A 70,161-nucleotide genomic window follows, 5' to 3' on the forward strand; every position below is an offset into this window, starting at 1 on the left:
CTGGCCCCCGAAGTGAGTGGAGGAGAGAGAGAGAGAGAAAGAGAGAGAGAGAGAGAGAGAGAGAAAGCGAGCGGAAGAGAGAGAGAGAAAGAGAGAGAGAGAGCGGAAGAGTGAGAGAGAGAGAGAGAGAGAGAGAGAGAGAGAGAGAGCGAGAGAAAAAGCGAGCGGAAGAGAGAGAGAGAAAGAGAGAGAGAGCGGAAGAGTGAGAGAAAGAGAGAGAGAGAGAGAGAGAGAGAGAAAGCGAGCGGAAGAGAGAGAGAGAAAGAGAGAGAGAGCGGAAGAGTGAGAGAAAGAGAGAGAGAGAGAGAGAGATAGAGAGGGGGAGAGGAAGGGGGAGGGGGGCAGCTGCACGCGCAGACCCGCCCATTCATCGAAAGCGCCCAGGGGGTCGCGCAGCCTTTCGTTTGGAGTGACCAGCCCCTCGTCCAATCAGCGCGCGCCGTAGCCTGACTCACCCTTTCCCTTTTTCCAATGGAGGCGCGGCAGAAAGGCGGCCTGCAGGAAGCACACTTGGTTGAATGGCCATTAGAGCAGCAGTCAGCGGTAACATGCTATGATGCCACGCTCCTAACAGACGCCGCGTTCGGACCGAGCCAGGCCGCCGGAGCACACGTTGGCACCGGGCGCGGACTCCGCGAGCGGCTGCGGTCGTAGGCGACGTGCCGCGCGTCCGCCTCGCGCGGACTCGCGCGGACTCGTGCGGCTTCGAACGAACCCCGGGAGTCGCTCCGTGGGCTTCACGGGACCGATGCTCGCGGGTCGGACGTGGATTCGGCGCAGAGGCTGGTGACGGAACCGAGCGAGCGGCATCGCGGGCGACACCATGGACGAGGGAGCGGCGTTGTGCGGCTGCGAGCGGAGGCTGAGGAGACGGAGCGGCTGAGGCGCCTCCGCTCCCGGCATCGTGATGATGCTTTTTAGCCAAACGCGACGCTCCCGCCTGCGTCCAGGATGCAGCGCCCGGTGAACACAGGTGCACCCAGGCTTGACAGCACCGAATAAGCGGCGTCAACATGGGATTCCCGCTTTCATCTCCTCCCACGTTTCTCTTTCGTGCGCGCAAGCCGCTCGGACGAGCGTCGGCGGCGCGTCTCTGATCCACAGCCTGATCGATGGTGTCGCTGTGACCGCTGGCGACGAGCTCGTCTGAGTTGTGTAATGGTTTATCATCCACGGCGCACTGCCGTGAAACACGTCCACGGGTGGCGCTTAATTGCTTCCAATGATGTAGAGGCAAATCCACCTGGGTCTGACGTCCCCCCTCTCCCGGAGAAACGGCCTCCCCTGTGACTTTGGCGCACGTTTAATTGTTTTTATTCCCGGAGCCCGTCGTCACCTCTGCTTATTAATTTGCACAGCCTCTTGAGGGTTTTTTAACTATTCTGAATTGATGTTCGCCACGCGCTGGGACAGTCGAGTGACGTCCGTAGGTTTTAAAGCAGTAATTATCAGCTATGGAGGAAGACATGTGCTGCGGCTCGTTTTTGGGGACTAAATAGTTCCAGGATCTAGTTTTTCAGCGGACCACAACTTTTCCGGCAGTGTTTATTTGTTCGGCCGCAGTTGTCGCCTCCCGCTCTGCACTATGTCCAGATCCAACAGCGTCAGCCCGCCCGGAGTCGGGGCGCCGGGGCCGAGGGGAGGGACCGAGCACAGATCAGCGTGGGGGGAGTCTGAGTCCGTGGCCAACGGGTGCCCATACTCGGCCAGAGCCGCGCGGAAGAAGCTGAGCAGGACCAGCAGCCGGTGGAGGGAGGAGGACGAGCCGGACGGCCGGCAGCCCGCACGAGCCCCCGCCACGGTGAGCAGGGTCAGCTTCAGGTCCAGGTCCGCCTGGCAGGACCATGGCGAGGAGAACCGGGAGCGGCCGCGCGGCGAGCTGAGGCCCAAGTCCGTGGAGCTGGGTCTGGAGGAGCGGCGCGCCAGGACGCGGGCCGACGACGAGGAGGTCATGGCCGAAGCGGACCTGTCCCTGGGGGCGTGCTGCTCCGGCGTCAGGCGCGTCTTCACGTCCAAGAAGTTCCAGTCGGAGAAGCTGGAGCGGCTCTACCAGCGCTACTTCTTCCGCCTCAACCAGAGCAGCCTGACGATGCTGATGGCGGTGCTGGTGCTGGTCTTCTCCGTCATGCTGGCCTTCCACTGCTCCGGCGGCGCGGCGCGGCCGAGCCCGACCTTCGTGGCCGCGTTCTCGCTGGCCATCGTGCTCACGCTCGTCCTCATGGTGGTGTGCAACCGGAACGCCTTCCACCAGGACCACATGTGGGTCGTGTGCTACGCCGTCATCCTGATGGTGGTGGTGGTGCAGGTGATCGGGGTGCTGCTCGTGCGGCCCAGGTGCGCCTCGGAGGGCATCTGGTGGACGGTGTTCTTCATCCACGTCGTGTACACGCTGCTGCCGGTGCGGATGCGCGCCGCCGTCATCACCGGCCTCGTCCTCTCCGCGGTGCACGTCGCGGTGTCCTGGACGTTGAACGGCGCGGACAGCTTCGCGTGGAAACAGGTACGTGGACGCGTGTGGCACGTGGCTGTTTTAAAGGTGTTCTCCTTGTGTGTTACCACATCTGGACGTGTAATAAACGTGCGGTTACAGCAGTCGCCGCGGAGCCGACGTGCTCCTCATAAAGTGAACGCCTGGCGGTATTTAACGGCATTAATAGCGTTAGTTTCTCCAGCCGTGGACAGTGTGGATGAAGCCGCTCCCACTAATGGCTTTAATGCTCCACTATTATGTAGAGACGCACCTAAAGCAGCTGCTGAGTCCTAATCATGAGAGCGCAGCTCATGAGCCTTCATAAATAAACCTCCCTAAGAACACATGTTTAACTCAGGCTTCATGGATTTGTCTCTGCAGATATTCGGGCTATACTCTCATTCTCACAAATATTTGAATTTTTGGGCAAATCGTGGATTTCCCCTGAAAGCCACGCTGTCATTTGAGGCGGTGCTGTCAGCGTGTGGGAACGAGCTCCTCTGTTTGTTGCTCTTTCCTCACCATGCTGTTGTTTTTAGCATATCTCTTCGCCCCTGTTTACTCGGGAACCGGCCCATTGCTGAGTTCCACCACTGCTGTTTCGTACGGCGTCTCCTGCTCCCGTCGCCAGGTTCCCAGCATGCACCTGCTCATGCTGCGCTGCGGTTGAGTCTCACCTGTAGAGTGTTCTGCTGATGTGCAGGCCACGGTTGCTGCTCTCGCTGCGGTGGATCCCAGGTGAGGCTGAAATCTGACCCTGGGACAGCTTTGCAGATTAGCTGCTTTTTAATCAGGACGAGGAGGCGGCCGACGCGACGCGGCGCGGGATAAAAGTTTGTTGCCCCGTGACTGTGCGTGACCTTTCCCAGGAACCCGGGATGCTTTTTCTAAAGGGATTTGTTGATTGAAAGATTAAAGGGCTTAAAGATGGGCAGGTTAACGCTGCACGGCTGTAGGTGTGCGGTCCATGCGAAGCTGGTGAGTAACTAAAGGGACTTAGCAACAAGAAGGTTTAATCGTTTCATGGTTTTCATGGTTTGAGTTCATGGTCACAGGTTCATAGTAGGCCTCCTGTCGCTTTACTGATGCCCCACATCCTCTCCCTCCGCTCTGACTTGTTGCTCGTTGAATCTGGCCTCTCTCATCCGTGCGCTGAAGGCGCGTTAAGCTCCAGTCAGCGCAGTTTCAGGCCGTTTAACGTGTGCCCCGATGCAGCAGGTCCTGGATGCAGGGGAAGCTGTCCTCGACCCTCCGCTCACGGCCGCTGACGCATTTTCTGCAGCCAGTGCAGAAAAGTGCGCTCCGCTGCTGTAGCTTAGCAACAGAACCCATTTCACCAGCACCGTCCAGCGCCGCTCCCCGGCAGCACCTCCATGGAAGGGCCCGATTGAAGCGCAGATAAACACGAGGGAAGGATCTCACGCGCGAGCGTTTGCTGTGTGAAAGCGGTGTTGGAGACGGCACCGCTCTCGGTGACAGTCGTATTCAGCAAAGGCACCGAAACCCAAAAAACCTGTGAAGCCAAAGCTTCGTGGATCACAGGTGTTTTGGGTTTCGGTGCCTTTGCTGAATATGATTTTTCGTCCTGGCTTTTGCTGCGCGTGGGAATGTTGATTGTCACATCCGTGGCAACGTTGAAGTCATGATGCAGAGGAGCATCTGATCCGTTCGTCCTCCGGGTTCGGGAAACCTCCTTTCTGGACACGGTTTTCTTGCTCTGTAGTGGCAGAAACAGGACGGAAAAAGCAACCACTTGCTCACATGCGGCAATGGTCTCGAGATTGTTTTGGTTCAAGCTTCTGACATTTATAGAGCCATTAACAAAATACTTAAGGCCCTGAGGGCTTCCTGTCCGACTGGAGCTCGTGTGCTGGGTGCTCAGAACTTGTTTTTGTTCACTGAGTTCAGACCAGAGTAAAGTCTTGACCTGTGACATTTGGCGTTGGCAGCGCTGACGATAACATCTGGGGCAAATAGCAGCTGTAAGAGCTGCTGGACCCGCTGACCCTCCTCATGGTTCTGTCTGTGTGAATGAGCGCGTGGTCGGCTAGCTCCACCCGTTGGACCGACGACCTTTGACCCCACCTGCACAAAGCATCAGCGCACCTGTGGCTCCTCTGGACTCGCTCTCCGTCGTACGAACGCCCCATTCTGGCGCCGGTCCCGTCTCAGCGGCTGTGGCGAGCCGGGTCGGACTGTATGCATGCGTGCGCTGCTCGCATGCGGTTACATACTGTAGCGTAGCTCACAGGCCGCCTTTGTCACAGTGGCACGAAGAGTCCATTCAGGCCGCTCTCTGCGTTACGCTAATTTTGGAAAGTTCTGCCATGGTCTGTATTGAATACAAAGCTTTTGTCCTGTCTTCAGGTTGCTGATGGGCAGAAGGGAACACGGCGATTTGCTGTTTCTCATACAAGAGAGTCACCGATGAAAATATGCTTGCTTTGACAATTACAGAGCTGATCCTAGAGCCTATTTACAGACCAGCGCTCTTGATCTCTGTATTATTATTCTGCAAATCTCAGATTCCATTGGAAAGACAAACATTTTTTACGCGGCATTGTCACACAGGGCAGACGGATTTAGGCTGCCTGGCATCAGACCCCACTCTGGCTCCCACAGACCCCTTCATAGTTCTATAGAGGCACCATTGTGAGAGACACATAAAAGCAGCCTGGTCTGGAGGGAGGGGGCGCGGCAGAGGCGACCACCACAATTACCCTCCTGCACCCGGAGCACCAGCGCCTGTGACATAGGTCCCATATGGATCGCAGGCGTGGAACCGATTAATTATGTGATTTTTGATGTGTTCTACTTGATTCTGTCCACATGTGAAGCCGCTGTGAAACGCTTTTGTCACGGTTCACATCTTCGAACCTGACAGATGGATCAATCATTGCAGGATTCCTGGATTATGCCCCTGCAATAATTCCTTTTCCGCTTTCATTCCCCCTCCAGTGACAGATGTGTGTGCATCTGTTTATTCGTGTTATTTTTAGCAACGACTGGTTTCATTGAGCTAAAACTGGCTCTAAAATTACAGATGGTCCAAATCGGGCAGGAAGAGCCGTCGTTGGGCTCTGAGGTTATCATTATCCTGCGGCCGCCTGCCAGCGAAAAGGCCTCGGCGCTCAGATCCCGCTCCAGCGATGCTTTCCACATGTTGCGAGGGTGATGTGGAGCAGCGAAGTAACCCGGGGCGTGATAAGACTGCGAGTCTCCTCACCTGGCCTTATATGGAGGGAGTCTGACCCTCGGCTGCTTTGGAAGCTGAGCAGGATACGACGGATTAAAGGCGTCCTCTTCACGCAGCGTCTGTGCAGTTAATTAAATCATATCCACTGAGTTTCCAGCAGTAGAACCACGGCTCCACACGGATCTCGGGGGATGATGCCGATTTCTCTTTAAAGTGGAGCGCTGGTATGAACAGCTTATGACATACAAATAATGTGGTTTTGGATTCTTCGCCTCATCGTTCTGTTGGCGCCTCTCAGGGTTTCTGTGCCGTTTCCACCCACTCATATGTTTTATTTTTACATTTAAATTATTACTCGACATAATCCGCATGGAAGGATGATAAGACTGAAGCGTTTATTAACAGAGGCTGGTCCTGGTGAACCCAGCCCTGGTTTGATCAGACATAGGCGTCACACACTTTGCCATATTTACATTGGGCCTGACTTCCTTTGGCCCAGTAAATGTGTGAGAGAAGTGTGAGTCTTGGACTGAACCAGACTTTACGCTGTGGAAACTTTGTTCACAGTAGCACGGCGCAGCTTGTAAAGCACCTCCTGCTGACATGCATCTCTGCTGCAAGGCCCCAGTTTAGTCCTACATGTTCCAGAGAGACGTTTCCTGCATTGCGACTTAGACTTTGCAGAAGGAAAAGCTCGGGTCAAACAAACAGATGTTGGTTAAGTCTCACAGGAGGAAGCGCTGAACAAAGATGCAATGTCCTTGCTCTCATTTACGCTACTGGACTAATCCTCTCCCCATCAAACCAGCGAAAGGTGCGAGGCCTGGATGATGAAAGGAAATGAAGCGGTTGCTTCTATAAATAGCTCCAACCCCTCTCACCCAGGCATTCTCCAGCAGCCATGTCCTCAGAAAGCCTCAAGCTGTTGCTATGAAAACAGAGCGGCGGTCGATGCTTCACTCCTTGTGTGCTTTACTTTGCAAATACTATACACATTATGCTATAAAAGATAAACGACTGATAAAAAAAAATCATCACCTGAACTGTAGGAACAGCAGGAATCTCCATCTAACGACGTACACACGGCGTCTACAGGTGCTGGGTCGGAGCCCCAGAGGGAGAACGCAGAAGCAGAGGTCTAATATGGTGGATTTCACTCTCATTAATCCCGCGTTAACACAAACCATGAGGGACGTATGAGATCAATATCCTCTAAATGAGCGGAGAGCAGAGTTTGTCTCCAGCTGAGGTAAAAGGCTCATCTTTACCAAAGGTCACTAAAAGGAGCTTTTCTGAACCAGGGACTCTGGATGTTCCGGAGACGTGTTGTTGACGCGACTAAACAACGGTCTGAGGCTCCTGGCGGCGTCTGCAGTGCGCTCGGCATATTTCTAAGGGTGTTCTAGTGTAAACTGCTGCACAGGCCGGTTGTAACTGAGACTGGGCCCATCAGCCTCCAAAGGCCCCCAGTCTGTTTTGGCTCGGCGCTGTGGAAATCACAGCGTGGGTGTGTTTGATCGCTCAGACAGAACTGTCATGGCCGCTGGCTGCCGGACGGCTCCCAGACACCCAAACACAACAGACGGGCAGACGCAAAACATCACAAGGGCTGTGTGGGTAGAAGTGTGGGGCAGCGGAGCGGCTGAAGCCCCTGCTGGACGCTGACGTGACCTGGATCCTGAAAACCCCTCGAATCCACAAGTGGAAAAAGAACGTCTTACTATTAGACTTTCATAAAGTAGCCTGACTGAACTTTGATAATCCAAGGAGACACTTTGGTCCGGGAGTTGACCATTTATGGCCAGTGGGGTTGACAACCGCATTCTGAAGGAATCCAGGCGGCAGTGAAGGTTCTGACGGGGGAACGGGTCCGTTGCATTCAGTAGCACATGCATTAGTATTAAGAGTGAGAAGACCCAGCAAACGGGTGAAAGCGCTGAACCCGGCCGCCATGAAGAACCGCTCAGGGGTCCTATTCTGAACGTGTGCTGTGCAGTAAAGCTACAAATCTACGAAGTAGAGCTGCACAAGCCGAGGCTGAGCGTTAATATTTATCCCCCGCTGGGTCTGATGGTATGCCTGGTATGTTGGGGACTAGGTACTTCCTCCCACTAAGCTCTCACACACAGAACCCTGCTCGTTCTCCCCCACACACTTCCACCATTATTTAACTTTGCCTGGTGGAATCGTCGGCTCCTGCAGCTTGTAGACGGCTATTAACCGAGTTTGCATTTAAGCATCACTTGATAGCGTTGGGTTTCTACAAAGCTCGTTTAGTCGACTCACGTTTAGTGAGAGTCGCTCTTCTTCTTGCTCAGATAATTGATTGTCTGGTAGTCGGCGTCTGCTCCTTCTGTGGCGTCTTTGCAGTTGGCTGCTGCCTCGTACTCTAGGACTCGCTGTGCAGCCAACTCTACGACCGTCTCCTGCAACCACTGCGTTTCTGGGATTGCTCTCGCTGGCACACTTGGATGGCGCTGAGGTTGCTCAGCGCTGATTCCATCTCGTCTTATCACGAGTCTCGCTAGGTTGAGTCTCGCGTTATCGCTGTTTTATATGAAGGTGAATGGACCCTAGGGTTTAGAGACACTGACGTACGATCCATCCGCATTCACAGGTCTTCTTGTTTATGCTCAGCATAAACCTATTCCGTCGTAGACTTGGCTTTGTGGACGTGTTGCCACGACAACAAGCTCCACATGACAAACCTGTTAATCCACATATGAAGGTGAACTTCCCAACACTCTCCTCTGCAGAGGTGTGCGTTTGGCAGCGCCAGCCAGGGGAATGCATGAGTTTCATTGCAGGACGAGTGGTCCCAGGAGGCCCATAAGTGGTCCTTATTGTGTTTCAGCTCCGGGGCAGACTAGGGGACGCCTCCTCAGCCCTCGTCTTTCCCCTCCATCAGCTCCTCCGCTCACACACTGAGTGGGTTCCAGGATATTTGTAGCTTTGTTTCAGATCATTTCATAAGGCTCTGATGCGGTCTGAGGCCTTAGAGGTAGGATGGAGGCGGAATCCTTTCACCTCCTGGCTTTGAGTAAATCTGTACAGGCATCTTGTACAAGTTGTCATTTCCTCCGTTTGTCAGGGTGCAGAACAACCTGCCTGCCTGTTAAAAGTGAGTTTCTTTCAGACTTGTCAGAGCGTTGGGGACAAATAGATTTGAGCGCTAGGCGTTCACATCAAAGTCTCCCGCGTGGCCGGGGTCTATATTTGGAAGAATCTCCAGTCAGTCTCTCTGCCTCTTCTCTTTTGAAGCACAAGATGAAAAATTAAACGTGCTTTTTCTTCTGTTGGTCGGTGGCCTTGTCTTTCTTCTTCAAAGGCATGACTCACGCGCTGACCTTTCAGTTCCCAGGCGCTCGGCATCTCCTGTGAGGTGCTTGAAAGCATTCGTGTCCCCGTGTGGAAGCCGGACTCCAGAAGTGTTCCCAGCCAAAGCCCAACTCGCTCCGACAGCGTCTTCCACACAGGGTCACGCGTGTTCTGGGGCTTTTTTTAGTGAGATTCTGAAGTTGGATGTTGGAGGACGTCGGCTCATCACAGTGCAGTGACGCTTTCTAGGAGAGTTCTGATCAATTGTTGCTCTTCTGTGTCTCGGTGTGCCAGAATCCTTGAATCTATCTCATCTAATCTAATAATAACACACTACAAACCTCTTGTCTTGTTTGATCGGCGTGTTGCTTCACCTGCTCACAGAGACATTAGAACAAATGAACAGCTTCTCGTTTCATAACGACTGCAGACGTTTGCCCCTCGTGCTCCGGCCCCCGGGCCGCTCAGCGATCAGCACGCAGCACATGACCTGCATTTACCCATAAAGCACAGCGTGCCCCAGGGTGCTGTCCAGGGGTGTGTACTCGTGTAATCAGGAGAATCTAATCAAAAGTAAGAAGTGAAATTCAAAGGGCCTGCTCACCGAGGGGCTAAACGGAGTTAACACGAGCTCGTTCATCTACTGGCTCCATCAGCTGTTTCCTCCAGGAGTTTACAGTCGCACAAATGGAAGATTTCACCTGGAGATGTGGGACTAGCAGAACACGATGTCGTGGGCTGGAACCTCGGCTGTTGGTTCTCAGAGGGAAGCTCTTGTGTAACACATGCCATACGGATCTTAACATCTGGAAGTTCACAGGAACAAAACTTGTTTAGATTGTTTTAGATGTTTTTTTCAGTTTACATAAAAACAACAAAGAGTCAGTGGCAAACCAAAAATACAGACAGAAAACTCTCAGCTCTTTAAACGTAACGTCAGCAACGTGCCTCAGAATGTTTCCAGGAGACGCTGGTGTTTCCTGTTTCAAGTTCAGCGTGAAGACGCTCCCATTTGTCATCGATGCAGTGACCTGCTGGAGTACGCTGCTCTCCAGCACTGATTAATGATGATCCAGATGTGCAGGCCGCCCATACATGGGCCCAGCTGCACCCCGGTTCCAACAGAGGCGATGGTGCTCTTCACATTGTCTGAAGGGCCTGAAGGGAACCGCCCGTCCACAGGCTTTCGGGTTCTTCTTTGTAGGAGGCCACATGACGCGCCGATGGTGCTGAGCGCTGCCTGTGAGCAGAGGTTTATTTACTGCCGCCGCTCGCTGCAGTGGCCTCCATTAATCAGATGATAGCAGAAACAAGGACGCACACATGAGTAAGGAGCGGATCCCCACGGGAGAGCCATCAGGCGAACGGCTTTTATTAGCCGGAGCGTTGTAGCACGCGCCGCTCCGTGTGCCTGGTACCACAGGTACAGTACGTGGGCGTTTGGGGACGTTTAGGCTGGATTTAGGTCGGCTGAACTTGAAAACTTGAGAAGCTGCATGAAAAGTCACCAGTAGAGAAACGCATGCCTGATTATATACGCTAACTGTACTTACAGGCATGGACGCAGATGATAAGCAGCTCTCTGCAGTGACTCGATGATGGAATTCAGCATTCTCACCCTGGGGCACATCTCTCCAATAAATTTGGGAGCTGTGTTTTTTTTTCTGCTCTCACTTCCCTTCTGTGTTGAGGAAAAGACCATAAGTTTCCAAATAAGGTCTGAGTGAGCGCTGGCAGTATTAATAGAATAAGACTGCTGCTGCTGGGGAATATTTGTATTGACCGCTTATAAAAAAAAAAAAAAAAAAAGAAACAACTTTATCTGATGCGTGCCGTTTCTATGGAAGTGTGTGGGTGGCACGCTAGGCTCAGCGGAACTGCAAGTACATCTGCAGCTGGCTCAAAAACAACAACAGAAAACAGGAAGATGCTGTAAACTCCAGCTGCTGTTAGAGAGCTGGGACCTACGTCAAAATAATAGGCGTTATTCCAGATGCACGTATTTACAGCCTCCTTACATCAGCACAGTTTGTAATTTGAATCTTAACATGGGGAATATTATTGAAGGCCTAAATGCATTACTCTGAGTTATATGTTTTCAGTGGGTCTGGAGCAGCATCACTAAGTATCTCCTTTGTGTCCGTCCTCTTGCTGTTCAGGGCCTCACTTCCTGTCAGTCCTCCTTCCTCTGTGTGGTTTTTGCTCAGACCCTCTGAAGCATTTGGACTTGATGAGGTCGAGCCGTGTTTGTGCTGTTTGTTCTCGGTGTGCATGTGAGTCGGCCCATTAAAGGGCTCTACGTACAGAACGGGCCGGTCCCAGGACCCGCCGTAGGCAGCACTGGCTGCTTTTGGGCATGTGACAACTCACGCTGTTTGGTAAGTGGAAACTTGGACGGACGCTGTGAAACCCGGATTAAAAGAGCTTTCGCTGACTGGTGTTGTGCAGCCAGCTCCTGATGGGGTTGAGGGGTTGATTCCAGCGTTGCCCAGGTGCCTCCGTGTGGAGTTTGCATGTTTCGCACACCTCTAGAGAGAACGGGTGAGGGGATCGGAAGCTGCCCATTGCAGCGTCAACAAAGCACAAACTCTGCTGCCAAGTCTATTCAGCGTGAGCCCGTACTTTCAGTCTCATTGAACAAATATGTCAGAGATCTCCAGAATCCCAGTAAGTGCAAACATTTGGGCTGAGAGCGAGTCGGCGGTCAGTTTGCTCTGCGTCGGGGCGGTTTGGCTGATAAGAACGCACTCGGCCCTTTGGCGGTGCCACATCACCGCCACAGCCGGGCAGCGGAGCCAGGAGCGCGTGAATGGGCCCCGGGGCCGCTGCCTGTCAGGCCTCGCTGGCCTGGAGGCTGGGGCGCCCTGTTCCTGCTGCACACAAAGGGGGAACAGAAGCTGCAGGCCTAGAAAACACGGCTCTTTGTGAAGACTTGGGTTCGTTTTTTTCATCGATTTATAGGAAAAAAACCTGAGGAACTGGTCAGAGCTAAAAATGCAGAAAACAAAAATAATGTTTAAATCTGTTTATGATGTTTGAGGACAACCCCAGAGGAAGTCTGATTGTGTGAAGGTTGGGTGGACGCTGAATGATTCCAAACATGTGGTTCTGAGTGTAGTCCCATAGATACATGCCTTCGAGCACATCTGGCCCCAGATGTTCTGAAACAGGCCAAAGATTTGATATCCCTGGTAGAAGGAAAAGACTCATAGACAAAAGTTGTCTTGATTTACGTCTGAGGAGCATCAGGAGCGTGCGGGTTTGAGACCCTGACCTCTGGCTCACACTCCTCTCCCTCTCCCTCTCTGTTTCCCACAGATAGTGTCCAACGTGCTGATCTTCTCCTGCACCAACATCGTGGGCGTGTGCACCCACTACCCGGCCGAGGGCTCCCAGAGGCAGGCCTTCCAGGAGACCAGGGAGTGCATCCAGGCTCGGCTCCACTCCCAGAGGGAAAACCAGCAGCAGGTGAGAGGGAACGGCTTCACGGCGACAGGAGGAACCCCACGCAGCAGGAAGACAGGCCTAAAATAGGAAAACTGGGAAAAAGGGTGAAGCTTTACATGAGATTAGGTTGTTTCCACTTCCAGGTAGAGGGAGCGAGGGGCTCATAGCTGAGCGGCACTCGTTCCTGCTGCAGAGGCTTGTGTTGTTGTGAACAGGTGTGTTTGTCACTCGGCCGCCCCTCCATTTGCATACTGTGTATGTCTGACCTTGCCCCCCCCCCCTGCAGGAGCGCCTCCTGCTCTCAGTGCTTCCCCGACACGTTGCCTTGGAGATGAAAGCCGACATAAACGCCAAGCAGGAAGACATGATGTTCCACAAGATCTACATCCAAAAGCACGACAACGTCAGGTAACGCCGCAGAAGAGGAAGCTGCTAAAAATAACTCTCCACACGACGAGCACAACCAATCAACACATATTATAGGCTTTACTAGATGCTATTTATACTCTCATAACTTCTCATCTCACTACAACTGTCTTTCACTGTGATTATGTATGAATTTATTAGATGCTACATAAAAATGTACCTTTAATATTAAGGTAATGTTTTTGGCCAACAGAGCTGTGAAATAAATCACGACTCTAATCCAGGTTAATCCTTTAACGGTGCAGCCCACGCACAGGCCGCAGCAGAGGAGAGGAGGAGGCTTAAGTGCAGGCGTTGCCATGACGATAGGCAGCATCATATAGAGTGTCTCGCGTGACAGCGTGTTATTGTTTGTAATGCAATGAAATGCTGTAAAGTAAGTTGAAGTTAGAATTTGAGCAAGTAGCAAAACAAGCCGCCGCAGCAGCTGATCTCAGGGTCAGGTGGGAGTCAGGTGGAAGCGTGAACTTTAACACACAATGGATGCTGTTGATGTGCCCCTTTGCATCCCTGTCGGGTAGTGCTCCATGTCCCGCACACAAAGTTCTTTTCATTCGTGTTCGGGCGATCGCTATCAGCTTCGATCAGCTCTGCTTCTTAAAGTTTAGGAGTGGAGTGAGAACAACAGTTCCTCGTGCTGGAGACGAGCGTCTGCCCCCTCCTCCCGGTTTGAGTCAGCGGCCGCCGCTAGGCTGAGCTAGCTTCTGTCTGCTCGCGAGGCAGTGGGCGCCTCACCAGGTGTGAGCAGGTGATTAGGGCTGTGAGAGGCTGAGTCCCAACAGGAAGAGGAGTGACAGGGTTTCAACCAGGTGACTCTTCTACCTGGTCTGAATCAGGAACAGTCCTGAAAACATCACATTTGTTTGTTTCTGCCCATTGAATCCACGTCTAGAGAGTGCAGCGTCTTGTGTGTGTCCTCTGGAGTAAAATGTGTGTTCTGACTAAGGTGTTACACAACCGAGCTTCGGGCTGGACGCTGTGATGCCGCCGGGTCGCCGGCGCGTTCTGAGACGGAGCCCTGTGGCTGTTATGTGGGCCAGCGGCCCCCTGAGCACCAGGACCACATGTGAAGATCATTGCATAAATTAGACGAACTGACCTCACCTTTGTTCCCTATGTTCTAGTTAGAGCGTGTGCAGCGAACACACGCTTTTACTGCGTGCAGATAATGATGCGTTACATGTGTTGCATAAGAGGAAGGACAGCGTGAATACACAGTGCTTTGCAAATGGGAATTGATCATTTCCCTGATCGGGTGGAGCGAGAAAGCGGCGCCCGGGAGCCATTATACTGTATATGATGAGCATTGAACGGAGTTGGATGAAGCGAAGTGAGGACGCTTCCGGATGGATTTGCAGGGAGCCCCCAGCAGAGCTGCTGCCGGGCCGAGCCGCCGGGGGGCAGATAACAGGCCGCTGGCCGGTGCCAGATGAGAGGGGGATCAGAGGGTCCGGCCCTTCCAGCGCAGCACAGCTTGGGTTCAGCCGAGATCTGACCCACAACTGATGCAGGCAGTCGCATGTGAAGGTCTGCGCGGACCCGTCGCCACGTAACGTTCGTCGTGAATGGGCCCTATTTTAATAAAACGAAATGAGCGTCATGTCCCTGGAGTCAGTGCCGCTAACAGGAAGCATCAGCAGGACTTAATGCTGGACGCTAATGGGTGACTCATCACCGAGGCAACCGTGGAATGGGATTTTCCACTGCGCGTGTGCTGCCTGTGTACCTGTACCCAGTGAGGACGGACCGATGAGCCAACAGGAAGCTCAGCGTCACGTGACGCGGGCGTCGGCTCGTTTTCGCTCCGTCCGGGTTCCTCCCGACACCGGCCGAGCGTCTGCTCTCACCCGGCCTCCCGTGGAACAGCTCACAGAGCTCACGCAGGCAATTATTCTCAGAAATGTTCCCCAGCGCTGGGACTCTTAATCCCTTTCAGTCCAAGAGCCAAATTGAGTGAATGTAGGCGTTTTGAAACGCAAGTCAATTAAAAAGTGAGTGTTCTCGACATGCGGGGACAGAATCCAGACTCCAGGTCACAGACACAGGTTTCTCACATGAGTGGGTGAGTCTTACAGCATGAAATCCACCACCTTTAATCACAGAGTCAGTGCGCAGGTAAGAGGATACGAGGCCTTCAGTGTGACTCAGCCCTGAAGGAGGTCACAGAAAGGCCTCGGCTGCGTGTGTTCACTGATGCTGACTCCGTGCGCCTCTCCCTGTGTTTCTGCAGCATCCTGTTCGCAGACATCGAGGGCTTCACCAGCCTGGCGTCCCAGTGCACGGCGCAGGAGCTGGTCATGACGCTCAACGAGCTGTTCGCCCGCTTCGACAAGCTGGCAGCGGTAAGAAGGCGCCGTTTCCACACAGCTGGACTCCAGCTCCAGAACGCGCTCGCTCCTCAGAACCGATGTTCTGTCCGGCGGCCATGACGCTCGGGCCTCGCGTGCGTTCTCAGCGTGTGCCCCCACACAGTGACTCCCTCTGTGTCCTCTGAGCCATGTGCTGACATTCAGCGACACTCAGCAGGTTATCATGAGACACGGCGTTCTCCGGAGCCCGCGGACCCGAGCACGCGCGCACACACACACACACACACACACACACACACACACACACACACACACACACAAGAAGAGATGTCTGAGTTTGAAACTGAATGTTCTACAGCCGCGTGCGCTCGCTGAAGGCACGCGGTCGCTCACGGGAACCGATCGTGACCCAACACAATAAATTCTGGTTGTTTCCGTGCAGGAGAACCACTGTCTGCGGATCAAGATCCTGGGAGACTGCTACTACTGCGTGTCCGGGCTGCCGGAGGCCCGGGCGGATCACGCCCACTGCTGCGTGGAGATGGGCCTGGACATGATCGAGGCCATCTCGTAGGTTCACCCCCCCCCCCCCCCCCCCCTCGCTAAGGTCTGCTACTTCAGGAGCCGGGTGGATGCTGTGTGTGCTGTCTGCCTACAGGCTGGTCCGGGAGGTGACCGGGGTCAACGTCAACATGCGCGTGGGCATCCACAGCGGCCGGGTGCACTGCGGGGTGCTGGGGCTCAGGAAGTGGCAGTTCGACGTGTGGTCCAACGACGTGACGCTGGCCAATCAGATGGAGGCGGGCGGCAAAGCTGGGTGCGTCTCTCTCTGTGGCGCGCGGGTCAGCGTGCGCGGATGCTGAGGCGTCACTGTCTGTGTGGCCTCTCCGTTGCAGGCGCATCCACATCACGAAGGCCACCCTGAACTACCTGAACGGGGACTACGACGTGGAGGCGGGAGCCGGCGGCGAACGCAACGCATACCTGAAGAAGAACAGCATAGAGACCTTCCTCATCGTGGGCTGCAGCCAGAAAAGGGTACAGAACCAAACACAAGCTCTTATGGAGGGAAGCAGGGACGCCTCTGTTGTTGTATTCGTAGCCTCTGACTCCATTAAGCAGACGCCGGGGCTCAAGTGAAGCCACGTGCACCGACGCTCAGCAGAACACAAAGCAGCTTCTCTGACAGCGTCCTGGCGTGGGCGCCTATTCACTCTGCAGCCGCCGCAGGAACGGGGCGTTTTGATGCGTCCGTTAAAGGCCCGCTTCATTTCGACGTGCGCAGCGGCTCGGCTCGAGGCTCGTCAGCGCTGAGAAGCGCGCTTCCTGCCCATTTGTGGATCGACCGGCGAGGTCATCATCGCCTCGCTGCCAGAGCCGCTGTTTGTTTATGGCTGCAGCGCTTTTATCAGCCGCCTCTGTCCCGCGGCCGTATCACAAGCTGCCGCTATTTACAGCGCGTCATGTGAAGCGATATCTTCCTCTCATTTCACTGCTCAGGCCACTGAAGACAGAAGGACGACTGTGCAGTCAATTGATTTGGTTAGTTTTGAAGTATTTATGTCCGAGCCTCGACCCTAAAGCCAGATCTGTGACGAGGGAGAACGGTGGCAGAGCTCGACTGAGCATTTACATTCACTTCCACCTTATTTCTGGTGCTACACACTAAAAGCAACATGTCTCAGTGATATTAGGGCGAACTGCAACCCCGCGGCCCGGCTCTCATCATCAATACTGGAGCCAGTTCAGCGTTTCAAAGTTGATGCAGCGTCAGATCTTTTTTAGAAAGCTGATCTATTTTGTCGCTCCTCTGTCCCAGAAAGAGGAAAAGGCGATGATCGCCAAAATGAACCGGCAGCGGACCAATTCCATGACCCACAACAGCGGACACTGGAGCGACCGGCCGTTCTACAACCACCTGGGCGGGAACCAGGTGTCCAAGGAGATGAAGCGGATGGTGAGTGGCCGCCGTTACAGGCGACGCTGCACGCCGGTGACTCCTGCACACACACCCACAGTGCACGTGAGTCACGTGACCTCATGGAGGAGACGAAGGGACGCTGAGGTGACCTCTGAGACGGTAAAATGCTGACAGCACCTGCTTTCTGCCCAACAGATGACGTTATTAAGCATCTCTTACAGTTTAAATGGAGAAAGCGTCCGTTGAACCTTTTCACATCTTACTAAAATGACAGAAAAGAGCAATAGCAACATCCAACAGCCTCTAGTCTTATTTTGAAATGGGGCCAGCTGCTGCTGATTCTGTTTCTGCTCTGACATACACGTTTTCATCCACAAGAGGGAGCCAGACACTCACACTTGAGCTCATCCTGCTGCAGCCTTTTACTCTGTGACCACGTGTACGTCTCCTCACTGTACTTCATAAGTCGCCTACATCCACACGTTGCAGTTGCCGTTTAATAGCTTTTACCTCCTCTGTTTTTCAGGGCTTCGAAGACCCCAAGGACAAGTAAGCACCTCAGCGTTTCCTTTTTGTGTCAGAGATGTGGAAAAAATAAATAGAAAGGACTGACTGAGCTGATCAATACTGAGCGAGAAGCCCCAGAGGAACTGAAGACATCACTGTGGAGTTTTAGAGCTGCTACTGAATCAAGTCAAACTTAAACCACATTCTTAATTAGCCTCTTCATTTTCTGCCACATATAACACAGTTTTAGATATTTTCCCTACAAAAATGTTCTTGTTTCTGTTTTAGACTAAGCTTGTTTGATGTACACCTTCATCATCCTGATCTGGTTGCTATAGAAACACAAATGTTGTAGTTGATAAGTGCTAGTAATTTATTAAGATCTAGCTCTTGACAGAACTGGATGATTTCTACATTTCTGCTCCAACCTAAAGATTTTTTTATTGCCCTGAAACGCAAATATCATTTACTCTTGTCTTGTTTTTTTCAGGCATTTCATTTTTAGGAACCCACAGGAAAACCTGAACCCAGAGGATGAGGTGGACGAGTTCCTGGGCCGAGCTATCGACGCGCGCAGCATAGACCGCCTGCGATCCGAACACGTCAAGAAGTTCCTGCTCACTTTCAGAGAGCCCGACCTGGAGAAAAAGGTGACACACACACACACACACACACACACACACACACACACACACACACACACACACACACACACACACACACACACACACACACACACACACACACACACACACGCTGCAAACACTGCAGCAAACAGCGGGGCTGCCAACCAATCTTCCCTGGTAGAAAACATTGTGTCCTCTGCCCTTTTCGCTCCCTTGAGGAAGTCCGTCAAAGCCGAGTATAACAGAGGAAGTGGAGTTTAAACGGGAGCGAGAGGCGACTGAAGCAAAGAGGAGGGAGAGCGCCTCCACGCTGGTCCCACTTTGACTTGTTCTGTTGAGCTCTGAAGCGTCTCTCTCTTTCTGAGCGTGTGTCCTCCTGTCCTCCAGTACTCCAAGCAGGTGGACTCCAGGTTCGGGGCCTACGTGGCCTGTGCGTCCCTCGTCTTTCTCTTCATCTGCTGCATCCAGATCCTCATCGTGCCACCGTGAGTACACGCACAGCTCGCTCCTTCTGCCTTTAACCTTTGCAGCCACATGACTCCAGCACGTCGCTCTGATTCTCATGGCGTCTAATAAGCAGAGAGAAAAAGCAGCGTAATAAGAGAGAATCGCACGAAACCTGCAGAGAGCGAAGAACTCAGGTGGATTCAGCCTTTGTGATTCACCTCCATCCCTCAGTATCGATCTGCTTTAGCTTCTCTCTTTATTAACCTTTCTCCTCGACCCTTTCATCTCTCCAGTCCCGTCTCCGTCCTCTTGTCTCTCCTTTACTATTAAATCTCTCTCTCGTCCTTTCATGTAGTGCAGACGCACTCAGACACGGACTGTAACGATCCTGCGTCTTTGTTGTGTGCAGCTCCAGTCTGATGATCGGCTTCTTCGCCTCCTGCCTCCTCATCCTGACCGCCGTCATGTTCGTCTCAGCCGTCTACTGCTGCTTTGGGGTGAGTGAACGTCAAAGTGGCCGCTTCGCTCTCATCCAAGACGGATGAGCGACAATAAGAGCAACTGTGGTGCCGCAAAAAATCCAGCGAGGACGGGTTTGTGTTTGTTGATTTCTCAGCTAATCATGAGATAAAAAATCATCCGGTTGGACAGTTAACCAGTAAATCAAGTGCCAGTGTGATGTCACACATCTGTGCTCAGTCTAATGTCATCGTTAGCAGCATTAACACTCTTTTTCACAACCTCCTCAAAAGCAGCTTCATCCTTTTTAAAATCTGACCCAGAGTCGTTGCCTTTAATAGAAGCGGCAGGGAAGCGTGGGAGGCTTCAGAGCGTTCTGTTCTGTCAGACACTGGTTCCTAATAGAGAATCAGCTCAGAGACAACAGGAGCGCAGACGACCCCACAGCCTTTCTGTTTATTTCCTCCCCACCTGCTGGTGGTCGATGAGGGATAAGATGAAATCACACGTGGTTTCCCAGAAATGAAACCAGACAGACAGTGTATCAGAGACTTACTGAGACTCAACCAGGACGCGTTCGCTGCCTGACCCCACGTCTCCCTCGCCCTCAGCTCTTCCCAGTGCCTCTACAGACGCTCTCTAAGAGGATCGTCCAGTCCCGGCTCAACAGCACGCTGGTGGGCGTCTTCACCATCATCATCGTTTTTCTCTCCGCTTTCATCAACATTGTGAGTTCTCACGGACACGCGTGTCTTTTTCGACCCGTTTCTGCTCCTTTTGACTCTGACCCCCGATCTCGTTCAGTTCACCTGCCGCAGCCACGACCTGCGGAGCTGCATCAGAGCGGAGCTGAACATCAGCCTGGACAGCGTGAGCGCCTGCCACGCCCGCCTGCTCAACTACAGCCTGGACACGCAGCACAGCCCCTGCGGCGACGCCGGCGGCGGCGGAGCGCTCGTTTGCAGCTTCCCTGAGGTACAGGTGTGCTTTGTTTGAGCGCTGGCGCCACTACATTACCTGCGTTGTGTGGCTCCTCATCATGCGTCTGTAAAAGGCCGAGGACCAGCCATTGTGTAGTTGAATGCGCCGTTTGAGTGAATCTTCCAGGTGCCGTGAACATGTGTGAGCAGCAGCCAGCGAGCTGCAACGGCTGCGGTTTGGGCTTTTTTGCAGTCTGAACACGAGCAAGTCGTCTGAAACATATTTAATCTCAGCGATTTCTGCAGAAACACGCGGCTAATGGGACTAATTCCATTAATTATTCCATTAAGTCAAGTCTGGCACAAACGCACAAAGGGGCAGCAGAGGGAGACGAGTAGTGGAAGCGTGGCCGCGTTCTGCACTGGACCCGGCGGCGTCCGTGTTATTGATGGGTACAACCATGATCCTCTCCCGAACATCTGGCGGCGCCTGGTGGGAGATCTGCCGTAGGAACGGCGAGTTGGTCGCAGGGAGGTGTCGGTGTTTATGATGTGCAGCGGAACAAAGGGACGAGGCAGTAATTAAATTAGTTAAGTGCTAACCACTAGTTCGCACAGTGATGTTTCTATTAGCAGTTAAACGCCGGGTTTATCGGCTGTGTTATAACCCCTCCGCTCTGCTCTGCCTGTTTCCCAGTGTAAACATAAAAACGAATGAGCCCCGTGCTCTTCTCTCTCCCCAGTACTTCTCGTCCTGCGTGCTGCTCAGTCTGCTGGCCTGCTCCGTCTTCCTGCAGGTCAGCAGCATCGGCAAGCTCTTCCTCATGCTCTTCATCGAGGCGGTCTACCTCCTCATCATGGAGGTGCCCAAAGTCAGCCTGTTCGACAACCAGGACCTGCTGGTGATGGCCAACGCGTGAGTCACTGCCTCCCTCTGCACCGCCGCTGTGCCTGTTACTCCTGTAGACGCTCTAACAGCTAACCGGCTCCTCTCTGCTCCTTCCCTCACAGCGGCCACGTGAATGGAACAAGGTGAGGCTGATGGCGGCTCCTCGTAGCACACGGGAACCTGCGCCGCCATCCCTTTAACTTAACAGCATCATTATCACTGTGCTGGCACAAATGTAATTATAATGACCTTCTGGCAGCAGATGCTAACGCTAACAAGCCAAGATTTAGAGGACAGCTTGTTTTATTCAGCCGTATTTCATTAAGCCCATCTTAATACACCGTGGCTAATAACATCAGAGGATGAGGACTGATTGAATTTGCTGCGAGCACGTAGCGTGACGCTGTGTTTGCATGTGCCGGCCTCCAGCTGTGCAGTGGACGCCAAGGTTCCGCTGAAGATCGTGACCCCGGTGGTCATCACCGTCTTCGTCCTGGCCCTCTACCTTCACGCCCAGCAGGTGGAGTCCACCGCCAGGCTCGACTTCCTCTGGAAGCTGCAGGTTAGTGGGTGTGGCGACTTCCAGGTTTATGGATTATGCCCCGATCCTTGTCGTGTTCAGCATAATAGTCAGGCGGCGGCTTCAGCGGCGGCTCTGAGGAGCCCGTGTTTTGCTGTTACGCATCACAGCGAGGGCGTGGAGCTTATTGAACACGGGGATCGGAGTCGGAGACGTGGGAGCCAATGTTGTTGCACATTTCTGTTGTTCCTCCGACTCCTCGTCGGGATCATTTGCAGCTACTGATGTTCTCCTCGGGGAGTCAACAAGCTGCAAACGCTCCCGCGCCACTTCCCAGGCCGCCAGCGGGCGAGCGCTCGCTTCTCAAATGAGCAGTGAAGTATTAATGTGGGGCGGACGCTCAAGGGCTCCTTGACGCCTCATGGAGGTTCTGAGGCAGGCGGCACTGCCTGTGGTTCGTAATCCAGTCAAGAGGATAAACAATGATTTATCTGAAAAGCCTTGACTCGCTGAAAGCAGCATTATTTTCCACTAAGTCTCTTAATTGCAGGAAAAGTAAAGTATTAATTGTAATAATGATGAGCACCCGTCATATAGATGCATCTACTCGTGACTGTGTCCTAGGCCACCGAGGAGAAGGAGGAGATGGAGGAACTGCAGGCGTACAACCGCCGCCTCCTCCACAACATCCTCCCCAAAGACGTGGCCGCGCACTTCCTGCAGCGCGAGCGCCGCAACGACGAGCTCTACTACCAGTCCTGCGAGTGCGTGGCCGTCATGTTCGCCTCCATCAGCAACTTCTCCGAGTTCTACGTGGAGCTGGAGGCCAACAACGAGGGGGTGGAGTGCCTGCGGCTGCTCAACGAGATCATCGCCGACTTTGACGAGGTGGGACGCGGCCGCGCACGCGCGTCCGCGGGGTCCTCAGTGGAATGACAGCTGCCCTCTCTGCTCCCCAGATCATCAGCGAGGACCAGTTTCGTCAGCTGGAGAAGATCAAGACCATCGGCTCCACCTACATGGCGGCCTCGGGCCTCAACGACTCCACGTACGACAAGGCCGGGCGCTCGCACATCCGCGCGCTGGCCGACTACGCCATGAGGATGATGGACCAGATGAAATACATCAACGAGCACTCCTTCAACAACTTCAAGATGAAGATAGGTGAGCGGAGGGACAGCGCTGCGGCGTTTAGCACCCGGCGCGTCAGTCCGCTCTAGTCGCCACGTGTTCCTCTTTCCCCAGGTCTCAACATCGGCCCAGTGGTGGCCGGCGTCATCGGGGCCAGGAAGCCTCAGTACGACATCTGGGGGAACACGGTGAACGTGGCGAGTCGCATGGACAGCACGGGCGTGCCGGAGAGGATCCAGGTGAGGGTCCGGCCGCATATTTCGTGATTTCAAGTCAAATCGAGCCGAGGGAGGACAATGAATGCGTGCACGGGCTGAATGGGCTCATTAGTGGCCAGCGCTCTCTCGCATGTTTGACTCCAGGTCAGAACAGCTGCTGCCGCTTCCATTTCGCCATCTTGACGCCAGCTTCAGCCGATTATGCTACAATAATTAGGAATTCATCCACACATAAGCTGCAAAATTGCACTTCACACATGGCTGATGGCTGGATTTAGAAAACCTCTATTCCAGTTAATTAAAAATGGCTATATTGGCTGCGCTGTATCAGACGTGGGATCATTAAAGCTTAATAACTCAAAGCTACTTTGAACACAGATGGAAGCCTTTAATTTAATCTAGTCCGTCTCAGCGCGTTCAAGTCAGGACGACAATGATCTTGTTCCTTCCTCCTCCCGCCTCCAGGTCACCACAGACCTGTACCAGGTCCTCAGCTCCTACAACTACTCTCTGGAGTACAGAGGCGTGGTCACGGTCAAGGGCAAAGGCGAGATGATGACCTACTTCCTCACCAGCGGACCCTCCAGTTAACCTGTGACCTGTGGTCTGAGCCTTAACCCGGCCTCTGATGGACGATGGCTTATGGTGGACTGAGACAGACTCCAGCCCCTCTTCGCAGATCTGACCCTTTCTTAGTCTTGCTGGAGGGGTGAGGAGGTGCTCCCCAAAGCTCGGCCCGCGGAGGAGACATGACCGGAGAGGCCCAGCGAGCCCGAATCTGAAACTCACACCAAAGATTTCAAGTCGGAGCTTAAAGACAGACTTTGGTGGCTCCGTGAGGCCGTAAGCCGTGAAGGAAACGTGTCAGAGAAATTAGTTTTCCTTCATCTGCCAGTTTTTTCCGAGGGGTTGAGACAATTCAGCAGGAAGACGTTCCCTCTCTCTGCCTTTCTCACGCAAACAGCGGTTTTAAGTGTACGTATGATCCTTTGTACTGTATGTGAAGCGCATTGTGTCCGTGTCGTGATACAGGTCCGATGCTCAACCAGCGCCGCGGCAACGTGGGGAGTGGAGGGGCCACAGTGTGTCTTATGTAGGAGAGTCTTGAGTCTTAAACTATTTTTCCACTGACGGACAGAAAACACAGCTTCTCAGCACGCATTCAGCACCAGATCCACGCAGCAACACAAGAGGATGTCAATGAAGAGCTTTTCTAGTCTTCTGCGTTTTGTATTTTGACTTCAGACACCAAACCCTACCAGATATTTTAAGATTCTATATTTTGTACATTAATATATTAGAGAGCTATCTATTAACAGCCGTCTTCAGGTGGACTCGCTCATTTGGTTCAGCAGACGCGCCTCGAGCCCGTTTCCTCTGCGAAGGCACGTCTCACCACTTCCTCCGGACTGGGTTTGAATCGCAGCAGCCGGCGCAGGACGGGGACGCTCAGTCTCGGTGCTCTAAAGCCATTTTGCACTGCTCTCAGCCGTCCACCCCCCAATCAGTCACACGGTACGACCCAATGAATGTCCAATGATCTCCGATGAGGCCTTCTATTATGAACTCTACACTAACAGTAGTGATGCTCATCCACTCAGTCAGCGGTTTTTCCTTTGTTCTTAGTTGCGTCACTGGGGAAGGCGTCGATCAAACGCCTTCAGCCGCACGGCTTCAGCTCCTCTCGACCAAGTCTCAGTACTGAACTAATGTTGGGGACTTTAAAGGATAAGGCAAACATTGGCCTCTGCTACGCTGCTTCAGCCCAGGGGTGACTGGAGATGACGCACGGTGCATCCTCCATGCGCCCATCACCCCGAGGAGGCGGGCGAGCAGTAGAAACGGACCTCAGAGCAATAAAGGAAGCAGGACCTCTAAACAGGGGTTCTAGTGGGTCTGTGTTCACGGGGGAACGTTAAATAACCTAATAAAGCAGAGGTTCAGCAGACGTTTAGCACCAGCCTCATCCTTTAAACGTCGCCTTCACCTCCCTGGAAGGAAGGAAGGAAGGAAGGAAGGAAGGAAGGAAGGAAGGAAGCTCGCAGGCAGAGCGTGGCTGCTGGTGTCTGCTCTGCTGACGCGCTGTGCGGCTGCAGCCTCCACGGTCGCGCCCCAGCGTGAGCGCTCATCCCAGTGGGCTCTGGAGGCGACGGCCAGCGAGTAGAGACGACAGGAGCGAAGAGAGCCTGTGAGCTTCACAGGAACCCGGACGCCGGCGCTTTTTGTTGTCACTTGTTTGCCACTTTTTTTTTATTTTAAACAGTCGAATAAAACTGCTGAGATGTTTCACGGGTTTGATTTCGTGTGGAGTCTTTTCTGCGTCGTCACTGGTTCCTGTCGCTCACCAACAGATGGCAGCAGTGCTGCGTCGCTGCCTTTCAGCTCCTTTGTCTGCTTTGATGGAACGATGCTGCTGATTAACACGTTACAGCTCTAATATTTATATAACTGCATCAAAATGACCTGAGTCTTAGTTTCCTTCATAATTAGTGATGTGTATTCAGGCTCTGGTGCTGCGTGTGTATTAATGGAATGAAAGGCCACTGTACTGCAGGTGGCGGCAGCTAATGAGTGTTTACCTGACTTTTCTGACACATTAGAGTCAAGAAAATTCTCAGGCACATTTAAAGACTCTGACCTTTTTGAACAAGCAACTTGTGAGGCCCCCGACTGCGAGAACTTTGCCTCCAAAACAATCCTGACATTCATTTGACGCGCCTCCCTCAAACTGTGCTTCAAGTAGTTGGCAATTTACAGCTGCAGGCTCCCTTTATCAGAAAAAGCACATGCTCCGCGCTCAGGAAATAATGCAATAATGCCCATTAGCCTACATGTGGAGGGGATTGTTCCTTAGCATGGCCGACCCACCAAGTGCATAGAGCACAATCATCATAATCACCATAACTCCGTTCCAGATGAAGTCACAAAGGGCAGCATGGGAAGTGCTTCAGCTGCCTCTGAATCATGAGGCAATCTGTTGCTTGTTGTTGCTCCAAAGAGAAAAAATGACTTGGATGGAGGAGGAATTAATGCGAGCTCAGCAGTTTTGCAGCCTCCGGGGTTAGGTAAATGTTTTTTTAAGCTATGAAAGGACACGGATCCGGATTTCTTCTTATGGGAACATTTCAATCCTCTAATCCTTTCCACAATTACAGCTCAGCAGCATCAGCTCCCATCAAATGTCTCATTAAGCCACAGCAGTGTCATGATAAAAATAGATTTGTTTTGCGGTTTAAGAAAGGATACTGCTGAAACGCTAATGGACCAGCCTCTTTAATGTTCAGCGTGTCATAGCTGAGCTCAGAGGCAATGTGCAGTGGGAGAACACGTCATTTCATTATGAATGTGCATCTCCATGTGCAACAGATGAAGTGAGATGTTATTCAAGTCATTCTAGTCTCATGTAAAACAGTTTTTACATAACGCAGCTACACCTCACATTCACTGTAACAGCGACACTCTGAGCATCGATGCACAATGTAAACCCACTCTGCTCCGAGCCGTGTTGTGAACCCAACTATGAGGTCATGTAGGTGTGGTACCGCTGCTGGAAAGCAGACGTTACTCAGAACACACGATGATTCATACGAGGCTCAAGTGTCTCTCAGTAATTCTGTAGTGCAGTTGCAAGATGGACATGGAGTGGAGCTGCGTGGCTCCGTTTCGTTTTCACATTTAACTCCATCCAGTGAACAACGATTAAAAACAAAGACCCAGTAGATTTGTGTCAACCCATGAACAAGACAAGTCTCATTTTCTAGAAATGTGCTGGAATCTTTAAAAAAAGCTCATTGGTGATGACTTTTGTTAATGTACAGCGAACAGACAAAGGGTTAGTGCCTCATACATACCTCCATGTCCAAACCGAGGAGGAGAACTGGGCCAGAGCCTCAACAACACAGCAGGGACCTTTACTGCTGCCAAAACAGACCTGTTTATTAACACAGTCACTGATAAGAGGAAGCAGGTACAACACTAAGAGGCTGTCAGCTGAAGCAGTAGTACTTTGATCACTACATGCCACTTTGTTAATAAAAACAGAGCAATCGGAACAACTCAAAGTATTAAAATCTGTATAAATCTTTGCTGTACATTCATTAAATAAATAGCAAAATTAACTGTCCAAAAGGTTACACATGCAAGACTCATGGATCCTCAGAACAGAATCCACACAAGCTGAAAAAGGGCAACACACACCAGGCAGCATTGCATATTAGGCGCCCGAGTCCTGCGTTGGGTCAAGTACCCATGGGTGAAGTACATGGGTAAGCAAAGAACAAATGGACCAACCTTCTTTTATCCTCATCTTGTTTTAAAGTTGTAAATTTGTAATTAACCTATATGTTATTATGTGTTTAATTTATGTTGACCAAACCAAAGATGCTGAACTTAAACATTACAATGACGACTGACTAACAGTCGTTAAATCTACTATGATTCAACATTTTCAGTCTGGAAATGTATATGTATAATGTTGGTTTGGTTTCATTGTGTAATCTCTGGGGTGCAGATAAGGTAGAACGCAAAAACTGGACATTCTGTAAGCAGGACTCAGCCCTAAAGTGTAGATGCAAATAAAGTAGACGTGTTGATCTGACAACGATGTGATGGCGACAACCTTCGTATTGAATCCAACAAAAAAAACAATTCAGGCTGTTGCAGAGTGTCCACGCTGAGATTTGCTCCCTGGGTTCCAGTTGACAGCGCTCCTCTGTAGCTGCAAGAATGTCCTTCCTGAACTGGGGGAAGACTCATTCCCACTTCGTCCCGAGACTGGCTGGTGTCACTCCAGCGTGTGCGACACAGTTCTGACGGAAGCTGGTGTGTTTCAGGTCCCTGTCAGACATTATAGTCTGGTGCTTTGCCCAGCGGTTGTCTCAGTCTGATCTGCAGCGTCATGAAAGCCCCCACCGCCACATGGAAGAGGATCTGCCACATGTTTCTGAGTTCATACAGATACATGTTGGACAGACAGATAAGTGCAAACGCCAGGAACGACTTGCTGTTCCTCCAGACTGAGGAGTAAACAAACAGGTAGCACTGAAAGCAGAAGAGCACAGGAGAATCTCAGCCCAGTGGCAGGTTTTCATCACGGCTGCTCCCTCTGACTTTGTTTCCCTGTCACTTTACGCATGTAGTTGGAGTTTCTGCTAAGGCTGGCTAGCTGCTGAGCTGTTAGTCAGCCGGACATGGCTGCTCTTACCTGATACAGACAGGCTGTTGTCCCAAGGAAGAAGGCAATCACATAATTAAAGTCTTCATCATCATTCTGCAGACAGGAAGACACAGAGAGCAGAACCCGCTTTAGCACAAGTCTAAAAACCAATATAACAAAGAAAAATCTGCTATTTTGGAGTAAAGCTGAAAGACATCTACAAACTCTAAGGGTAGGATTAAGGTTTGGGAGGACATCAGACTAGTCACAGTAGCTCTAACTGTGCAGTCCATGGTTTGACATGTGGCCAGTAACGTCAGTGATGAACTGACAGTCTGTTATTACCAATACAAGTGGCGGCTAAACCCGAGACAACAGACCCAGCTGGACGCCTGCATTTCGCCGTAGGACAAACTGATTTTGCTTTGTGTCAGTTCCTCTCGGGCGCTCACCTGCAGTATGCTCTCTATTGCGTGCACTCCTCGCAGCAGGTTCAGGCCTCCACAGAGAATACTGAGTACACAGGACACAATGCCTGGGAGAGTCACTGGCTCCAGCATCTGTGTGGGAGCTGAAAGGGATGAAAGGACACTGAATTACATATTTAGCAAACTCTGCCCTGAAAGATGACCAAAAGCAACAAGGACAAAACTGCTTCACAGAGTATACAACATTTTATACAATGCATATACCTTCAAGATAAAGGCTAAATACCTGCATAGCAATTAGAATTAAATAGCATACACCTGACACACTGTGGCAAGGTAAAGAGAGCGATGCATCAGTATTATCAGATTAGCATACTTCACTCCCTGCGACAAAATGATTTATGATGCTAGAAAGAGAGTGGCAAGGGCAACCAACAGAGTGAACAAAGCGTGGAGGGCTGATCTAAAGTGGATGTCAGAGGGGGCACAACAGGCTAAGTGACCCGAGGTGGCATCGCTTAGCCTGGGGCGGCTGAGCTGTGACAGTGTGTACAAAAAGCTTCTTTTCTGGAGTAACACAGGAGTGAAGAAGTCTGAGCCAGTGAAACTGTTGACGGAGTCGAGAGATATCTAACCACTGCACAAACTGATTCAAGGAGTAAAACAGTTTGAGTTGGAAATACTCGGATTAGAATAAATGATGCAGATGCAGCAGCAGCTCGTGTCCTACCGATCCCCTTGTACTTGGAGGTCGTGTGCACAGAGAAGCCATTTATGGCCCGCAGGTCCTCAGGGGAGAGCTGGTACGGCGGTCGCAGCTTGATCTCCGTCTGCATGTCAGCCAGGTTGATCTTGGTGGACAGGGAACGAGGGCTGTTATAGCGCTGTTTGGTCTTCTGGATGAAAGTGTCTGGAGAGAGTGGGCACAACAAGCAGGCGGTTATTAACACGGGGTGACGCAAAAGGGCCAAATCGAGCTTTTGAGTAAGACGTTCAGACAAAACCAGCCATGTTTAAACAGCAGCTAAACTCATTAGATGTCTAATGAACAAACCTGTTTCGGCCTTTGTAATGAGCAACTGATACAGTAACTCACCAAATTCAATGAAGGAGTACGGCCGCACGGCGCTGTTGATACGTTTGGGGTCATATGTAACGATGAACTCCTTCTGTAGCTCGTCCAGGAAGCAGAAGGCCAGCACGTTGGGGTAGTTTGCGGTACACACCATCAGGTATCCAACACCCAGTGAGCTTGTGAAGCTGAAACACCCACACAGGCACAAAGAGGATTGCCTTTAATGAACTTGTTCTCAGGGAAACTCAGGGAGACATAAAACAGTAGTAGAACTGACAAAACTAAAACTCGGCACTAGTGCTACCGTAGCCAAGGCTACACACAGAATGTTAAGAATGTGATGTCAATGGTTATATGAGTTAATATCACTTCTACATTGAATAACTGTTTATATGGTGCCTTTCATGAGAAACCATTACAAAGAAATCATTATAAAAAACAAAAGACACGCAAGATTCAAAGGCTCCAAAAGGATGAATTTGAAAATGGACTTAATGCCACAGTTTCTGTCTTCTGCAGTTTTCATGACATCAATTGTGTATAAAGTTGTCTGCAGAAGTTTGACTGCCCCTGAGCAAATCACATATTTTAGTGCATCTTGAAGTGAACAGAAAGAGATACGGCCCCCGAAGCCCTCACTGTCCCTGACTTGAACGTTATTAAAAATCTGTGGGTAGATTTTAAAGATGCTGTGTGTGCAAGGCAGCTTAAAAATATCTCAGATATTCAAGTGAGCAGCAGGAAGAGTGGGTGCAAATGTCTAAATCATGATTAGAAGAATTCTCAGTTGGCTACAAAAATATTAACAAGCTGTGATATCTACCAAACAGTAGGTTACCAAGTACTGTCTTAGTACGATGCCAAAATGTTTGCAAATACCACAATGACCAGTTTTCTGTGTATATATACCACAGAACATGCACAACAAAAACTGAAAAAATAAATGACTTTAAATGACTTATACAAAATATAGAATAAATCTAGTTATGGCCAAATATGTATCATAGATTGTTGCTAAAGAGTAATAAATATCATAGAACAAATTAACCCATGACTTTAAACACCGCCTGCCTCATTCTGACCTTCAGTGTCTTCAGATGCTTCAGGCTTTTACTGATTAAAGAGACTCTAGTCAAAGGAGGCTCCGGCTGAAAGGTTCAGCTAGCTCACTGATGGCTGATTGAGTTTCCTTTGAGGTCATGGCCTCTATCTTAATAAGACCAATTAGCTCTAAACAAACACTGCTTGAAAGAGATTCAAAGCATTTCCCTGAGCACTGGAGCCCTTTCAGAAACAGGCTGAGACCTCAAAAGAAACCCTAGCTGTCAATTCAGATGAATTAAATAAAGCATTTTCCAACAGAATTGTGTGGAGAGGGAAGCAAACTGTCAGCAGACACTTTTTTTCCTATTCATGGGTCACATTGAATGAATATGAAGAAAAATTACAAATTACAATGTCACAATTGTACAATTAACTCAACATCAACTGCATGCAAATGTTCCTTAACAGGTAAACTTGTACATATTATCTACACCTTCATCAATACACAGTATAACCTACTTGACATTGTACGGCCCAGTCTTAAGTGTGCAGCGGTCGGGGAACTGGCCAAGTTTCTTGGAGAGACCTTTGAGGTGCCTCTTCGTTTCCTGAAGTTCTCTGTCCTGCTCATAGTCTGTGGAGGCAGAAAGAGGGAGACCGTCCCCAACCCGAACCACAGATGCAAACAAGACCATCGACATCTTAAAGCAATGCCACTGAAGATCTGCAAACAGACACAGGGAAAAACATAAATTAAGAAAATAGCCATAAAATTTAGAACATTCAAAAGTGAAGTATAATACATAGCCGAAGTCAGATATTCAGGTCTAAAATGCTTTTATACACTTGGAGTTCAGATAATTTGAACTGATTATTTTGAAGCCTCAAAGCGCTCTATTGTTTGTTTTGGACAGGTAATCAGACGAAACCAGCAATTTAATGTCTCACCCTTGTCCTGACCCTGTGCTCAATTATCCAAAAAATTGTTTTTAGGAAAATAGCACATGGACAATTCAACCTTTCCAACTTGGAAACCAATGAAATGTTTGAATCAAATTTAAGTTTCAGTCCAATCATGGGTAATGTGAAAATTCTGTTGCTTTACAAATTGTTTTTGTCCGTAGATCTTATGTATATTATCTTCTCTGAGTGTGTTGTTACATTATTTTAGTTGCCTGCACTGCCTGTGTTGTTACTACACTACTTCACTGTCCTCGTCACATTACTGTGCTGCTACTGTAGTTTAGTGGTTTCACAGCTACTGTAGATGCATTGCTGTTATTTCTTCTAGCTTGTCTTTACTGCTCTGTCCTGAGTCTGCTCAAATAAACAGTTAAGGAATGGATTAATGAAATAATAAACAAAAACCTGTCGGTTTGTCAGTTGCTAGAACCATGGACAGCTCCTTAGACAGGTTATGTCTGTTAATAGGAAGTGACTGGCGACAAGGTGCAACGTATTTTTAGTGTCAACACGATACATACAGGCCAGCACTGCTAACGTTTTACAGTCTGATTAAGTCATATCCCTGTATCAGGGTAAACATATTCAGTTTGGCAAGCTAAGCTAACAACAAGACTGTCAAGAACGACAACTAGCTATATTTAATGTTAGCTGCATATGCTAACGCAAAGCTGTTACAGAAACACTTGGTGCACCGCTTTCAAATGTTGCTTTTCTCGCGTTTCTGGTGGATTTAGTGGCAGTTATAGGAAGCCAGCTGCAGTGAGCAGATCAGCAGGCTAGCCACGTTAGCATCTAACCCCATTAGCTTGCTCATCAACATTGCATCCTGCTAGCTGCAGCAGGTCACGTAGCTAATGGCTACTTTGCGTACTCGCACATTAAAACAAAGTCAAAATAAACTAAACAACGCGCTCATGTCTGACGAACCGAAGCATGTATCTGGGCGATACTTACGTGTCAAACCAATGAAGCATCATGTGAATGAAACATGCAGCTCTGTGCAGCGGCAGCTAGCGAACCACTAACAGTGCAGAGACGTACGTGTACGTGGCTGCCTCGCTGTGCATTGTGGGTAAAAGAAGACCTTCGAAAGCGAAACAGTAATAAACAAATAATGAACAAATGTCAGGAAAATATTCTGTGACATTATGATAATATTTGGATGGAGCATAACTGATTTGTGATAATTATATTTATTATATTAATACATGTGATTACTTTCTGCCAATGCCTCGTTTGGATAACATACATTTGCAATGTTTATTATTTGTTTACTTTTTTTTTGAGTTTATATAAAAAGTGTTGTGATGTTGGAGTATGTGTGACCTATTTAGAATGTACTAGTTTTTAGCGTGTGAGGTAAATTCACTTTAAAAATGACTAAATGAATTGAAAGATAAACACCCAGATCCATGCAGGACTTCCTCCCTTTAACATTCGTAGAATATTTCTATGTAACAGTAACAAAGTTTAATAATCATACCAAAAGCAACTAAATAAGTACATTTCAAGTAATTCAAATACATTTGCAGAAAAATTAAAATTGTCAATATTCATAAAAAGTTTGTGTCCTGTTGTTTCTGTTTGTTTCAGTTGCTTCTTCCTTTAGAAAACCAATAACAAATTAGCCCTATTCCCGAGTATTGATGCTGAGATTTATTTTTAATGTTAAAATGAAAATAACATAAAAAATAAATAATGTGTGCCCAGAGCCTGCCAAGCTTTGGTGCAGCTCCACTCAGGCCTGAAATAGGCCATTTACTCGCGTCAGCATTTTCTTCAATTTTCATATATTTCCTGTTAGAATATAGAGGAAAAACAAGTCTGTGGTTAGAGGAAATGAAAACAATTCTGAGTTCCATCCTTCATACACATCCATGCAATCTGCACAGATTCCAGGCAATGTGTCAGCCTGAGGGGAGCTCCTTGGTCCCCTTGTGACCTGCGTGTGTGTGTGTGTGTGTGTGTGTGTGTTGTGAGACAGAGGAGTAGAGAAACTGGCATACAGTGAAAGTGGATGATGGATGCCTGCTGTTGCTGACAAGTTGATGAATAGCCACAGGTCTGGGTGAGCGTTTAGTGCAGGGAATGTCAGGTGTGAGGAAGGCAGTGTCGTCATTCACAGTGACACAGTCCAAACATAGGCTCCAACACATCAGCATTCAGATGCATCACTGCCAGTGTTCTCCTTCCCTGCAGGTCATCATTGTACATTTGAATTTGGAGGAATTCTGAGCAACATGACACATCTAAAAATAAACCTGTTCTGTAGGATCCTGACATTCCTTCAGGAAATTCATGAACCAGTGCAGTTTATCTATCATTGTACTGTATCTCCCAGTCAGGTCATAGAATGTATGTATGTGGTAGCTCTGTGTGGACGCCACACTCCATAAACAATGTGTGTTGGGCTTCACCCTCATAAAGTTTGAGTAACGTGTCCCCTGTTTCTACAGTGTTTCCCAGTCTGACATGGAAGAACACAATCAGCATTAGATGAATTGGAATGTGGAGTTTGACATATTTTCATTTGTGAAGCACAGTGGGGTAAACAAACCAAACAAGCGGTGGTACATGATCCTCAGTCAAATGCTCAGCGACAAAAATCATCAGCGGTAACGTTTTTAAAAATCCATCTCTTAGCTGCAGGGGCTAAAGTCTCTGCCCTTCTCCCAAATTGATCAAAGGTTCCAGCAAACCAAACTCAAGGTTAATTAGGCCTCGAGGGTCTTATCATTTTTCTGATCACTGGTGCCTCTACTCTCCTGGTACATAAACATTTGCATGCATTCAGTTTCAACACAATCCAGGGCTGCAGTTATGTTCCATTGCCTCAGAGAAAGACAGAACGGCTGCGTTCATGTGTGTCGCTCAACTGGGCTCAAACTCTGAGCGAAGGCTGCGTTTGAATGTAATTATCTTCTAAAAGTCAAATAAAAACAGCAGAAGAAGAAGTCTGACTGCGAAACACAGTTTGTTTATAGTGTCTGTCTGGAAAATAAGTTCTAGATAAACATCATTATACAGGCAAATTGTTAGAAGACATAAAAATGCATGTTTTAGTGGAAAACATCTGATCTTTACCTTAAATGCATTTTCCATCAGAAACACTCCCAAACTGAGACACAAACCAGACGTCACGCTCAGCACCGCTTCCTGGAATCTGAACCATGGAAGCGCTTCAGTCGAAGGCATGAGGGGTTTATCAGCCATAATTTACCAGTTTGTGTCAACAATATTATGAAGGGCCTTCGATTTCCATCATCCTTCACAGAGAGAGAACATATGGATCTTTCAGCAGGGACCTTGCGATTACTCTTGCATAAAAAAACAAGTTCAAGGAAATTGATATTTGTCTAAATTCTTCTTTTCATTGACTCCTGCCTCCTCGACCAACGTGTTGCAACGTCAGGATATTGAATAATAAAGAAACAACAGCAAATAAAGAAACTATAAAATCAGGAGATTGATTTGGACGGGGTCACGTGCATGTAAGGATGACAGACGACGGGCCGACGGTCGATTGACATCACAGAGATAAAATCCTCAACAGCACAAAACACATTTATCCATAAAGGGAAAATGGCTCGAGTTACTTTAAGGGCACCTGAATGAGTGGAGTGTGACTCTGTACGAACAACCTCCGCTTCTTAAAGAGTTTTTCAGGCTACGAGGCATGAAGAAACATCCACCCCTCAGAGTCAAACGGGGGCTGAGAGGATTTGTGCCTGTGGTCCGATGGCTGCGTTTCAACCCCTCACATGGGCCCAACGTTCTGCTGAACACCTGCTGGACAGGTTGTGTGTGAAACAGGCCGACGCCGGCAGATTCCTCCGGACGCCGCTTCAAAAGCTCTGAAACCGAAGCCGAGGCGGTGGAGATTGGCCGGGTCACTTCTAGGACTTCAGAGCCATTTTCCTGCCATTTCTCATTAGAAAGCCATCAGCGTCTGATCTGCTGAGTGCAGCTTGTGCTCCATTTGCTTCCCTTCTGAAAAGGCGAATTCAGAGGAACACGGAGATAAATGGGCTCAAAAGCTGCTTTCACCGGGAGAAGGACCGGCCAAGGTCAACCTGTATTTATGTTATTGACAGCGGTGCAGCCCGGTTCACGTCTTTGGTTCAGATCCACACTCACTGTGCACTGTTTGTTACTTACATTTAGCAGCTCTAGTCTTGTACCACCAGAAGGTTTTAAGAGCTCAGAATAACACCAAGATTTATGGATATGGACGCAGGCTCTCAACATGGCTCATTAAAAGGAAAAGCATTTTTCCAGCCTTATATTTTTACTGGGCTTGTTTATTGTGACTAATCGGACGTGTGATACGTTTCTTGCTTTTTACCACTTCATTTATCGACTAAACAAGAATGTTTTGGTCGTGAACAGAAACAAATTAGTGATTTGAAAACTTTATTTCTTCCTTTACTGTAATGGGAAAACTGTACATATGGCTGGGCACAGAAAACTCAACAAAGGCAACAATGACTTCTTGGCATAAGTGTGACAGAACCTCCACACGACACAGAAACCTTTGGGATAAGACAGAGGCGGTCGACCAACGTGACGTCACTGGATGAGTCCAAAACAAACACATGGATGTAGTAATGAAATGTCATCTCATTAACACCCAACAACAGGAACACGTCAACACGGAACTGTAAAAAAACGCGCTTTCACTCCATCGAACGTTGAGTCACATTAAACATTATTTGGAGAGCGACAGCTCGACTTGGAATTAGTCCTTTAGGAATGGCTCAGTAACATCTACTGACTATACACGATATAGTACAGGAAAGGACGATTTCATCCGCTTCTCCATGGGATACAAATGTAAACAATGATTAATTTGGGCACCTTTAACGGCTCAACATGACTCCGCTGGAATGCAAAATTACAAACTAGTTCCCTTTAATTGTGTTTCGCTATCCCTGAGAACTGTATTCATAATGAAAAAAGCAAAGTGTTGAATAATAAAAGATGGGTTCAGCTACAGATAAGCCTTTAAATATTTATATTGGACCAAGCGTGGGAGTGGAAAACACACAGCATTAAAAAACAAAGCGACACAACTAATGATACCGGTCCCCAGCTCATGATTCGATGGGAAGCGGAGACTGGAGACCTCACTTCTTTAGTACTTCATTACTCCCTGCTTGGACTGAAGTCATCACTTTGGGTCTGATGGTACGTGTGGGGCCGCCTGTTGAGCTGAGGTGAAGCCCATCAGCTTAATGCCCTGACACAGACGGGGCCCGACTGGCCGTTGCTGCGATGTGGCTCAGTGCAGCAGGAGGCGGAACACAGGCTCCTGCGTCGCTCGGAACCAACCGGGTCGGACACGTCAGGATCAGCATGCAGCATTTAGCTGCTCGCGCTCATGTAAATGAAGGCTGCCGTTGTTAAATCATTGATAAAATCCCATTTTGAGTTAACAAAGACATCTCTGCTGCTGTGGATTTTGTGAAAATTTGTAAATGTGCAAAGCGTGAGAATGTCAAGGGTAACGTACAGGATATTTGGCATTTCATGCTCCGCTTTCGTTCCTTCTCCTTTCATTTGCGCCGGTCCATGACTTGCTTGTGGGAGCTGCAGTGGCACCAGGCCGCCACGTCTTCTCTGCTTAGCTTTTCAAATTTCCGAAATTCAATCTTTGTGTTTTAAGGCCACAGTTTTGAATATGTCCTTTCCAAAAGCAAAGCTAATCATAAAAGCCAAAGAAAGCAAACAGAACACCGGCCCCTTGAACACATTCCACCTACGTCATCCATTCATTGCTGCTGTGAGTTCCTCACTGTAGCTCATCACGTAGCTATCTACAAGCTTTGGCCTTTTAAGATGTTCACGTAAATCTTATGTTTCAAATCCTCAGCAGGGGGAACTAAATATTGAGTGGTTCTAAAATGAGATGTCTGTACAGAAACACTGAAACCATCGGGTGTGTTAAATAAGAGCATGTGTCTCCTGCAGACGGAGCGGGGCGGATGTGACTGGACCGGGTTTCCTGTGAAGCCACCACCAGAACGTGTCGCTCACACAGACCCCACAGGGCGGAGCAGGGCTGAGTATTGCATAGATAAAGTATAGGGTGTAGCTTTCACACATACAGTCACAGTGTTTGGGCAAAAAAAGGGAATCACGTGTTTTGTCTTTGTATTTTCTGCCCACCAGAAAAAAAAAAAGAAGTCTCAAGTGGTCGGTCCGACTCTAGGTACTCTGTTGGTATTATTATAAACGCGATCACTGCGGTATAAAAAATAGCCTTTTGCTGAGGTCATCAAGTCTCGTCAGTGCTGATAGGACCCTTGTTGGGGTCAAGGGTCACGGAGCAGTGCCCCTCAGAGCTCTTCTTTCTTCTTCACAGCTTTTTCTCTTAGATTGCGCATGAACCCGGTGAAGCCCACCTCCTGTGGAGAAAAGGTCACCAAGCGATAACTGATCCAGTCTCAAAATAAATGGTGAGTCATGTTTTCATGGGATTAATAATAGTTGAATCTAGTGAGTGAATAAAAGGTATCAGGTGACATGTCACTTACCCCACGATCTCCATTGTATTTCTCCACAAACTTGCCGTAGTTGTAGTAGTTGAAGGTGGGGTAGCCCTCCACCCCCTCCTGCTTACAGAGCTCGTGGTTCTGTCCTTTAGTGCAGTCCACAGCAGCGTAAACAATCTGAAGAGCCGAAAGGAGACCATGAATGCAACACGGCTGAAATTATCAACATAACAAAGCATAAAAGCTGATTTTATTGTTTTTATTGTGAAGCCATTAAACCTAAAATGCAGCGAATGATCAGAAATAAATGGTAAATATTTCCCAGAGTTTGGATCTGTGTGTTGGGTTACGATCATTTTCACGCTGAAGAAAAGCAAAACTAATCATCATAAGGTTTAATGTTTGCTCTTATTTATTCTAGTTGTTCAAATTTAAGCAATTAGAGCTACAACACCTTCCAGCTGCTATGAGCTCCAGCTCATTTTTACATTTGCTCCTTTTATTAGTCTCTTAAAATCACGTTAAATCACAAGCAGCTTTTGTTTTATCTTTAAGAACAAATACATTTTACTAATATTGTAAATATTACTACTACTACTAGTACTACTACTACATAACACTTATCCAAATTTAGTATCCCAGCTTCTATTCATAGGTTTACGACATATTTCTCCTCCGCTACACAATTTCGATGGGCGGTGGGAAGAAGAGAAACATCCGACTACCACGATCACTCCTACGTAAAAACAACCAGAGATTTATGTTGTGAGGCTGCGGCATCCATTTGTGACAAGCTGCCGCAACGGTGCGTGCACCGACACATGACTCACTCAGCGTGTCCTTTTGGACGGCTGAACTGTCGCCGTCTCAGGGCGCTGAACAGCGAACGTGTCACCGGCGAATAATGGCTTCCAGTCGGACGTGTCCGCGCGCTGGATGTGGAAATGACGGATCGGACGCAGGAGGGAAACGCATTACACACTTTGTCTGCGCGTTCTGCCGTGAAGTGGCACTCGAAACTTCTTGTCCTAATTACAAAATACAAGTGGCTCTCGTTTTTTTTCCTTTCTTATGCAAATACAGCCACTCATATGTTGAGAATCTGCACGAGGGGCCAACGTATCGATGGACGACACCTGCGAATACAAAGCGTGGGCTGGAAGAAATGAGTGCTGCTGCTGCGCGTCAGTAAGGAAGCGTTCCACATCAGCTGAACGCACTCTGCTAATGAACGGATTTCACAGCCCTGCTCACAGCGGAGGCTGTTCTAACAGAAATGAGCTGCTTGATATTATCCCTAATGGACCCCACTGGACAGTTAGCCAATATTTAACTACTACAAACACACAATCTGATTATACAGCAAGAAGCTGCCGTAATATGAAGACGCCTCCAATCCAACTGCGATCAATCAGTGTTAAAGTGAGGAGAGAATGAAGCTGCAGACGCGTTTTGACGTCTGTAGGTGCTTCCGTTATCAGGACCACGCGTCGCGGCGCTGATCCCAGAGCAGCAGCTCACGCACGGTGCAGATGAAGTACCGGCCCTCCTGCAGCCTCCGTCTAATGGGGTATTTACAGTCCAAACTCTGCCGTTGTTATTTTATTGTAATGACAACTCAACAAAACAGCAGAAACTCTGCATTGTTACGCGCTCAATAAGAAAAGCCCCAAATTGTTCTCATTAGTGCTGCAACAGGCGGCTTCTGGAAGCAAGCAGCTCCTGCCAATGTTCACCTTTATTGCAGCCGCTGATTGGAATTTGGAGAAAAGACAAACAGCTCAGAACAAACCTTGTATACAGAACCCCCCCACCCACCCACCCCCCGCTGTCATACAGCACAGAATGTGGAGTTTAATTGTTTGCGTCTTCAAAGCCAGAGCTAAGCTGGTGTTTGTCTTTGGTAAATGAGGCGAGGGCAGCTAATAGACCAGCACTGGCCTGGTACAATACTCTGGGGCTCAGCTTAATAAATAGGAAGGATTGCCAAGTAAACACAAGCACGGTTCTCCGATTCACTCCTGTTCAAACACAGCTTCACACCTCCACTGGCTGCTGGAGGTCCAGCGAGACGAGCAGATCCCCAGCGTCTGGGTTTTACAACCTCCACACACACGACGCTCGCTGTGGACACTTCATCAGATCAGACCCAGACAACAAAGCTAAACGCTGATGTAACGCCAGAAACGCCTCCAGCTGTTAGAGATAAGCAAACCAACAAACAAACACTTATCACTCCTAAAAGACAAATGTTCCTGTTCCTGTTTACAGCTCCTCTGTCCTAATTGGGGATTTATGAACCTTAGTGTTTAGTCTGAGAATGAAGAAGTCAACAAAGGCATCGACACTTTCCTCAACCTTCTGCTGAAAAGGCAGCAGTCAGAGACTTCCAGCTCTTTACTGTTATCGCACAATGCGTTGTCTCTGGATGACTAAGCTGCTAACGCGTCACCGCTTCGTACCATCTGACAGTGATTTTGAAACATTCCACACAAATGAGAGCGCAGCGTTGCTTAAGCGCAACTGGAACAATGCGCAGTTAAAATTATGCAGCGAGCGTGCGTTTACCAGCGAAAGAAAACAGTGCTTTAAAAGGTTAGTGTCACTCTAAGATTAAAAATTGTAGCCTGGCCAACACACACCCACGGTGTGTGTGCGAGAGTGAGTCATTCAGTTAAGAGGTTTGGAAATATTGAACCTCCTGCAGTCAGGCCGTATTAACGCGGAAAGTCAGGAGGAGGAAAGTGCCCGGACACAAATCCAAAGGGAGAAAGAAGGAGAGGGAGTGAAGATGAGGAGGAGAATAAGTGAGGCCTGATCTCAAATGATGTGCGTGAATATTTCATTCAATAATGAGGATTCTTTAACTTTGGGTAGTGTTTGTTTTCTTTCTTTCCCAAAGAGAGGGGCCGTTTTCAGCCTCCAGAATCCAACATCTGATGTTCAGATTAGAATTCAGTGCACTCAACCATCGGTGAAGGGTCTGATGGGTCATAGATTCAATATGTAGCATCACAACGAAGCCAAACACAGAGTCAGCCGTGAAGAACCACTTTGAGCCCCTAAAAGAACAAGACATCCTGCAACAGACGGCTCGGCCCCTGCAGAGCCCTGCTCTCCACATCCCAGAGGCAGTCTGGGAATAAACGGAGCGACGGGAAACACTCGAGGAGCCGAAACCTCTGAGCTGACCAGGATGCTCAGGAAAAACATACGTGCCAAGTGGCTTCAGATGTGAACAAGTGGACCTGGGAGGAACGGATGAGTTTGTTCGTCTTATGGCGTAACTCTGAAGGTTTCTGATAAATGTGTGAGGTTTACATCATATAGAGAGAGAAGCAAACCAAAAGGTGCCATTCTTAAGGCGTCTGGGAGGTTGTGAGACAGGAGGAGGTTAAGGCTGGAGCTGTGCTTCATCAGAAGGGTTGCATCATGATGTGGAGCAGGATTTCAGGTCTGCAGCAGTTCCAGCTGTGTTGTTGTGAATATCAGCATATCAGCTATCAGTGATCAGAGGCTGCCTCACCAGAGAATTAAGGGAGAGCTTTTACTTTCACTGAGAACCTGAATCTTGTCTTGACCTCTTGACGCCTGGGTGGAAACGTGAGCGAGACAGAGCAGCACTCACCTTTCGATCCTCCTTGAAGAGCTCTGCTGCCGTGGTGAAGTGAGGGACGGCGTTTTTACAGTGTGGACACCCTGCGAGAGAGGAGCAGAGACAGGACAGACTCATTTACACGCCAACGCCAGGCTTGGTCATATTAACATGCACAAATCCAGGCGAAATGACTGCAATGCATCATGGGGGAAACACAAACACTAAGCTTCAGTCCTGCAGTTACTTCCAGGTTCACGCCACACAGGAGACGGATCCACTGTAAACACCAGCTCCCTGGATCCGTCCACCGATAGCGTGTCCATCCTCAAACAAAAACAAATACATCCACACCACACCAGAGCTGCAGCTAACCATTAATCTGTACGGAAGCGTTCCCGACTCCCGACAGCTGTGCTGACGTCTCTCTGCTCATTCTGCTGCAGTTTCATCTTTTGCGGTAGGCGCCGCTCGTTTTGTCCCTTTGTTGCCGATGTCAAGTACCCACTTCTGTTCATTACAGTCAAACTGTCATAAGTACTGGTGGAAATCGAGTTCCTCTGTTGGAAAGGTGAAAATGGCAGCAACGCAGACTGTGGTCACAAATAGATTTCCGAAGAGGAAAAAACCACAGATTGTCAGTGGGTGACTGGATAAAAGCTTTCATGTACCGAGTTAGTAAATGACCGGTCAATCAGCCACGAGTCGGGAACCAAGCCCATTTGTAAAGATAATATGCCTTTCTGAGCATCATTTTCTAACCACACATGCAGCTTTCTCAAACAGTTCCTTTTGGTAATTGAGACGCGTTAAATGCTGTGGGAAGCTGTAGGTAGCGCTGACTGGATGAAAACACGCTGTAAATACTGTTTACAATCAAGCCTCTGGGGCAGCAAGCGATAAAGTCTGGGCCTCACTTAGTGTTCCAGTTTAGGAGCGAGATGCTGAAACGAGCAGACGTTTCTTTTAGGGCTCAATTTTTTCTCAACATTGAGAAAAAAAAAGCCAAATATTTCATAGAGCATATTACCGCCTCCAGGCTCAACTCTGTCAGCTTCCCTGCTCCTCCTGTACGTACGGCTGTGTCCTTGGATGCGTTCAGTAGCTGCGGCTCGGGCCTAAAACTTGTGTAGCAGCTGTGCAACTGATTCAACTGTGGATTAAAGCTTTGGTGTAAATCACCAAACTGCAAATTACATCGAACCTAGATGTCAAAGCAACAACACGTCTTCAGCAACGGACTGGACTTGTTCAGTTCCTCGTTGTTGACACTCCTGTTATCGCCAGGACTGCAGCAAGTGTTTCCATGAACCACTAGAAGTATTAACACGATGATCTCGCTGTAAATGGATTTCGCAGGCTGCCATTATAATTAAGTGTTTTTATGCATTCACATACACCTTCAACCTAATTATACACCAACTGTGCAGCCGCCCTTTGATCGCTCCCCTCTTCCTCCCTGTGCCTCTGTTGAGCAGAGAATGTCCAGCTGAAGCATCCTTTCAACTCCACCATCAAACGGTCCTTAAACCTTTTCTGGGATGAAACGTGAAAAAAAACGAACACAGGCATGACTCGTGTGTGTGTAGACAACAGGCTGCACCAGGCAGGTCACAGCGGTTGCTCAGATATGGTCAAACTGCTGAATAACACTAACACATAGACCTCCAGTGTTTAGCTTTCATGTTTGATTCACCTCGCATCCTCCCTGAGGCTCAAACGCAGCTAAACGCCTGCTGCTGCTCATGAGAGCTGCTGTCCCTCCAACGTCTCTCATAAATACTGACAGAATCAAACAGTGATGCTAAAGAGACAAAGACACTGCAGGGAAGACACAATGCAGCATTCTGGAGTCATCTGTCTTTCCACCATTGCTTCATAGTAAACATGATAGAATTCATAGCTTAGGCATAGATCATTTTTGCTAATACACTACGCATCCAAAGTGTCCAGTACAATGTATGTTTTAGTTCAGCTTCCACTCGGAGGATAATAAACCATCAGTATCTGCAGCTTCAACGTCACAAGCAAACTGCTGTTTCTCATTTAATGCTCTATTGGACGCACGCTCCCTCACTGATAAGACTCCAGTGAACAGGCTGCAGGCGAGGAGGGAGCCGTCGCAGGTTGCTCCTGCCCGATGTGCATATGGAGCAGCTCTTTGTGGGAGGACGCAGCGAAGGGCCTGACAGCTGCAGCAGCCGACCGCCGCGCTCGGTCTGGCTTTGAAGCCCTCATCAGACACGGGGGTGAGACAACAAGGACAGAGGTGCATGCGTCAACATGGCCACGGATACTTCAGCAACTTAGCAGCTCTATATTCCCTCCCCATCTGTGCTTTGTTTGAGAACTCTGATAGCTTTGCTGTGGTCTCCATGGAGTTAACAAGATCTGGTTTTCTCTGCAAGAACCAGACAGGAAATGTAGAATTTGTTAAAGGAGGCTTGTTTTGTGGTAAAAGTTTGAGTCAAAGGTGCAGTTTCAGGACGAGCTGCATTATAGAACTGCATGTTTTCCGAAAAGCCTGAAATGTAAATGTAATGTGTTCTCTCTCTTTTTTTTTTTTAAACTTCAAATCTATTCTCAGTGAGCTGAGTCATTCCTCAATCTCCCCGTGGCTTAGGTGGGGTTTATATACGTCTGACGAGGAGCTTGGCAGGAAGCTTTAGGTCGAATGAATGCACTGGTTTAAAGCAGGATATGATCACAGAGTCTGACAGAGCAGGGCTGGGACCTCATGGCTGCACACACTTAACATTTTCACCCAAACGGCCAAAAAGCATGACATTTAACAGTCACTGAAAACTGGTTCCAGTTACACATGAGCTAATTATGAGGAATTGTTGTGGAGAAGTGGAGTTGACTTTAATAAAGCTCTTACAGGGCGCGTAGAACATGACCAGAGCGTGTTTCTTCTTCTTCAGTGCCTCTCGGAAGTCGTCGGAGCCAAGATGGCTGACGCTGGACGGCTTGTCCTCCCAGGACTGCTCCGGTGGAGGAGGCGCCTGGGGACTGGAGGAATGAAAAAAGGGCAGGGCCACTTTTACTCTGCAGCACAAAGCGTGAAAAACAAAACTCAACATTTACTCCACGCAGCTGCCAAAGAAGAGAAACAGTTTGGTGTTTGCTAGTGTGACTTTGTCAGGCTGTTATAGAATGACGTCTGCTGACCTCCAGTCACAAACAGTACGTGTTTACAGTACGTAAATGGCAATGGCCACATCGGAACTGATGTCATTGAATGTCTTTTACTTTTCACAGTGACCCTTTGGTGAAGATGAATTTATTACACAGGGAGGACGTGTGGAAACATGTTGCAGCTAATCAAGGAAGAAGAGAGCGCAGCTAAAATGTTTAAGGTCAGGACTAAATTACAGCCGTGAACATGACTCTGACTAGGAATGAGCTGTCATGTTCGGACGCAGCGGAACAAGCGTTCGAGCCGAGTGGTGAATGTGTGACTCACTTGTGCATGAACTCGATGATCTTGTCTTTGCTTCGGAGCTGTGGCAGCGTGTACTTGTCCTCACCTTTCTCAAAATACTTAACGGTCGGGAAGCCGGAGATCTTGAAGCGCTCCCCCACAGCCTTGTGCACCGTGGTGTCCACCGCTGCCAACACACCTGGACTCTGGAGCAACAACATCCGTGCAAAAACAACAAGGTCGAAAGGCTTTTAGAGCATGATTATTAAGAAACGAACAGAAACAAGAAGGAAAAAAATAATAAATGGCAAGTTGAGCTCCGGGTGAGAGAGGCTCCAGTCCATCTCAGATAGTGGCCAGGCTTTTCTCACTGACCTCCAGTGCCGGGCACAGAGCCACAAGGAGAAGGTCCAAGTGTCATGCTGGGGAGATGCTCATGGATGAGATAATTGCTGTAGTCACCATGCTAGAGCTTTATAGGCCCTGCCCCTGGCTGGGGAGGACAGAATGGTGGAGCGGAGAGGTGAGGAACACGCCCGGCTAATCAGAAACACATCCAGAACTGGGCCTTTGCACACGCACAGCAGAGCGCAGGCCAACAGCCTTCAGGCCAAGAGGAGGGAGCGTCAAGATGTGTTAATGAGGCGCCGCTGCAGCCGCGAAGCTCCGTGTGTTCATCAGAGTGTGTGACATGCGGGGATGGACACAAACACAGGCCAAGGCCAGGAGACGCACCTCTGTGCCCTTGTTTAGCATTTCAGCAGCCTCCTCGTACTCTGGCTTCATCTTCTTGCAGTGGCCACACCCTGAGGACAACAAAACAGACGACAGAGACAACATTTAAAACTGGTTCTCTGTCGCTTTGCAGAAACCATAACACATTCATGCCTTGTAGTAAATAGGCCAAGATATAACAACATCAGCCTGCAACAGCTCACATGAACCCGACTAAAGGGAGTATTTATGAATGGTGTCTGTGCAACATTACACAAACGGGTTCGTCTCATCAAATCAATGCATGAACAGCTTTAATTCTTCGGTCTCCTGCTGCTTCACCTTTACCTGTCGGGGAATTAACTGAGCGCATGCTGAGTCTGAAACTGTTCACCAGGTGAGTGAAGTCTCATCTGATGACTGCAGGTATGAATGCGTGAACGTCTGGGGAGCGTCACCTGCTGAACCATAACTAACAGTTTGACAGAACATAACATCACTCCTTTTAGTCCTGTTAATGAAAATTGTCTCAGTTCTAGATAAAGTTGCCGTTTTTTTTTTAAACCAGAAAGCAAAGATTCAAAGAGAATACATTTCAATACGTCCCCAAACATCACCAGCAGCCAAATGCTGTACTCCTCTGTTCTTTAATTAAAAACTGTTTGATTAGAGCTTACAAACCCTCCAGAGGTGGAGGCGTCTATGCCTGTTTGTGTACATGAGCTTGCTGCAAATCTGTTTAAGGGTAATGAATAAATTCCATGTTTGGTGTTTAATATTGCATGAGCAACATACTTTTAAATTCACATTAGCTGCTCTTGTTTCTCACAGCGTGCGGCCCGTTTTGTGTTGCTGGATCAGGGATGAACGCTGCGTCTGCTCATCCGTGCCGACAGGTGCATGTGTGTAACGTTTCTGCACAGAACCAAACTTTGTAAATTGCCCTTGTCATAACAGTTCAGGAATTCCTTTCTTCAATATGTAGTGCAGTGCTGGTACGGGCTATAAATCAAGTTCGATCTGCCTGGAAAGAAAAAGAGCTGCTTCTCTTTCAGTGGAGTCAGACTAGTGCGTGATCATGCAGATTGTGTGGAGGCTTACCAGAGGAAGCTAAAAGGACTTTGTCTGACCCTCCAAAGTGATGAGTAAGACAGAAAACCAAATGTCCGCCCTGCGCCGCGCAACATCCCTGCTCCGCATTCAGAACGAGTGGTGCATGAGGGGCACGGTCAGCGTTTGTGTGAAGGGGGATCAGAAGCAACTGAAATATTGCTGAATCAGACCGACCGCGGTGGAGAGGAGCTCAGAGTCGAGGCAACGAGCACACTGGCAACGCACGGCCGTAGCTGTAATAAAAATCAATGAGAAAGGACAGAGCCTGGTGAGCTCCCTGTGCTCGAGGTGAGCTGAGGTCGCGTTCTCTGGGTTCACGCTGGTTGTCGTTCAGGACACATGTCAAAACCAGAACTAATAACTGCCTGGTGCACGAGTTGATGGCTAATACAAAGCCTTCGAGGCCAAGCAGGGTCATTCACAGCCGTGCTGTGCATGCGCATGCTGGAGCCGGTCCTGTGTTCAGTCATTTGTTGTGCTTTCCCAACAACGCTGGCTCAGAGACCTTTTGTTTTGGACCCGGGACATAATCAGCCTCACTCTGGGAAACAGCGTTCAGTAGGGTGTTTTGCTGTTGTAAGGAGCTGCACGCAAACGAAGCCCACTAAGTGGTGTACAGAGGACGGTGAGGATGGCCGCGCTGAGAGGTGCACAGAAATGCAGGCTGATGGTGGTGGTGGAAGAGACCATTAATCTCACTCTGACAGCAGGGCCATTAGGAAACGGCAGCGAGGCAGGGCATCGGTGTGTCCCTATGAGGCCGCGTCCAACTCCGTGCTATGAAACGTCTACCTGATTATGTGTGAGGGCTGCAGCCACACATGCTTATGTGTAAACTAAGAATTGATGCAGCTTGTTTCAGTGAACTCCGGCTGAACAGAGGGAACTGAACCACTCCGGTTTCTGTTCAGGACCGACCTGTCTTGAAACTACAGCAAGCAATCATGGCTGCTCTGTAACGTGTAGCGTCTACTAATGCTTCAGTAATTGATGCGATAATAAGAGAACTCATTTTCTTTTAAAGGCTGAAGAGATATTCTCATAAAACCCTGTGCGACCATTTTAGGAGGGATAAAAAACTCTAGACTTTCACAGATGAAATTCCCTCAGTTCAGAATCTTTCTATTGGATTAGTTTGGTAAAATTAACAAAGTTCTGTTCATAATGCAGCTCGTGCATTTGTAGACTGGAGGCAAAACCCATCAATGACGCTTCCCGTTTTACATATTCACAGTCAGAGTAGCTGTAACTTGGTATTCACTGTGTTCATTTCAGCGCCTCATTTGATCCTCGTCCCGTGGAACCAGGTTTGCATTCCAAACAGACCCAGCTGATTAATGAAACGATGCCACCGGGCTTTTCCGATTCGACAAATCATATTTATAGAACTCGTTTAAAACATTTTTAAAGCTGCCCTTCGAATACTTCCAATAAAAATAAACGAGCCCATCTTTTGGTAATAATGACTGCGGCTGCAGCATGCGAGTGTTAAGGATGCGTTCTAATCACTTCAGCAGCTGGAGAGCGTGTGTAAACAAGGGGGCATTCGATGACGTCTTGAAAACAATGACTCACAATCAGACAGAGAGCTGAGGAGAAGGTCCCAACTCTTGTGTTTGGTTCTTTTTACAGCGTGGAGACAAAGACTCACGCTGGGTCATCAGGCCGCATCGGCACAGACTTTCCCTAAAGACCCCATTTGCACCATTATGGGTTGGTCCAGTTCATCAACATGCAAAACCTCTTCTCAACAGCTTCCTCACACGCACAAAGCAATGTGGACCCTAAAACAATCAAAGCCAGTGACAGAACCTGGCGTAATCACAAAGTGCTGCGTAACAGCGTCAGTCTGGCACGTGATTCAGGACGACAAGCGGCTGATGTGAACCATATGGCTCAGAGAAGCACTGTGATGCAGTGACGAGCGAGTCCTGTACAGTATGTGAGAGCGGCCGGCTACGTCTCGGCTCCGCATTTCATCTCTCTCCAGCCGACTGTTGGAAAATGAGCTGAAGCCGTGATTTTATTTGCGCCACTAAACAACAGCTCCGCCTCAGAGAATCAGCAACAGATTGTTTTACACAGCAGAAGGGAATGCGGAGCTACTCTGACACACGGCTGCACATATTTTACAGCTGAAAGTATTTTTCCTGACTACAACCATCAATGTACGGCCTGGAAACGCTTTAGAGAAATTACCTGACCCAGAAACTGAACTTTTCTGCATCAAGTTAAATCTACAGTTTGAAGCCATGATGCACTGATGCACAGGTGTTTCTTTTCTTTATAAATAATAAGGCTTAATTTAGCTGTTCACATGTTTTAGTATAGAAGTGTCTTTCTTCTATTTAAAGAAAGTGAACAGCACTACAGGCCTGTTCTTCACATTTTTACTCACAGGGGGCATAGAACATGATCAGAGCTGCGGGATGTTCCTCCAGGAAGCTGTCAAAGGACTCGTCCGTCAGGTGGAAGACGGCGGAGTCCGTCTCTGACCACAGAACCTCGGGGGTCTTCGGCTGCGGAGGCAGAGGACTGAGAAGTGGGGGGGAGAGAGAAAAGGCAACACAAGGTGAGGGACATTTAAACAAGGATGTGTGTAATCTGTGCTAAACCCAGTGTGTCACTCTCACATGGACAGACACGCATCTGGACCGGAGCAGCCCCACCTTGGTGACGGAGCACGGCTCTGCAATGCCAAGAGTGAGTGGACTCCGATATAAACAAGTGTCCACTCCCTGCACTCATGCGAGACGACGCGCGTTTACCACATACTCAAGAGAGAGACAGCACAACTTTTAAAAACAGAGATGAGTAACTCTCATTTGCATTATTTGCTTTATTTGCAGGGCTCTAAATAAAAAGCTGAGGTTTTCCTGCATTCGTCTCTGGACAGTCCTTTGCTTAGCATTCGTGATGTACTTCATTATTGGTCTAAAACTGCAGCAGAGGACAAATACAGTACCATCACCAAGGATACGGACTCCTAGCTTCACTTCACTCTGCACACGTTGCCTTGAAGTCAGAATCAGAACAAAGTGAAAATCAAGACCAGCAATACACTCAAATTCAGGAGAAGCAAAAGACCTGAATGGTGTAAATGCCACACACTAGCCTCTCATTTCTGAAACAGAAATATGGGTTCTGTTTAAGATTCAGTTGAGTAAAAAGGACTGGAACTGCACAGGGAATGGAGGGGAGAGTGCTGACTCTCAAAATAACAGAAACTTCATCAAAACTTCAGAAGAGAATTATGTGTGATAAACAGGGGAGAGGAGAATGTGCAGCGGAGAGCACAACGGGCTCGACGTCTCAAAATATGAACACAGCAAATCAGAGCATTCCGCAAAAACCTTTCAACTGTTTACTGAAAAGATCCTTATCAGCTTTTCCCCATCTGCAGCATCTACAGATTAAAAAGAAGCTCTGACACAACAAGCTGCAGATGAGGACGCTCCCAGGTCATCAGTCTTCCAGCTAATTACCACATGGAACACATTTACAAACTACTCAGTTATAAAGGCAGCGGCCTGAGGTCAGTCCATACATGTAACAATATGTAAAACCCTGCATGTTTTAAGCCAAAAACAGAGGCCAATAAAATTCAACAGAAATGCATGATTAATAATGCCAGTTTAACCACTGAAACATGAGGTTTAATCATATTCAGCGTTGTGACGTTATTTCAAACCCGTCGGCCCGTCAACTGCTGCTAAATTACACAGCTGGGCCCTGAACAAGCGCAGTAACAAACGCTGTGGCTGCAGCACATCCTCTCCCTGTCAGCCCGTTTCCACGACGGCTGTGAACGCTCAAAGCTCAGCTCTGTCCCTCGGGCGGTCGACAGCTGGGCTGTTCCTGCCGGGACCTAACGCCAGTGCCGAAAGGGAAGCGAGGAGCCGGGAGGAGATGCGAGACAAGGTGGGGGGTGGGGTGGGGGTGGGGGGTTCAAGGCGCGACCGGGGCAGGTGCAGATTGATGACACTGTGCACGAAGACCACAGTTAAAAAAAACAAACAAAAAAAACACGCTCATTAAATTATTATTACACTCACTTCTTCATCCAGTCTGCGATGTCCTTGGCTGTGGCTCCATAATTCTCATAGTGATGAAGGAACTTCCCCTTCCTGGAAGACGACAGGTTAAAATTGTTTACACTGTAAGAAAGGGTCCAGTTTCAGTATCATGGAGAGGTCATGAGACGTTAAGTCCCTGAACTGTGGACGACAAACACATAATTGTTACTGGCACATCAAACCTTCTGTGGTAAAACACGCTTTAAGTGGTCTTATTGTATTTCCAGCTGGTTTTGGAGCCATGAGGAGGGAAACATGAAAACAGTGCTGATGTATTTAATGATTTATTGTTTCGTATTCATTGTTTTGTACAATGTAAGCGCTTTTCTAGTGTTTTGGCCATGAAGTTGACTCACTGCTGGATTCTTTTGCTATTGAAACCTGCCTTCCTCTGCGAGATCCATCTTTCAGGCAGCGGGGGGGTCAACAATTAAAATTCAAATCCCAAAAAGACGAATGTGTGAAGTGAAGTCATTAACAAAACTTGTCACATAAAATGTGTTTGCTGTCATTTTACAAAACAATGATTTGGATCCAAACACACAAAACAAGACAGATTCTAAACTTTCTAAATTAAATTAATATCAGTAATCCAGGTCACGAGATAACGACATAAAACCAGAATCCCAAACACAACATGACCCAAAAACACAACCCTGGTTCAGACATCTGACTAACACAACAACCCAACTCTCTTCAATGAGAGACGACTAAAGGCTCTGAATGAAAGTCCAATGATGACTGATACTTTTCCCTCTGTCTTGTATTTTTATGTCTAGCTTAGGAGCACACATACTGTATAAATTGACAGTAGCCTGTTGTAATGCATTTGAAATGAGCTAGAATCCCATCCTCCGCTTTACAGAATGAGAAGATTCAAACCTTAAGCAGATTTGCTTTCTAAGGAATGAGTTTATCTACTCTATTCACTGTGACTAAATGAAGGCAGGGAAGTGGATGTTGTAGCTCAGCCCAAAGGATCAGTGTCAGGAGTAACTGGGTCTGGGAAGTGTGATTCTGCACACACGGGGTGGTGGCGGCCGCAGATACGGCTCCTCAGATACCGAGTGGACACGGCGAGAGATTATACACACTTTCACACAAACACACACCAGAGCCGGAGCTTAAAACTTGCATTTTAAGTGAACTGACTTCAGCGGCACAAAGTGGCTGCTTGGAATTCAATCAGTGAGATTTATGACCAGGTCTATATTTGCTTGTTTTATCTCTGCTGCTTTAAAGTACACGGACACCTTGTAAAAACCCAAGTTGGGAAAAGGAAATGGGTCATAAAAGTCATGTGTGATTCTCCACAAGGACAAATCCTTGTGGTGTCTTAACACTTTCACTGTTTTAATTTCTAGAAAGTTGAGAGCCGCTGCTCTATTGGCCAGTAGCCTCTTTTAATATGCAGGACTGAAAAGGTAGAGGACCTTGGACGCTCGGCCTCACCAGGTGCAGCGGCGAGATAACTCCAGCTGTGTTGATGCTGATTTAGCCTGTAGTGATTAGCTGCCGTTTATCAGAGAGGGGCTCATTACTGAAGCCAATGGGCTTGAATGGTCGTTAGCCAGTCCTGCGCTGACACTAATGTGCTCCAGGCTAACAGACTGGCTCCAGCTCAGCTACACGAGTGTGTGTGTGTGTGTGTGTGTGTGCGTGTCCAAATCCGCACAGTACACACACAAAAAAAAATGGAGTGCACACGTACAGGAAGAGGGCAAGCGCGTGCACGCGCTGGCTAACCACAGAGGCACTCAATCAGTCCTAGTCTAATTAAAAGGCCAGACTGGAATGAGAGAGTATTTAATGTGGAAATGCAGATGATAAAACTGGTGCAGGAAGAATGAGAAGCAGACAACGGAGCGTGAGCTACGAGCACCAGCAGGCGGTTAGCAGCACTGTAAATACGAGGCTCTGGCTGGGGGGTCTGCATTAACAAACACCATCAGTCACACTCTCAGCTCTCACTCTAATGAGAATGTGGCTAAAAGCGTCGAGGCCGGTGCATGCGAGTCGGTGTTTAGAATAAACAGTAAATATAACAATCACACTACATACAGAAAAGATGTCTGTAAAAACCAAAGACTGCATTAATGTTACCTTGAAGATGAAAAAACTTTTGTATAGGTGGTCTCACATGATATTTGCTAATATTATATAATAACTTTCCAGCTGTGCGGCCTAAAGTTCACAACACTTTTTTTTCAAAAGGAACAGCAGAGGATTTTAGAGCCTGTCAGGAACCTTGTCCTGTACGAAGCCAGAAGCGGGTTGTGTAACTGGAGGACCGCTGTTGCAGGTGTAGCACTGGCAGCATAATGTCTGCTGGCCCGCGCTCCCCGTTTGAAGTGTGTGCGCCAAGATGTTCTGAACTCTGGGAAGGAGGACCGAGCCCACAGTGAGACGGATGAGAGGACGCCACTCACTCGAAGTAGCAGAAGGTCGGGTAGCCTTTGACGGCGTACTCCTGCTTGAGGCCGTCAAACTCCGCCGGGTGCACATTCATCCCTGCCAGGACCTTAACAACAAAATAAAAAGAGGAACACAGACAGGGGTTGTCAGGGAGGTGAAGAGAAGACAGAGAGACGACATCAGACATCAAACCGGGCTAGTCATCATCAAAGGGCTTCAAATGAAAATAAGATGGATTACTTCAGGAATGAAAAGAGACTGTGCTGTGAAAGAACACAGACAGAATGAATATTGATGAGTGGGCTGTAATCAAACACCCACTCTGATCAACTCTTCATTGGCGTTTTAATTTAAATCACAGACAGAACATGACAAATGCGCCTCAAAGAAACAGACAAACACCTGATTTCAGATGTGATTAACGTCAGCAGCCGCTGGGTTCACTGGCTGTGGAACGGCTGTTAGCAGCTTTAGAGACGGGACAGTAGGAGCATGCTCATATAAAGAAACGGCCTCACACAATAAAATGGACTCAATATGACCTGTTAACTGAGTTTTCCTTCATTTGGGGCACGGTGTGAAGCAGAAACAACATGCTGCTCGGCGGCGAAGTAAACACGGAGACGGACCAAAGTAAAGTGACACAAAATCTATAGAGGCTGTAAAGCTCAGTGATGAGGTCTGCAGCCCTGAATTCTGGCTGCAGGTGGCAACTTACAAAACACCGATACAGTCCGAGTTACAGACCTGTTCAAGGCTATTACTCTGAGAATCACTGAAAGCAAGCTGCCTGGCGTGACTGGCAAGCTTTAAAGAAACAACTATAATGTGCTGATGCGAACCAGGGGGGGGTCTGCCTTTACAGGCCCCCTGGGTTATTATCCTCCCGAATTTGAATTGTGCTGCAGAGATTGCTGAGCTACGAGATGTGGAGGAAATAAAACCATTTAGGCCCAACTTACAGTACTGTACTCCACCCACCACCTCACACAGATCTAATGTGCAGGCATCATGGAGGGACGGGTGACGTAGTAGAACAAATGGCAGCATGTGCATTCGCCACACTCACGTATTTGCCCTTGGTCTCCGTGGCCGCTTGCTGAAAGACGGGCTGCATTCGCTTGCACACGCCGCACCCTGCAAGCGAAACACAAAAGGGAACAGCACGAGTCATTACAGAGGATTCAATGGGAAGCGCCGCTCTGACAGCGTCGATACAACTGTCAAAAGATTTCCCGTCATCCGCTCGGGGAATTGTTTTTTTTTGGTCCAAAGCAGTTTGCGCTGTGGTATCAGATGCGAGAGACGACGCGATACAGTGAACGAGACGACTATAATAACTAAACACATTCACTTTCTGTAGGAGACGAGACGTGTTGAAACATCCTCCATTCTGGAAGTGAAATCACACCTGTCATCAACCAATAAACATCTTAAATGATAATAAGAAAATGCTGTTTTCAAGTTTTTATATTTTTGTGGGTACAGTCAAATGTACCAAGGTGTGATGACGCTGGTATTAGCAAATAATCCACACAAACTGCATTCACAGCTGCCGTCAGCCTCTCGTAGCGCATCATCTTCTGAACGTCCTGTGTTCAGTATTTCTCATCTCCGTTACTGTGAGTGACTGACCAGTGTAACGACGAACAGACTTACAGGGAGCGTAGAACATCATGAGGATCGGCCTCTCCTCTTTCTTCAGTAGCTTCCTGAAGTCCTTCAAAACAAGAGACATGATGATGAAGCTTTATTATAGATTTATAGTATTTACACTGACTGATCATTTTTATTGTGTTTAAAATCGGTGTCAAAGATGGTTAGTGCATGGGTAGAAGCATTTCTCCAATAATAAGGCCTTATTCACTATTATTATTAATGGATGCTTGGACTAAACGGCAATCTGTTGCAAATATTACTGTACCCAGCATGGGGAGAGAAAAGTGCAACTCTGTGGGTAGAGCACCTACTGTAGCACTGCTTATCAGCTGGCTAACAGCATTCCTCCGCTGGCATGCTGTAGGGCAGTTTTCTCAGTTTAGCACAGTAAACTTAAAAATAATGAAGCTCACTATCGTTATTGCTTGTTCAGCAGTTTAGTAGACTGAGGTTATTAGAGAGTCATCAAATCAGTAACTAAAAAGGAAAAAACGCCTCCTTTGGACAGCAGGTAGATCAGCTCTCGTACCGGTTTGTCTCCCTCGTCATCACCTCCATGAGCTCAGCTACTCCCTGAAACCTATACTCAGCATAATCCTTTGTTGAAATATTCAACAGGGCTGCGGGCGTTAGATGATGGGCAGGCAAAAAGTGACAGGACTGATGTCCATTAAATGAGCGCGCGGTCAAAACGCAGAACACATCGATAAATATCTTAGGATTCCAGGCCGCGTGCTGGGGATGTTTTAAATTGAGCTCTCTGACACGTCTGGATGAAAACCGTCAGGACACATTTCCTCAGGCGTAAAGACAAGACTTCATGAACAACAGCGAGCGTCACGACTGTGAAACTTTGAGTTGCAGAGTTGGAAATGTTGCAGCTTTGGAAGGTACAGGAAGAGGACATGAACTTGTAAATGCTGCCTCTCCACACTAACATTAATCAACCATTTATAGAAAATGAAAGCTTGTTGGGCGCTCCTTACTTTTTCGGTCTCTAGGTGGACGACATCTTTTGCTTCGGGGTTCTCCTCCCACAGCGGCGGTCCTGACGGGTCTTTCAAGAACGCTACCATGGACTAAATAAATGCAGCACAAAGACAACAGTCATAGTGATGAATGTTTAAGGATTTAACAAAGGCAGCATCCACCTTGTGCAACAACACCGGCACAAAACCGTCCTTTGAACACTCGGTGCTGATTTTATGCAAACGTTGCGGATTCGGTGCTAAATTTAGCGCAGGCGGCGCTGGAGCCGGGGCCAGATGGAGGCTCACACAGACCAACGCTTCCAAGAGGTGTCAGAGTTAGTCCAGTTCCTCTAAGTGTGCGCGAGTGGCTCAGGAAAACCCGGTTTGTAGCAGGAAGAACGTCGTATTCGTGACATCTTTATTAAAGGCAGCATAATTTACAGTGCATCAATGTGAATGTACGCTAATATGAAATGTGTTGCATCTGGTGATAAACCTACGAGGTATTATGTTATGTATCTATCATTGGTGTTTTGAGACGCAGCAATCAGCTGATTGACATTACGGAGCATGTACGGCTGAGCGCTCACCTTGGAGGTAGCCGGCCTGTTGTACTCTGTGTGAAACGTCCCGTCTCTGCAAGACACAGCAGGAGTAAACGTGAATGACGCGCTCCATAGGCTGCGACGGTGGCGGTGCCTCCCAGAACACGCTCAGGTGTGAACGCGAGCGCCTGACAGGCGGCCGGGCTTCTGCTCACTCACTTGTAATGCAGCAGCTCCGCTCCTCCGTGTTTGGCGCTCGGGTCCACCTTCAGCTTCTTACAGAGCTTACGGCCTTCGGAATCCCTGAGAACGGAACACATTCATATATCAGAGAGACGTTTCTCTGTCTGTTTGGTAACAGACTTGACTGACTCGCTGAATCCACATCATCTGTATCCTAATAAATTCTGTTCAGGGAAAAGTTTAAACCACAATGTTGCTCTAATGAAGCGTCAGCGGCCAGACAGAAGACAACTGCATTAACATTTCAATCCACATATATTCAACCTGGTGCAATGGGGATGTAATGCTAATCGCTAACCTATAGCGTAGAGCACATCAGGAGGCAGAAACTGTTACACAATGGCTTATTTTTGTAATTGAAAAAGGATCTAGTAGGAAAGGAAATAAATGTGGTATCCAGCCACCTACACATATTTCACACAATGAGGCACTATGAGCCACATGGAGGACTCTTCTGCTGAAACAAAGAGCATGAAAAGTGTGCATTGTTTTACAGAGAGACTCTGGCCTGAAGCTTAGAAAGTAAAATATATGATTCCATTACAGGCGCAGACTGAGGCCAGTGTTCGCTGTGCACACAGGTAGTACTGCAGGTAACGCTCCCAGCTCCACGCCGTGATTTGCTGACTCATGAAAGCAGATGGCTCAGCCCAGGGCACAGCAGGAGCAGATGTGACCTTGAGGTGACGCGCAGTCGACCGTTTCGGAACCAGTCGGCTGTTTCCAACTCCCTGAAACTCTGCCACAAGTGACAAACACTCTGAGGACGACAATCGCTGAACGGGAAACGCTGCAGAGGAGCCTCTTTCCCCAAAATGTCAGCTTTTTTTTAACGTAAATTGATTTTGCACGCTCATTAGCAGACAGAAAACCACATTATGGAATCACACCAGTGATTTTCTTTTTCACAGTGATCGGATCTGAGTTGTGCAGTTGTGGGAAGAGACAAATGGAGGAATGTGAATACGTCATAACAACAACAGGTTCATAGCCTCCGTCTCATTGTCTGAGTCCGTTTTACTGAAAGTGTGACCAAATTAGTCAACGTGTGAATTTCTGAGAAACCACCAATCAAATTGCATCACAGGACAAAGCCCCCAGAAGTTGCACTGACTCACTAACCAATGAATGGCAGTTTATCAGTGGACAACTGTTTTATATTCTCTGGGGCCACGTCAGTGGATGCGTCAGCGCCGAGGGAGCGGGAGACAAGAACTCCAGTGGTGGATTGTTAGGAACGACACTATGCTCAGAACAGTGAGTGAACTGAAGGTGAAGACTGCAGAGAGTAAAAGGTTGGCGCTGACTAAAGTGGCCCATTCTAATTACGCTTCCAACGAGAGACTTGACTTTGTACATCTTCACCTACGCTACACGCTGCGAGCGCCGCATTTAAACAGAAAATAAACGTAGCTCCCGCTGCCGGGCGATGTATTAAATGGACACTCACTGTCTGCAGACGGTAGTAAATGTTACTGATGATCCCTTATACACGCAGTCCAACCGTTACCAGCAGAACTCGGCTCCTCTGTCTGTAGCGTGCAATAGCAGCTTCATCCCATTGACAAAGTGAAACAGGTCTGGAACAATTCAAACTGGCCCCAGACCACAAGGATTATTAAAACAAGATGTCTGTTGTTTCATCTATTTGGGCAAAGATCCAGATTACTAATCATAACTGCAAAGAAAGAAAGATTTTTTATTTTTTTACAAGTTAATATTTATTTAACACTGATTGATCGATTGATTGCTGACTACTTTATTACATGCCCTACTGACCACAGCCACATCCAGCAGGTGCGTGAGTGAGGTGCAGCTTTAAGGTTCAACAATCACTGTAAAAGCTGCATCAGCCCAAATCAGCAGGGATCCTTTAGTAAAGGATTAAGAATTGTATCATCATGCAAAGCGGGTGAGGCCCTGCGTGCCATTTAATTATAGCTTTTCCAAATAATCCGTGCTGGGACCGATACAGTCGTTCTGCCCGTCTCATTTTATTGCTACCTTCTATGTCTGTTGCGAGCGTTCAGAGGTATCGTCGCCGGACAGAACAGAACCGCTCTTCCTGAATGAGCTCATCCGTCCCTCTGGTGGATCCCAGTTGGCCCCCGCTCAGGTCTCTGTCATCTGTTCAAAGTGTGTCATTCTGGCCTCGGCGGCCCTCGTCCTTGGCAGGGCTGGCCGTTCTCACGCTGCGATGCTCGCTCTCCCCTCTCTCTCCCTCTGTCCACCGTGAGCTCTCAGCTGGACCCTGGAGCTGGCGCCGGTCCAAGCGAGAGGGGAAGAAATATGCCAAATAGCACAATGTTTCTCAACAGAGGCTGGCAGCGGTCCCGCGTGTCCTGCGGTGAGGAACCCAGTTCGCACTGGCTCTGCTCTCCTGGCAGGGATCTGGCCCAGTATAAATCTGCAAAGCGTTAGCACCCTCTCTGTGTGCCGGGTTGTTGATGATGTCATGTAGCAAAGTCAAACATGAAAAGTGAACAAAGACATGCACCAGCGAGTCTTTGAAGGGAAACATGGACACCAAGACGTCTGACAGCTGAGGCGGGTTTCTCCTCCTCTCTGTTCACCTGTTCTTCGAACCCGGTTAAGCTTGAGAGAAAGTGCGAGCGCTGTGATGAACGCTGGGTGTCAGAGGGGAGCTGCTGCCTCCCCCCAGTTTTCCTGTTCTATAATATATTCTTTTCTCTCTGGTGAGAAAGGGCCTCTTATGCGGTTGATGGGATGACAGGTAAAAAAAAGAAAAAAAGGAAACTTCACAGATAGAAGTGAACACCAGGCCGAGCAGAAGAACAGGCCGGTGTCAGACCACTGGGGAGCGAAGCTGGCTGTGCTCGGAGAAAACAACTCCTGCCATGATCTTGGGAGTAGCCTGCATGTGCTGAACGCGTAGGATGAAGATAGATGTGCTCCACAAAGACAGAACAGATGTAGTGATTTATTAACAATAACACCCTCCATACATTGGCTTCAGTCAGTTGGTTGTAATTGATGATGGCACAGTGCAGTGGTTAGCGCTCTCACCTCAACACGGAGGTCGTGGGTATGAACGTGCCAGCTGGATCCCATCTCCCTTCATGGGCCCTGCGTGCTCTCACTGCATCTTTCTGTCTAGCACTCCATCTTTGCATGTATGAACTCTGGATAATGCCTGGAGAATCCCATCGGAATGACTGTTTGACTGAAAGCAATGACTGAAAGCAGGGCTCTAGTTCCCCGAGCTCCGGCTACATTAGCAAAATCATTCTGAATTTCTTTTATTTAAAGAGGAAATGTCAGCGTACGACCACAGGAGGAATAAAGACAGAGGAGGAACAGCATGAAGCAGTTTGCTTTGGCTTCAGAGCTGCAGGACACACACACAGTCACGCGCGCGCACGAACCCACACACTTTAGCATATAGTGCACACAAAGAAACACAGGGAGGACTGAAATGCTATAAAGACATAATACATTAGACCCAAAGCTTCAATAGCTCCAGTAAATGAGTGGCCTCCTGTCAAATTGTGGCTGTACAATAGAACCAGCAGAATTGGGCCATTTACACCCCAGTGGAAAAGCCATAAATTGTGCAGATGGATGGCAGCAGAGACATTCATGGGAGTAAATAGCTCTGACTTTATAACTGTTGTCAAATGTCCCTTGAACAAAAGACACTGTAAAGTTCAAGGCCATACTGTAAGTGTAATGGAGAGAAAAAGTCACAGTGGGAGTGTCTTTTTAGAACTTACCCACAGTTGACCCAGGCAATCGTCCCCTGGCCTTTCACTGTCTGGGCCACGTCGGACAAGAGTTTCAGGTGAGAGTCCCCTGAAGTAGCTGCAGACAGAGAACAAGCCACGGTCAGCCTTGTTACCGAAACCATTCAATAGCTCGGAACAACCCGAAGAGACACAGAGGACACTGTCACGTCAGAACACAGAGGAGGGGAATTGAGTTACAGTGGAGCTCAGCGTCTTACTAAAGGCCAGGAGATAAAGAAAGGGAGCGCTGAGTTTGGGCTGGAGAGATGATGGAAGAGGCTTGTCTCATGCCTTTCACTGGATGGGCTCAGCGAGGCGGCTTAAGTTACATCAGCTTTCAACATCTCACAATAGTGGGACTAGGCAAGAGATGGGAGGATTATAGGGTGACACAAAGACTGGTGAGGAAGATCAACGGCGCTGTAAACGACGTCTTCCACCAGACTCTGAGCCAACGGCGAGAGTTCACGACCGGCGGAGACTTACACAACGTACAATGAGAGAGGGGAGAGGGCCGAGCAGTTAGGACACGGGAGATACCGGCGCGTAATAAACTGTACCAGCCGCAACGCAGCACGCAATAACAACAGATTTTGATTAGATATGGTGAGTACTGTAGATTCCTTCAAGTAAAATAAACATGCGTAATATTCTAGTCGCTGACTCAAACAATGAATCATTTTTATAGTCTCCTGAAACCAAATGTGTTTTCTTCACTGCATAAAGAGAACAATGCTTCTCAACACTCCGGGCCAGAGCTATATTTAGATTTAGGGGCACTGCCAAGACTCCCCCGGGTCCTGCCTTGCACCAGGTCGGTAACAAAAACATCTAGCGATGCAGCATCAGTTTATTAGTTCGTACAGGGAGGGATGCGAGGAGGTTTTCTAATAAGCGTGTCATTAATGTTTAATAGGCACTAACCACTGGGCTGTGACTGACCTCAGAGGTTCAGAGGCTGGTGGTGAGCAATGAATGGGACGCATCTATTTTTACCTAAAACGTGGCCAGAAGCGGTCAGTCAATTGGTTGAACATTAACCCAGAATAATCAAACAAATAGAACAGTGTCAGTGGGGCTTTGAGAGTCCCCTGCTGGAAACGGAGGGGTAGGAGGGTCGCTGAATGGGAAAATTAGTAACATCAAGCAGATCCCTCCTCAGGCCTGCTGAGCGCATTCATGGACTTCTCAGAAATATGCAAATGGAGGAGGAATGGGAAACTACAGCGGTGCATCAGGGGTTTCCTAAAAACGGAGGCTTATAAGCCGGTTTGCATGCAGGGAGCGTTTGCATTACCATCTAGTTCATTAAGACAGTTCACTGCCATCACGCAATTAGAACAAGATGCAGATAAACATTAATTTAAAATATATTATTACACACTGTGGGAACATGTTTCTCAATTAGCGATAACAGAATTGTGTAAAATGCCACTGCAGTACTCTTATTACAGCAGGAAGTCATTTGGTGTTTTAATACTGAACAATACTGTTTATTTTATAAGTAAAGACGTCTACAGGTTTGTTACATTTGATTTAGAACTAGAGCTGCACAGCCAACTCTGCAGTGACAAGCTTTTTGAGGGGTAGAAACAATGTGTGCACTGTCCATGAGCCATTGTCATGATTGTTTGGCTGCCGTCTGTCTCTCGCCAGAAACGATGAAGGCTCCACTAGAAATCCTGTTGCTACATGAGACATACAGCACTTGGCAGCTTCAACTAGAGCCCTGTTCCTCCTCTAATGTCCACAGCTACTTTTCCACCTACCTGTCTTCGTGTAGAGCACCAGAACGTTGGTTCTTGTCCTGAGCAGCTTCTTAAAGTCCTTGTGGTCGCTGACCTTCTCTATGAGAGGAGACACCTTCGCTGCCTCGAGGACCGGCAGCAGCCAAACCTGGTGGAACACATGCACGGTACTTTGTCATCATTTGATGGGATTTGATCCTTTAACTTCTCAGACACTGGTGGCTGTGCTTGTTGTGTCAATGCTGAAAAACAAAGCCCATGCTAAAAAAAACAGGCAGCTGAGGAAAAACTGTGCATTGTCAAACCATATGACATTACTTCCATGCATGCTAATCAGCCTGTGCCATCACCATTGATTAAAAAGCCCTTCCTTTATGCCTACGGAGAAGTAAATTAGACGCCAGAGCCGTCTGCTAAGTCAGCGCGTCCTGTCTGATGAGTGATATCACCTGGAATGAACACAAACACCTGTCAGGCTAATTTTTCTCATTTTAATTCCTAACTGGATTCTCATCTAAAGTGAATCTGATGAGAATCCAGAAAGAGTTGACACACACATCATTGTATGCACATCACTGAATCCTAACATACATATTTATTTTTTTAAACCGAGGGGCATTTTGCTCTTCACAGACCTGGCTGGAGCCAGGCCGGAGGTCCCAGGAGTCAGGTTCCAGACCAGCTCTGCTACCTGCCCCACTCCCTACTAGACGACCCCATCTGCATACAGTAGGTGGACCGTTCAGGGAAAACAAGGTGAAGGCCAAGATTAGAAAGGAGGGCGAGAGACTGCAGCTGTCTCACAATGTGATACAACCTCCAAAGGAGGACTGCAGTGATGCAAATTGAACTGGATTCTTATTTAATAACCTCCAACTTTCAGTAAATGGCAAAGAAAATGTAGTTCTCTAATGAAACTGGAGTTAAATGATCGCGCTGACATCTCTGTGGCTTTGGTTGCTTGCAGAATCCATAATATCTGCAGGAAATCCAACATGTAAGTCTCTGTGAAGGAGCAAGGTAAAACTTCAGAGCCACACAGGCTCTCCAGCTGCTGCTTTATACTCCAGGGACAGATGTTTGATGAAGCCTTTCTATAATTCAAGTTTTGCGGCCAACAAAGTGAATGTAGAATGTCAGTCCTGATATTTATCCTCACTTTGAATAAATCATTTAAATCAAGGGATTTGTTTGTTTTATAACACCTACTTGTAAAGGGGAAAGGAAAATACTATTTTGTTGAGACAGAAGTGGGAAGTTAAGCTTTTTTAGCAGAGAGATGCACAAGGGGACAAATGCAATGACGAATGATAAACCACAGAGCACATTTCAAGATTTATCAGATCGCAGCAATCTTAATCAAAATACTAGTTATCACTCAGTTGTTCACATCATTTCATCAAACCACATCTCTTCAGGCAACAAAGGCTTCTTAACATTGAACATCAGTAATATGAGTTTTTCTACATTTTACAATGTGCTACAGGTATTCAAACTTTATTCAGTTTAACAAATCTATTTGTTCAAACGCTCACGTTCAAGGCTTTTTATAGGTCACAGCTGTGGTCCCTCGCTGTATTTTGTGCCACCTTAAGCTCTTGTAATTCATGAATCCAGCACAATGGATCAAATCGGGAGCGAACGGCGCACAACTGATGCCGTACGAGAGAAAATGAGCATGACGGTAATGAGGGCCTGTGAATGGGGAGTAATAACGGCGAGAATGAAACAAAAGGAGGCCATTGTGCCTCCGAATGGAAGAATACAAATGGTAATGCTGTGATACACCTGATATTCACATATATTATTTCTGACATGGAGAACGCCTTTGTCTTACTGACCTCTGTGCCTGTTGCTCATCACGGCAGAGAAACCCTATCAATGGCTACCAATCACTGCCGTGTGCATCACCACGGCTCTACCAGCCTTCTTCACTCTGCATTCGTACCTTCCAAACACTGTTTCTCCCCCATTATCGCCAACTCTTCAGCAGGGTGACAGCCGCGAGTAGATCAATGGAGATGAGAGACAAGGAGAGCAGCATTGTTTTGGTGTAAAAAAACAAACTAATTTTTCACAGTCCCACAGATCTCAGGCTCTGTCAGGAAGACGAGATACAGGAAAATGGAACAATACAAAGAGGAACGAGTGAAATTCTGAATCATTGGTTTCAAAGCAATTAGATTCTTTCAGTTGCATATAAACACAACAACAATTATTAACCTCATGCATAAACACACAATAATAACTCAGCCAATACCAGGGTCCTATTGTACGCGTCAGGTGCACGACATTACAGCGTCGATCAGAAATGACCCCGACACATTCACAGCGTTGCAGCTGCGCTCACGAGCCGGCATCTGCAGAAGTGCCACAGAGGCTGCAGGCGCTGCTAACTGCTGGTCACAACAAGACGAGTGTTTAAATGCTAACTGGCAGAACACCGGGTGTGAGCCCTCAGCTACTCGGCTGTACCCCACATTATTTCATCAATCAAACGACAACAACCCTGGATGTGCTAAATTTGATGCCGTGTGATGTGATTTATTCATCAACCTTTCTTACCTGCCACAGAGGTGCGTTCTGCCATGTCCATGAAAAAGGAAATAATAAAATAAACAAGCGCTTACTAAGCAGCAGGTGCTCCGGCCCCCACCTGTGAGCCCACACCCTCCATCTGCTAAGAAAAATCTGCTCCAGTTCTAGGGGCAGCACTGAATCAGCATAAATCACACCAGGGTTTGTCAAGCACTTGCCTTAACTTCCCTCTGACTAATGAGCTGCTCGAGTGTGTGTTTGTGCGTGGAGCTGCTGATTGTAGGAGAAAGCTACGTGGCATCCAACACACACACACACACACACACACACACACACACACACACACACACACACACACACACACACACACACACACACACACACACACACACACACACACACACACACACACACACACACACACACACACACACACACACACACAGCTTTAGATTCTAATCAATTAGCAGCTATGCAAACTATCACGCTCCAGCCATTAGCTCTGGAAGTCAGGGAAATGCTTTGACCTCAGAGCATCAAGTCTGGCAGTGTGGTTTATTGTGTCCTAGTTGTTGTGAGCTGTTGTCTAGTTGTTGTGCAGAGGTTCACCAAACAAGCCCCCTATCAGGAGACTAATCAATTTGTCTGTGCTGCTCCTGTGAGATAAGATGAGCTATCAGACCTAAATAATTAATGCTTTCCAGAACTTGAAGATGCAGTTTGACTTCTCAAACTAAACAATAACATTTAAAATTTAATTGTTTTTAAACTCCCATGTAGAAGAAAAGCAATGACTGAGATCTGTTGAGCACCAAATACTTATTAAATGTGTTTCTTGGGGGACAAATCGATGAAGACCGCCTGCCTTGGCTCCTAACCCAGTTTATTCTAACATCTGCAAACAAAGTGCCACTGAAAACAGGTAGTCACACATATTGATTATTCTGTGCTTAAAAAAGCCCAAAACGACTGACAGGGGGACAACATTCGACTTTAACAGTAATGAACAAGTGAACCAAAGAGTTCATTGTGTGCGTTTCTGTGAGAGAGCGTGTGGATGGAATTGCTGTGACAGGCAGGCCTCCACCACCCAGACAGCTGCCCTCAACAAAGCGCCGCCGCAGAGGTTTATCCCCTCCCTGGTGAAATCACCTCAGCAGGCCTCGAAGCGCACACACTGGGGGAGGCTGATAACAACAGAATGAGTCACATCATTAGAACAGTTTTTATGCGTCATAATCAGGGGAGCAGCTCATCATTGTTTTCCTTCAGCATTAATCTGTGTATTGTTTATTTGATGCATAAAATGTGACTAATTCAACATTTGATGGTTTGCCTGAGCAAAGTGCTATAATGAGAAAATTAATAGAATTATTAGAAAAAGAAAAGTAGAGGTTTGAACTAGAACTTGGTGACTTTGTGTAGATTTTAAATGATAATTAATCACATGTAAAACTTGTGTCTCCCACTTGATGAAGCTGCACTTCCTGTTTTATTTGACTTGACAAATGAGCCGTGTTAAACCGAGAACTAACAGGAACACCGTCCACGTACGACACACACACACACGCCCAACCACCACCCTTATTTGCAAAGGTAACAGGACACAGAGGAGGCAAAGGTCCGTGTCAGTGCTGCTTTCAACATCTGAATGAATGTTTGCGAGCGTTAACTGTTTCACTCTAAACAGTCGTCAGTCATTTATTTCTGTACAATATGAAAATGAACTAAACCACTAAGCAGAAATTAACTAAGTTCACAACTAGATTTGACTCATAATAGACAAAATGCACTGCTTTGCATGACAACAAATTGACCAAATGAGTACAGATCACAATGAAAGGACTTTCATATAAAATTCACTTGAATGTGAACTTGAGACAACGCACTGTGCAGGAAGACGTCACTTCAGTTGGTTCTAACAGTAATGGTCTTATTTTTGCTGCCTAACCGCTTGAACCGAGTCACATGGCATTTAACGACACTGACCCCGTTCTGAAGACGAAAATCTGGTCTAGGCAGAAACGCAGTGGAGAGTTCACACCCACGAAAAAGTTCACTTTCAATTCCCTTCACCAGTTGCACTGACTTTGTGTGTCTCCGTGCCCCGCCGCGGTCCTAACTGCAACCTCAGCGGCGTGCACTTGAACGCAACACCACTATAAACGCACCAGCTCTGCGGGATTCCCACTACACGAGCTGGTCCCGCTGTGTTTACGGCTCCCGCCGGACGTTCACTAGTCCCTTCAACGCGGCCACTGCGTCCACCCACTCTGCTGCTAGCTAGCTGTGGGTGAAGCCGAGCACCAAGTTCAGTCAAGGGCTGTCAACTTTACCTCCTGCACGGACAGGCTAGGAGACGCGCCGAGCAGCGGGCACCCGCTCGCTCCCAGCGCCTTCCTCCACGAACACACGCACGAATGTCACGCACAACCGCTGCACTTTACACGACGCCCGGGAAAATGCTCTACGGACTCACCAGCAGCACCAGCGTGAACATTTTCGCCTCTCTCATCCGACTCCCGTAGCGGTTCCAAGAAGCCATGATGCCGTTGCCACGTCTGGATACGCAGGCGCAATAGGTTTTCCACTGATTCCTGGGCACTGCGCAAGGAACCTTGGGAAATGTGGTTTGGAGGGAAAAGCGTACGAGAGGTGTCGCGCTTCCCGCCCCTCGTCTAACTAAACAGCGACACGGCGCCTAATACCTGCGTAATTACGGTGCAACTAAGGGTGAGTACGAGGCTGCATTGATTTTATTTTTATCAGCATAATGTGGACATGTTGTAAAACAATTACGAGATTAATTAGGAGAATAATTATTAAAGCTTGCGATTAAATGGCTCCTAATTAGCTCCGTTAGCTCTAATAGCTGTGAAATATTCTCTAGCATATATAAATGCATTTATGGTACACGAAAATAAACTTTTATATTCATCAAATGTTTAAATTTCACCAGTAATAATTGTACTATCGTCCTTTGAGGCGACCTAAAAGGATAAATACACAGATGTGTTCCCACATTAGACAAACAATTGATGCCACCTGTTCAGCCTGCGTTCCGCTACTGCTAGTAGGCTTGTTTACGTGTCACCGCTGCAAAATTAATAGATTTTATTTCGCAGTTGTTTTCTTTCTTGTCTCAAAAAACACAGATCATGGAATTGGGCACAAAAAATTAAAAAAAAGCGAAAGTAATTTCATGGAAGCAGTTTATCGGTTTAAACGCAAAGCGGTGAACTAGACTAGAGTGACGTTGGTGCCGTTGCTCGTGGCCCGTAGGTTCATAGTGGACTCGAAGTTTGGCACTTTGGACAAAAACAGCGGAGCCGACGCTCCAACACCCAGCGGACTTGCTTTGCCGGGTTGCCCCGCAGGTGCCGTGGAGTCCCGGGCAACGACACGCAGCAGAAGCCGTTCCCAGAAGCCGTTCTCTCCAGGGTGCGTGCCGTGATTCACCGTCACGCGCCGTCCGCTGAGGCTGCGGGGCTGCAGCTCGCCTCCACTTCTCCGGGGGTGTCCGTGCTCACTTCCTTCCTTCCTAGCGGTCGCGTCCTTGCCTCCTCTCCCCCTCCCGCTCCTCTCCCCCTCCCGCTCCTCTCCTCCCACCGTCTCCCCTCCAGCCGGTGGTATCGTCCGACGCTGGAGGAGCGACACGGCGCATTTATCGGCGGCAGGTCTCGCGGAGAGGAGCGCGCGCAGAGGCGGAGGCACCACAGTAGAGCCCGTCTCTATTCCGTCTCTACTGCTCAGAGTGCGAGACGTATTCGCTCCTCGTATTTACCCGACACTGTCATCAACTTGGGGAATACACACATCTTCGAAGGTAAAGGGAAAATCACTTTTTCCTCCGCTTTCAATTAATTACCGACATTCACGCAGTGATTGGTTCATAACGACTTTTGCGGCGTGCGTGCACCAGTTTTCAGCTTATGTGGCGCTTTAGATTTGTCTTCAGGGGCGAAATGAAGACAGTTGATTTGAAGCCTAAAGGCAGAACCACCACAATAGCCTCGTTTAACCAGAGGGTAAGACGCATACAGTGGGTGAAATAAAAATAAGACTCCGGGCGTCTCTTGGCCGCGTTTGCTGCCCGCGACCGAGTTGGAGCGTTGGGTCTTTTCCTTTTTAACGTGAATCACTTTTCCTCGCTTTTGTCCACTTTGGTGGCTTTGGGCGCGTGTATTGGTGCGCCGACTGAAGCGTGTTGCTCAGAGCAGGTATTAGCAGGTCCTTTATGGCAGCCCAGCTTTACTTTCCACTCACGTTCCATCCCAGGAGCAGAGGAGCGTTTGTGGGGCCGCCGGAGCTGCCTGCGCCTGGCCGCGTTAGCGCCGTCTCCAACTAACTTTGCGCTGAACGCTGCCCCGTGGTCCCGAACCCGACGAGCGTGAACCAATACACATAATCTTCACGGAAATCATGATTGACATAACTGACGTTTTAATTGAGTGCGTGCGTAACCTGTCCGTTTCAGATGCGCTTTCCTCGTGTGCTTTATATATGAACTTGGTTATGTTCCTTTAACAATAGACGGGTGGCGATAATGATCTGGCAGCTGTTGACAAATGCAATGATCTATTGAGCAGATCGGCGTTTACGCGCAAAATGTGCAGCCTTTGCGCACATGTCCAGTGTGTTAGGCTGTTTACCACATGTCTCATTCAACGTGTGCGTAAAAACGCTCAGTATCATCTCTGAGAGTCATTATTAATGAGCCTGCCATTGGAATAAATTGCTTCCTCATATCTCCACGTTACATACAGACACATTTGTTGAATTTTAAATTCTGAATAGGAACAAGTGTTCAGTAGAAGCTCACCAGGCTGGGGGTGCCCGCATAAAACGATAGAGTCCTGTAAAATAGGACAGTTCCCTCTCGCAGTTATTGAGGTGTAGGCTGTTATTCTGCAAAGCATTGTTGGAGCTGGACGCGGGTTGTGTTGCTGCAGCACAACAGAGGGCAGTGTTGAGCAGCACTGCACAGCTGTGATGACACCTCGCCAGGTGAAGCCTGCTGCATCATGCGCTGAACTCTCTGCTGTACTCTGCACAAAACAGCACGTATGCAGAGCTGCGGCCCCGGAGGCGACGCTCAGCTCTCACCCAGCCTTGGGCCAATTAAAACGCAGGTACTGGGACATGGCTTTATTGGATTAATTTGCCTCTGTTTTGGTCGTGGTGATTAAATGTCAAGCACTTTTGAACAAACGTTTATCTGCACACAGTTTAGCGGAAGCAGCTCTCAGAGACATGAAATCCATAGTCGTAACTTTTCAAGGCTTAAAATACTTGACATATTCACTTGAAAGCGCTCTCCGTCAGTAGGCATCACCTCTGGGGTTCTTAGAGGCTTTTACACCACTGTGATCGTTTTCATCTGCACTATTTTATTGAGCCTCGGTTGT

General features: G+C 48.3%; 4 protein-coding genes across 11 annotated transcripts in view; 2 read left to right on the forward strand and 2 right to left on the reverse strand.

Annotated features, from left to right (window-relative positions):
* Positions 1–472: 472 nt before the first annotated feature.
* adcy5 (adenylate cyclase 5) lies at positions 473–25,097 on the forward strand. Of its 2 annotated transcripts, none has more exons than XM_055505219.1 (21): positions 473–2,500; positions 12,303–12,452; positions 12,718–12,839; positions 15,088–15,199; positions 15,609–15,736; positions 15,825–15,983; positions 16,063–16,204; positions 16,986–17,123; positions 17,614–17,636; positions 18,085–18,244; positions 18,608–18,705; positions 19,077–19,164; positions 19,738–19,854; positions 19,931–20,107; positions 20,790–20,962; positions 21,058–21,078; positions 21,365–21,497; positions 22,080–22,343; positions 22,415–22,619; positions 22,701–22,825; positions 23,270–25,097. In XM_055505219.1, exons 1-21 carry the CDS (start codon positions 1,586–1,588, stop codon positions 23,393–23,395), a joined length of 3,576 nt encoding a protein of 1,191 aa, XP_055361194.1. In that variant the 5' UTR covers positions 473–1,585; the 3' UTR covers positions 23,396–25,097. The 2 variants fall into 2 exon arrangements, with proteins under 2 accessions (XP_055361194.1, XP_028991761.1); XM_029135928.3 differs by having other exon boundaries at positions 474–2,500; positions 19,931–20,101.
* Positions 25,098–26,710: 1,613 nt separating this feature from the next.
* On the reverse strand, positions 26,711–32,546 carry sec22a (SEC22 homolog A, vesicle trafficking protein). Its single transcript, XM_029135929.3, has 7 exons — positions 32,427–32,546; positions 31,026–31,230; positions 29,484–29,647; positions 29,118–29,297; positions 28,412–28,530; positions 28,008–28,073; positions 26,711–27,844 (listed from the first exon to the last, which is right to left on the reverse strand). Exons 2-7 carry the CDS (start codon positions 31,205–31,207, stop codon positions 27,644–27,646), a joined length of 912 nt encoding a protein of 303 aa, XP_028991762.1. The 5' UTR covers positions 31,208–31,230; positions 32,427–32,546; the 3' UTR covers positions 26,711–27,643.
* Positions 32,547–35,872: 3,326 nt separating this feature from the next.
* On the reverse strand, positions 35,873–67,397 carry pdia5 (protein disulfide isomerase family A, member 5). Its single transcript, XM_029136923.3, has 17 exons — positions 67,233–67,397; positions 62,237–62,363; positions 60,456–60,543; positions 56,698–56,781; positions 56,524–56,569; positions 55,949–56,041; positions 54,963–55,023; positions 54,373–54,440; positions 53,318–53,409; positions 50,868–50,939; positions 49,211–49,347; positions 45,721–45,791; positions 45,028–45,191; positions 44,443–44,573; positions 41,595–41,665; positions 38,009–38,143; positions 35,873–37,879 (listed from the first exon to the last, which is right to left on the reverse strand). Exons 1-17 carry the CDS (start codon positions 67,296–67,298, stop codon positions 37,811–37,813), a joined length of 1,575 nt encoding a protein of 524 aa, XP_028992756.1. The 5' UTR covers positions 67,299–67,397; the 3' UTR covers positions 35,873–37,810.
* The window catches only part of sema5ba (sema domain, seven thrombospondin repeats (type 1 and type 1-like), transmembrane domain (TM) and short cytoplasmic domain, (semaphorin) 5Ba), a 94,674-nt gene continuing 91,907 nt past the window's right edge, over positions 67,395–70,161 (forward strand). Inside the window, exon 1 of one of the 7 annotated variants that reach the window (XM_029136917.3) lies at positions 67,395–67,486. The gene's annotated coding sequence lies outside the window, so the exon portion shown is untranslated. Of the gene's footprint in view, positions 67,487–67,530; positions 68,580–70,161 lie in introns of those variants that run through there. The other 6 variants (XM_055505220.1, XM_055505221.1, XM_029136918.3 and 3 more) reach the window with 6 other exon arrangements.

This window comes from Betta splendens, chromosome 21 (genome assembly GCF_900634795.4).
Source record: "Betta splendens chromosome 21, fBetSpl5.4, whole genome shotgun sequence".
Taxonomy (NCBI): Eukaryota; Metazoa; Chordata; class Actinopteri; order Anabantiformes; family Osphronemidae; genus Betta; species Betta splendens.

Excerpts from the sequence above, each read along its gene's own strand:
- pdia5 (XM_029136923.3), bottom strand. The coding sequence starts at position 67,298 with ATGGCTTCTTGGAACCGCTACGGGAGTCGGATGAGAGAGGCGAAAATG. Across the intron at positions 56,782-60,455 it reads ATTGCCTGGGTCAACTGTGG|GGATTCCGAAGGCCGTAAGC; the intron begins GTAAGTTCTAAA and ends TTCCGTTCTCAG. Across the intron at positions 53,410-54,372 it reads CGGAGACCAAGGGCAAATAC|GTCCTGGCAGGGATGAATGT; the intron begins GTGAGTGTGGCG and ends TTTGTTGTTAAG.
- sec22a (XM_029135929.3), bottom strand. The coding sequence starts at position 31,207 with ATGTCGATGGTCTTGTTTGCATCTGTGGTTCGGGTTGGGGACGGTCTC. Across the intron at positions 29,648-31,025 it reads ACTGGGCCGTACAATGTCAA|CTTCACAAGCTCACTGGGTG; the intron begins GTAGGTTATACT and ends TGGGTGTTTCAG. Across the intron at positions 29,298-29,483 it reads GTACTCCTTCATTGAATTTG|ACACTTTCATCCAGAAGACC; the intron begins GTGAGTTACTGT and ends CACTCTCTCCAG.
- adcy5 (XM_055505219.1), top strand. The coding sequence starts at position 1,586 with ATGTCCAGATCCAACAGCGTCAGCCCGCCCGGAGTCGGGGCGCCGGGG. Across the intron at positions 19,165-19,737 it reads CCGTCTACTGCTGCTTTGGG|CTCTTCCCAGTGCCTCTACA; the intron begins GTGAGTGAACGT and ends CCTCGCCCTCAG. Across the intron at positions 20,963-21,057 it reads CTGCTGGTGATGGCCAACGC|CGGCCACGTGAATGGAACAA; the intron begins GTGAGTCACTGC and ends CTTCCCTCACAG.